The following is a 72089-nucleotide window of genomic DNA, read 5'->3' as shown; positions in this document are numbered from 1 at the left end:
GTAACGTTCAATGAAATACGAATGACAAGCACCTTTTTTACCGAGGTAAACATATCGTTCTGTGTTGAACGCGGGTCCCGATTCCCAAGGGAGCCTTCGTACATCCTTTGTAGCTATTAAAATCCCGTCGAGGTATCGATTCGTTTTCGACATGGTTCCTCTTGATGTACCTTTCTTTTCGAACCCTATCTGACCAACCCATCGGGAATTCAGCTGTAATTAAATAGGAATGACTATTTCAATATGCTTTCTGTATGGACCAGCTATGATTTTTCGATTCATTTACCGTATCTCGATAAAGATCAGTATATTACGAAAGTCAAACCGACAACATCACTTTTTGTAAAAATTCCGTAATTTTATAATATAAATACACATTCAATGGAATTCTTAAAGGGTAATTTTCTTACCTCCATAAGTTCATTTATCGTAAAAGGATCATTTCTAGTAACATCGCTCTTCTGTACTTTTGAATCGATGAGGTTGATCAATGTGGCTTCTGAACAGCACATAAGCGAGACTTGTTTGTAACGCTATAGGACATTAATAAGGACTGTGTTTATCAAATTTAATCAACTAAATCCGTCACCAATCTAAACAAATTCTACCGAAAATTTATTCAGTTCGTTGAATATTGGATGAACTAAATTCCACTTCTGTAATTGTTGCAGCGAATAAGAGATATGTAGTGAAATTTGTTCGTAACGCAGTAATAACTGCAAAGAGGCATCCCATAGATTACACAGCTGAGATTTCGATACAATATTAACAGCAAGGGCAGGAAGTTGGAAGAAGAGACGGTGGTGTATACATACATATAAGTAGACAGCTAGTGGTGGTAAGATACTCTTTCAATCCAATCGGGTCTTATTTCACGCGGCACAGACTCATATTTCACCGGTCGGATGTAAAGCCAATTGAATCCCTTTATAAAATTACCTACGAGGCGTCTCGCGTCCGAGAAAAGGTGGCGTAAACGAATTTTGAATGCGATAATCCCCGGTGATTCATTCGTCTCCGCACAATGTCTACGCGGTGAGCCTCCAATCTGCGAGGTTGGCTTTGGGGTAGACCGATCGATTTAAAGTCTCAAAGAGAAACCGTATCACTGTCCAAGTGAAGATTTTAATCCTCTGTAAATTCCAACAAATCGGTATCGTCTATCCTTTCAATCTTCGTTATTATTTGCCTACGATGAAAAATTGAATGACAATCTGTTAAATGCATGCCACGATATATACACTACAATATGTACAAATTAGAACTAATTATTTTAGCACAAAATTATATTATAAATTATAGGTTTAACTGCTTCTCTCATTTTAAACATTTTAATAACGTCTTTATGTTGTTACAACAGGATTCAATGACCGTAATGCGAGCCGGTATTAGAGGAGAAACAACTAAAATTTTCGTGAGGAGACTGATCGTCCGATTACTTGGAGGCTGATCGTTCTCCCTCTCTTTTTTTCATGCACTCCACTCTTAGGGAATTATAGAGCGAACGAACAAATTCCCGTCATAATTTATGGCCCTATCCGGCCACGACTTGTCGGATAATCCTCTGTGCCGGTCGGTTGTCGGCGCTATCCCTTGTTTTCTACTCGCCAACGCTATATAGGGGTGGCGCACGCGCGCGCCACGCCGCAAGTCCCCATAAAATCGCGCCTTCTTGTAGTTACAGTCTCCGAAAAAGTCAACATACCTTTAAATACATCGATGATTACTGTTTCAATTAAATTACATGATTACTTTTGACTGCCGATATCTATGCAAATTTAGTTTTTTTTTTTTGTATATATGACATATGTATACACATTATCCAGTGAAAAATATATCAGACACGAGAGGCCCGCGATTACACTTTAAAAGTTGAATGTATTATATATATCTCATAATATAAATTTTAATACGTTAGCACATTAAACATTGGGTGGCTTTTTGAAATATAAAATATCGAGCTAAATTCCTTCGTGAATTTGAATAATTAGGTACTTAACCTTTTCTAGTTTTAAAGCAAATATAATAATCGTCTTAAAACTTCCGAGCGGTAGCATAAATATACAAAAGTGTTTTAAATATTTTGTTGCAATGCTTGGCAGAAATGATTGTTTACGTAATTGGAAGAATAAATTAATTTATTTTTGTCTGTTACACTTATCATCGTGAAATATTTATTATAGTTTGATAAGAATGAAACTTCAAATTATCAAAATGACGCGCAATTTAAATAATCTAAATGTCGTAAGGAGTTACATTTAGTTGATGGTTTTATTTCTATCGTATATTTACATTTTTATTGCAAATATCGTTACTTTCTTTCCCCTCCGCCCTTTTCGTTCACTTTCCCTTCCAACTTTATTGCAGCCTCTTTATTGTTCCCCTGTAACCACACGCAGAAACGAATGAATTTATTTGCATTTCAGATAGCAATTTGTGAGTCATTTACACAGACATCCCCCGTTTCCGTAGAACATTACACGCAGTTCGTCAATTACCTTCGGGCTTTCTCTTAATGTGCGTCTGACTACACCATTGTTTGGAATTCAAGGTAGTGAAATGTATTTTGTAACATTCTGACGAAAATCCTTAAATCACAGACAAACTTATTTTCCATATTTTCAAACTTACGGTGTAACATTTGTTGTTATTTATTGTATTTTGCTATGGGCAATATTTGCATATAATGAGAAAGTTAACAGTAGAATCCAGCAAACCAAATCTATCAAAATCGCAAATATCAGTTTTTTCTTCTCCGCGATTTACAAAATAGCGTTTGAAGTTTTACATTTCATACATTTGTTACGAAGTTAACTATTTCCAATTTTTCGCTTCCTACACTCTCCATTTCAACTACTTCTTTTTACAACTTACAATAATTTGCAATAAATAGCTGCGCTATCGCATATCCTTGGATCCGATAGAATGACGTTTTATAAATATTTTCCATCATTTTCCACTACTGCTCTTTGTAATGAAACAATCTCCGATAAAACACCAGAAACTGCCAATAGCCCCAACACTAAAACCGATAACTGACCGCTTCGAGCCTTTCAGGCGAACATGTAAACGTTGGTAATTAGAATTGTTCGGGGAATCGCGGAAAAGTCTCGCAGGATAAGATAGCAAACGCTGTGGAATCTCTGCGGGTATATCGGTTCGATCCCGTGGCGACACTCCGCTAAATCTGATAAACTCGCCTAATTTGAATATCCCGGCGCATTATCAAAATGCGATATCGGTTGCAGCCGCGTGGCTAGGTGTGCGTATCGAAACACGCTTTTAATGCATATAGATTAGATCAATTTATAATAAGCCGGTTTCCTGTTCAACCCCCATCCCCTCTTCATTGGCCATCCACCACTACTTGCTCGCAATATCGGCTCACTTTCGGCCTCTCGCTAAATTTGTATTTATATTTTCCGTTTATTGCTATAATGCCGCGGCATTATCGCTATTTATTGGCCGACCAACGGCGAACATATGCGCGGACAACGTAAACGCGAGCGCGCGCGCGCGCGACCACGCACGTGGCGTCATCGTCATTGATAAAACGTTAAAAGCGGCGAAATTCCAACGAGATAATAGAATAGCCGCGCAAACACACGATACCCGGTTCATTAACACATTAATCTGCGACTTTTTAACGCCCTGCCCCTCGCTGTTAATCTCATTAGCCGAGCACATAAATGAATCTTAATACCATTTCCGACTGCCAGGCAGCTATGCGAATATTTTCGAACGTTCACGTGTCGTTAATTTCGGGATACTCGATCACGGTATCGTTTTGGGATATTTGTCGAGATTATTGGGAGATCGTAAAGATTGGAAACTTTTGCTGATGTTTTGTTGACGCGGACGCTTCGCTCCCGAGCTTTCAATTCTGGTAAATTGCCTGGAAATAAAATAAGTAACACGTGATATTTTATACTATTGAAAAAATCTGAAACGTTTTAACGATTCATTTGGCTTATTATATATTCTAAAACTGATGAATTAGAATGATAGGATGTGCATAGAGCGAGCAACATCTTATGCAGAGTAGAAAATTATTGTTGCAGAGTCGTGCTCCTCTGTGCTTCAGTTGAATGGGGGGAGGGGGATATTCGGAAATTCTGTTTGCAGCAGTTAACCCGGCAAACCGTGTACAGAGCCAAATATCGTCAGAAACGATTTCCCGGGTTGGAGGCTGTACTATACGTTCGCGGTGGCACGATAAAAGTAACGGATACGGTAATTTAGTTCGTTAATGAACTTCCAGTTGGCAAGCCGACGTTCTTGCCCGTGAGTGCAACCAGCCAACTGGGAAGATACATCGTCCCTGGAAATTGGAATACCACCGGCTCCAGGAACATCCTACGGAATCTCCACGGAAACGGAGATAAACAGATAGAGAATAAAATTGTACGCCACCAGGATCCTATCGAGTGAATCGTATTGTTGACGAAAGGGAACAAGAGATTGTTGAGATTGAGTACATAAAACTACACATATATATCCCATATTTCATTTAACGGTGATAGGAAAGGAAAAAGGCATATTCGATACGGGAAGGTAGTGAGCAACGCATGGCAGGTTAGCGAAAAGAAAAATGTTGGGCCAAGCTGCGCGGAAATTAACATCATTAAGCTTGATAAAGAAAATGAGAGGGACACGTGTGCGTAAACAGGGGTGATTATCTGCGTACACACGCTTTAATGGCGAGTTTCAACAAAAATTATCGGCCAGATAATTTTACGAGAGCAGCCGGTTTAGCATTAATTATTCCGGTGCCCCGGCGTTGAGCTTCGTTAGTCGGTAAATTGAGAACATAAATTAAAAATAATAGTTTAGTTGTAGCTACCATATGTGACACACGCCTATGTGAATGTAACTTATGGATGCGGTATCTATTATCGGATTCATACGCAAATTTACATCCTACATAAACATTAACATCGATCTCTTCGTTAAATAATGAATTCTCTCTCGTATGATGAAATTGGTAAAAAACATAGGCGTTCATGCGGCCAGAACGTACCATTGTCAATCAAGTTTTATGATTTTATACCTCGTTAAGCTGAAATAAAACCTCCATAATCTAATCAGTTCATTTAACAGAAGTACAGAATTTTAATTTTTTATATTATTGAAGCTAATTTTTCCAAATATTGGCTTGTACAATATAAATTTGTTCGTGTAAAATTTATGTGTGATTCTGTACTATCATCCTTTGCAAATAAAACTTTCATCACTCTTACAAATAAGTTTGACAAATTTTTCCCCGGTTACCTTGTGTTGCGAATTATCGACTAAACAGCAACCGGTCAAGTCAAACCGATCGGTCGATATCGCGTACCTCCAATGCATTAACGCTCAAGGTGGAGGAGGTTTGATATATCGTGTGTTAGAGTAATCCAGCACTGTGTTGAAGTTGTTATATAAACGTAACGTGCGATGTGATGCACGGCGGTGGTAAGATCTTGTTGGGAGTGAAGTTTTTCAACCGTATGGTACAATGTCTGATGATGAACTGTCCTTCTACGTTGCTGATTCTCCCTACCAGCCGTTGGGTTTCGTCTGTCCATCGTGCCCTTCCGGCTAGTCTCTTCCAGGCGTTTTTTACCTGACCTCGAAGTCGTTAGGTTTACAGCTCGGAGAGGACATGCAATTCGGAATTTCCTAAAGAAGGGAATGGGCTTGTCCGTGCCATAAGCGGACGACTATTCAAAATTCCGAACACCTTGCACGAACGTAAAATCGCGATGAATTAATCATTTTGTCTATATATATAAGCAAAATATGTATATGTTATCACGTCTTGTACGAAACAAAAAGATTCCCTAATGCTTACGAACGAGAGCGTATATCCTCCGCTTTCAAGATTCCACATTGGAACCTTTTAACCTGAAAATGTAGTAACCTTTACAAATAATCCGTTAGATCCATTATGCACTCTGGGCAGACCATTTGGCTCCCGAAACTACACGACGGTCCAATCCATAAAACTCTACAGACACTTTCCTCGCATCCGCGATTCCCGCCGTCGAACTCTCAGTCCGTTAATTGCACGCGAATCGAGAAAGTCTATTTAAATTCACGTTTGCTCGAGCCCATCCCCAGGTCACCGAATCTCGTCGGGTCGACCATAAATTACGCCTTTTCTCATTGTTCTCGTAACGAACAGCCTGCCGCTGGATTCCGCTCGCGGCTGCCCGCCAGGTGTTTCTCTCCTCTTCCTTTTCGATATCGATGTGAGTAGAAGAGAAAAAGAAGAAAATGGAGAAGAAGAGCGATGAAGAAGAATCTTGGTTGTTGGAATACGCAGATATAAAGTTCAAGTTCATTTTAAGGATAGAAATATTTTTCTGTCCAGAATTCATGACTTACCGTATCTCAAATAATACCATTCGAATGAACGCGTAAAATGCTTAAAATCCGAATGAATAATGTTATCTTATTTGATATATAGACACTTGTTTGACTTTTAGCACATGACATTTTTATTCAAATATTCTCATACCTAAGTCTAAGTATGTTCTTTTTCATATTTCTGAAACTACTTCGATCCGACTAAATGTTTCGGTGTTCAGTTGTTTTTAAGCTGAATATTTCGCATTGACTCGTACATATGTCTCGTATGTAACCGATCGTCCCGATTTATCGAACAAGAAATTACAATCGCAAAAATAACTTAGCCATTAGAAGCAGTCTTGTCGTACTACGTCGATCTCGAACATGTTAATCCGTAAACAAGTTGTATACTTAATAAATTGAAAAAAAAGAAAAAAAGCAAGAACGCCAAAGAGAAGACAAAATCTCCAATTTAAAATTTTCAGTCAAAGTGGAACAGTAAAGACGGTACCAGTACATTTCAGTTACAGAAATCAGGGATCCAGTATTCTAGGGGCAATGGTAGGAATAGAGGTTGGGGTAGAAGGCGACAGATGCGTTATCGCTGCAGGCACCCCGCGAATCGAAATGAACTCGGAGTCTCTTTCTGGTCCCCAGGTCTCGCCTTCCCTTTCTTCCGCCTGGCGTCTACGTCTCGTCTCTCCCACGTTGCCTTCTCTTTCTCCCCCCAATTTCCACCGCTCCCTGTCGGATAGTTACGTTCCTCTCCTCTGGTTCCGTGGCTCTCGTAGGTCTGCCAGGGCTACGCTCCTAGGCTGGCTGCCTAATATATGGCTCCTTGTAATTGCCCCGCGATAAATTAATACGATTTCGCACGCATGTGCCGCACGATATATAGGCCCATTGTTTCAGGGCCGTGAACATTGCCGGGAAACCTGGGGCACCAATGGAACTTCTAATTTGAATTTTAATTGTTTATATAAAGCGGAATATGAAATTTCATACGTTCTATAATATGTTGTAACGTTAAATTACGAAGTTTACAATAATAGGATACAAAATTCAAGAGAAAATTATAATTTGTTTGCACTCAGTGGATGATTTAGTATCGTAAGATGTGACTATCTCAGTATCGAAATAAAATATTTACTAGGTGTTTAATTCGTATGAATTCTATTATGTACAAAAATAATTTAGTTTTTCTTTCTTAGAAAACGTCGAAGATAATTTGTTTCTGATAGATTTATGAAGTAAAGATTTAGCAAGTGAGTAGTAACACGGTAACGAAACACTTTATACATAGAATTGTATTTAACTCACCATTAAATTAACAGTAGTTTAAATAATCTAATAATTTAAAATAGTTAAATGTAAAGTTTGTAATGGACGTATTTAATTAGTATTTCGAATTCAAAAATGTACGCCTTGCGTTTATTGGTTATTTAATGAGATAGAAACACGAAAAGTCGAACCTGCAATGACAGTCGATAGAGCGTGGAACGTAACGTTGCGTTATATCGAAGCCTGCATGCCCGAATTCAGATAAAGTCGGCCGCGCGTGGATGTCCGGAGATACAGTTCGCATCTCAAGGGATCGTACGGGATGAGATTGGACACGAGATGCGTTTGGATCAGGAAAAAGAACATGCTGTCCGGTAGTCCGATATGAGCAGATCTATGTGCACTTGTGAACTTGCGAAGTCGTTGGAGTTTTAGTCAAATTCGAGTCCCGCTTCGACAGATGTTACACGACCTGCGATAAGTCTCTTCTTTCATGTAGAAATTTAGATGCATATCATTAGCTTCCGTCAAATTAAAGCTAATTATGTAGTTTATTTTCAATAAAGCTAAGTGCAATTTTATTATATCATGGAATAAACAATTGCAATATCCAGTAATTTTAATTCAATTGCGAAATCAACTTAAAGAGAAAGATGCTTAATATAACGCATAATTTGATTTGGATTGAAACATAAAATATCTTATGAGTAGATGCTTGTTGCTTGAAACGTATCAGATTTCACATAAAAGGAGCTTTTATACGAAGATCTCTCTACTTTTACTAAAGTACAAAATTGGATTGCTTTCTTCGTCGAGGTACTGGCGCCGCCATCTCTCGGACATCAAATACACCGAGACTGATGGTGGACTTGATCTTGATCCGTACTCCTTTTGATCACCTGCATATATCGCATATTCGATCTCCTCGTTCCGCCAACCGATCCGTAAACTCTACATTAGTTTCAAAATTATATACGTAATTCTATTTTTTATCTTTCACGTAGTAGTTTAATATTCCTTTTGTTGATGCAATATATCAGAAAATACGATTCCGAAACATTAGAAACCATCAATTCTAAGAAACAATAATATATTTATATATAATCCGAATGATAGATTTTATAATAATTTTTTAAAAATTTTCTTCGAATATTAAAAATTATATTCGTTTTGTTAAAATCCTAGGAAGATCGAAATATAAAGAATGAAGAATCATAGCGAGATTGAAACCAATAATCAGGCCATAGACCTCGTGATAGCGAGATACGTAATTCTCATAAACCACGTTAACGATAAACTACAAACTAGAAGAAACGTATTCTCGGAAGGAAAAGGCGCTATCTTCGAAAATAAGGAATTCATTTATATCTATCGAGGAGTCAAGGTGACTTCTCGCGTAGAGTACGCGTTGCCGAAGGATGAAACGGCAGGGGATAAGGGATGAAGAGAAAATGGAGGCCACATACAGTTGCAACTTTGATTCTCTTTCTGGGAAAGACCGATGAGAAGACACGCGATAGGAGAAGTAGAGACAAAAGCGACCGTGTCGGAAGAAGAAAAAAGAATTTAGCCGAGCGTATAAGGGAGAAAGTGGGCGAAGAAACGAGTATAGTCTATCTTCTCCGAGAGAAAGTGTAGGAGGAGGCTTGCACCGCTCCCACATCCATTTGTCTCGTTATAGTTTATCGATACGGTGAACGAAACGAGTCGAGTCGATGGCGCGAGAGTGTGCGATGACACTTTAAAACCACTTGAAACTTTCGTGCTGGACTTGGACAAAACGATCGAGGAAAGGGACCTCTGGGAACAAGAGAACTCTGTCTTTTAAGTGTTGAGAATTTATTGAGAAATAATGGAGCGAGTTTGTTCGTAGATCATAGGCACCAATAACTCGTCGAGATGGAATTCTCTTCTGGATATACGAGACCGGAGACTCCTTTTTATATATCCTTTATACCGGGGAACCCTTTGAAGTCTAAATTGACCCTCGGTCCACGACCATTACTAAGATCTTCCATTCTCTTCTTTTCTTCCAGCATTTTCTATGTTCTTCATTTACCTTGAACGCCGTTTTCACGTCTCGTCACAATTGTCAAAGACTCACTTTCGAAAATTGTCGGCCACTATCGTCGAAACGCCGTGATAAAGCGATTTTTCTTTCTATAAATGGGCTGCGAATGGGATGCGATCAAATGAAAGGCTTTATGAGAGGATCTAATGCGGTTTTTGGTGATCTTATGGTCGAGATTTGAGTTAAGGGAAGGTACAATAGCATCGTCTAAGTTAAGTCTAAGTTTTTCACAATTCACAACCTGTTTTAATCTTTTTTCTTATAGCACACGATATACATAAACAAGATTTTATTAAAAACTCTGGACAACTAAAAATTATTAGTTTAAATGTAAAAGAAATAATATTTCTTCGTAATTAAGGAAGCATAATTTTCTATGTCAAACGAACTTTTTGGAAAATTCATGTATTTTTTCTATAATAATTGTGTTACTCTTCTAAGGAACTGACGATGGATTAGTATCATATTACATGAACAGTGTCAAGAATTTTAGTAAAATCTTTAATTTTAATAATTAATTGTAATTTTTTAACTCGTTAGAAATTTCAATATCTTTATAAAACGAGATATAATCCGAGAATAACGTAAATAACGAGTTGAAAGAATTTCTCTTTCCTTAATATTTACATCGATCCCCTTTAATTATTTCCGCGTAACGAGATTTGCTTACTAATTACAAATATCTTTCTTCTGACAAACAGATCCGCTGTTCGTTATTTTATTCGAGCTCTTTATTTTCCTTTTTAATATAAACATATCACAGCGTTTATACATCCGTAACAAACGTTGGAATTCATAACGGGCAACGCTATTTTCCAGCAAATTCTTTCGTTTCTGAAAAAGAAGTGGCATTTAGAAAAAGTTCAGCATATTTCATGTTCTATCTAAGTAATTTTTAATGCATAAATAAATTAAAGAAATGTATGAACAAAGAAATTACGACAGAACCGTTCTGAAGCTTCTTAGTTTCTACAATTGACAATTCTTACAAATTTGAAATGATCAAAGAAAAATAGTCATTGAAAAAATATATTGAATGACGTGAAAATTATTTTGATGAAATGTAAGATATTTTGAAGAAACGATGTACAATGAATGTTTTATTGTATGAAACGTTATTTAATAATACATCAACCTAATATTATTTAGAGTATAATAATTAATATTAGAGTAATTGATATTAGAGTAAGATGGTGACAGCTTCTAAGGGTTAAAAGGTGTTGCTTCGAGTATTTCAATGAAACTTCGATGAAATAAGCGAGAGTAACGCTGATTTTATGACGAAACACAATCGATTGGGTATTCGTCGCGACAATACGCGATTTCCTAAATCTATCTATCGCCATAGGTGGACGCAGTTGCAAAGTCACACGGTCGTAATTACAGTCGGCATTGTCATAGACGATGCAGCTGCGGTTAATTAGACAAATACAAATGAACTTTATTGACAGCCATCCAAACGGTGGTAAAGTGAGATGCGTAACAATCCGAAAGTGATTACGACTAGCATTAACCTTTCACAATGGCCGGTTTAATGGCATTACTCGCGTTTTGTTGCTTTTAATCGTTAGAAAATGAGCTTCTAGTAAATGACGTAATATGTTATACATATGTTAAATACAGAATGAGAGGGAATTTTCCGATATTTGTTGCATATTTAAAAAATAGAATAGAAAGTTTCCAGGATAATTTCGTACTGGAACAGGACACCAACGCCACGACTTTCAAACACCGTAAAACTACCTCGATAAAATTTCACTTGTCGCCTATTATTATCTTTAAAACACTTCTAAAACCTGAGAAAAAATGCCTTAAAAGAAAATCTTGACGTTTCATTTCATCTTTCAGATCAAAAGCAAACACAAAAAGGATCTCTTAATCTCAGAACGAACTGCAATGATTTTCACGCGTTAGTCAGTACAGCTGCGCTCAGTCGTCGGTAAATTAGCATGGAAAAACGCGAAATCCCACGGGGAAACTCTCCGGGGAAACAATTCGTTGCGAAAACACAGCGGCTGGCTTAATCGCGTCTTAACGAAACTGCCGGTACACAAATCGATTCCCTTCGAGGAGGCCTGCTGCTCGACAGGGGGTTGCAATGAAGGGGCAGAAAAACGTAAGTGCACCCTTCTCATCGCGCAGATTCCAATTTGCCGAGCGGCTCGGGACACGTACGCCGGAGGGGCCGTTATTTCTAATAGGAGATTTTCAAAAGTTGCATCCGCAACCCTCCTCGTTAAGGGGTCAGTAATTGCACGCTAGAAACGTGCTAAGATGCTGCTCGCCTGCGAGGATAGGCAGACTCTACGAGAGAGTCGTGACGGCTCCTTGCAACGTGGAAAACGGTTCGATGGATAGAAAGAAGAAAAGAGAGGGAAAAAAGAACGTTATCACTGGAGATCACGCTAATCTAACGCCTACATCCCCTTTCACAAGTGTGCAGCCCCTCGACTTGATCCGACCTGACTTTTTGTAACGACTTCTCTTTCTCATTCCCTCGGTACAGTCCCACTCCCCTTTCTTCTTTCGTGCCTTCGTTTTCCTCCAGGAACACCGGTAGCGATGGCATCAAGTATTTCGCAAGTAGATTCGAACAGTGAGATTAGATGCGAAGCTCTCATACTCTGTACGAAGACCACGGATGAGAAATACGATGAATCATATTTTTCGTCATTTATCGAAAAGCGATTTTAAAATTCAATAGACACGTTGTCAAGCGATTTCTAAAATTGTTGAAACTGTCTGTGCATCTCGCGTCGCGCTCGTTTGCGCTTAAGTAACATTAATGACGTTAGTTATATAGTCTGTTATTAAATAAATTAGACTAATGCAGCGATCAAACAAATATTATTCGTCTCTGATTCCCGGATGTTCCTTGCGTTTTTGCATTTTGAAATTTCGCATAGAAATATCTGATTCGCACGAAGTACATAAAACTCCGCAGTCTACTTACTCCAGCCCTATGAAGCGGAGTTTGATTATTGGATCTGATTCGGGTTTCTACGTATATATTGAACTTAATCCCATCGCTAAACGCTGGCTGTTCCTGGATGAGCCAGGGTTTTTCTGTTCGATTCGTGGCAACGAGACGATTCATCCCCGTAATTATCCGATAAGCGGAAGAGAACGCTCCGTTATCCAATGGACTGTTGATACATAGGATGATCTTCGAGAAGGTTTCCAATTACAACGCGGGATGAGAGAAGAGTGGCCCAGTTCCTTCGTTTTCACCTTCGTCTTCGATCCCTGCCTCGTTACAACCGGATCACTTTCTTTCCACCCCATGCGTGCAGTCCATTCTAATGGGAATTGTGGGACACGTGATTTGATCTTTCCGACTTACGATGAATGAAACGTACGATTGCATCGATCAGTTCGATTTCTGAAATCTTTAAACTACACGTATAGTAACGCGTAACAAGTCTTCAGGAAATTTTTCTAATGAAATTGCCCAGAATCTTTCGTTTCTTGTGATCACATCTTCATTTCTGAAATTTTCAAATATAAGCCCTTCCCACGTTAACACTTTGACTGCCGAAATCACATGTTACGCTCGGGACTTCACGGGAATATTTATATTATTCAAAGCATATAACGGCAAAATAATAATAAATTGATGATGACAACATTCTTCCCCAATAGACCGTTTATCTTATTGGTGGTTACGGGTGACCACTGTGGCGTCTTGCTGACAGCTGATAGCGACATATTATAACAAGTCTTCGTTTATTTCAACAAACCATTCGCATTTGTTATTTCGTCGTAAGCAAAACGTCCAGAATATATTGTTGAAACGTGTAGAAGATATTAGTAAACAGTACTCGCTCATTCTATATATAAAAGTAAGGTATATGCGCACTTCTAACTTCAATTATATGATCATAAACCAGCATTTACGATAATTTTCTAAGGTGTGTTTACAATAATATTCGTAGATTACCCCTCAAAGATATGGATGCAAACACAGTGCACCGTTAGATGCACGATTTGTCCTCTTTTTTTTTTTATTAATGTTCCAATAAAAATGTTTAATTGTTCAATGGAGCACTTTTTGTTTCAAAGTATCTTCTATTTATTGGTTATATTCAAAATGCCCGAACTATAAATTTTCATACAATTTTTACGATTGTAAAAAGTTCAAGCGCTCCGGTCACCAATGACCACCGTGGCGTCACAGGAGAAACCGTGGCCGGTCATATATGACCAACGTGGCAGTCAAAGTGTTAACTTTCTTTCATTATAAAATAAATATCCACTTATACGATACAAACGAAGGTATGGAAAAATAAATCATTTTCTGTTTTGTAAAATTGATGTACAGGCTTTAAGATAAAACGAAGAAAATTCGTTATCGTGTTACGAGGTAGATGATACCCGTCAGAGGAGAATAAATTGGCCCCGTAGCACGTCGTAACCGGCGTTTATAGTCCACGGTGCTCCAATAATATAAATCCTAGCCGTTATCGGGGCAAATTTATTGGAGGATATTATCGAACGTCGATTATCACGATACCATCGTAACCGTACGTACACGAGGTCGGTGATCTGGTTGCGTGGACGCAGTCCACCGCCCCACGTGGCTACGTAATACGATTATTTATTACAAAAGCATTATTTATTGGTCAGCGATCCTTCGAGCCGCCGATATGTTATTGTTTCGCCAATCGAAATTTCACGGTTTTCGCCCTGAAATGTTCCTCCCATCGGATTCGATATCGAGGGGCTAATCGATGATCCTCTCTTCCAACTCCCATAGCTGCCTGTTCTCTGATTTTTTAACTTTTGTCCAGTTTTCACTGCAAATGGAGACTCGTTTATACTAGTTCTTGTCATGCGGTGAATGCAAAAAATTAAATAAATATTAAACAAGTATACGTAAACTACTGTATTATGAAATAATATTGCAACACATTTGGAATAGCCATACCTATATAGATAAGTACATGTTCGCTCGGGGGTCTTAGAAAATTTATTGTTTAAATTTTAAATTTGTTTAAATGTTTAAATTTGTATCTAATAGATTAATCTATTTCAATTCCGCTAAAATCTATCGTAAAACGTATCAATTGTTAAAAGACTACGTACTTCGGAAGCTATCCGATACAAGAAGTCACGGAACCATTACAAAATCCGTACCTCCTCTCTGCAGACATATACGTACACACAACAAAGCCGATACTAAGTGACCATAGCAATCGTATTAGTTCAATCGCACAAGAAATCGAAATAACGACCAGTTACAGAGCAGCTGACTTTCTATGCCGCTGAATTCTCGGTAGATGAAATTTCATCGAACGATCCTCTGGAATCTTCTGTTGCGTGTGTTTTGTTTCGAACTTTACTCGTCGATAAAAGACGCGTTAGTCGTTGGCATAAGAGGAAAGGAAAAGTTTTCGCTGTCATCCTTGGCCTTTCGCCGGTAAATTTTCGAAAGAACAGTCGAAACTAAAGGTCGTGGAAAGCCAGAGGGGCGAAGAAATGTAACGGCAATGGCGGAAAGTAAGGTTTGGCGATGCGCCATAGCGATTTATTTATTTTTCTCTGTGCAAACTTCACCCTCCGGGGACTACCGGCTAGACAAACAGGGGAACAAAAACGTTTTATTACGCGATTAAGCTCAATGATGACGATATTTTAGGAGGCGATAAAAGAACTCGCCAGACGTGGCTACCCTGGCCAAGAAGAATGTCTGATGGCTCGCAACCAGATTATACACGGCTCCGAATAATTACGCGAAAAATTCCGCAGTTTATACAGTAGAACCTCAACTATCAACACCGATTGTTGGAACATCGATTAGTGGAAAATGTCGGGATATTCTTATAATTAACATCTAAGTCTTATAAACTTTCTAAAATTCTTACAAACTTGATAAAACGATACGAAATATATGATTGTTGCGACCGTTCGCGGAGAGACGCGGTCGCGAGGAAAACACGTCAGCGAGAGGCGTAAATTCTCGCTACGATTCTGCTAATCGACGCCGCGAAATAGTCGTTCCTCTCTTTCGATTAAAATAACAGAGATGATACAAATGAGTTTAACACTGAATTAACAGGTTAATATAGCTTGTATATTTAACAATAATGAACGTAATAATAAAAACGCCACAAATTATTTAGCGATGAATACAGTTAATATGTTACAGAAATTCGACCCGACTTTACGATATCTCTCAATGAACTCGTTAGACTAAGCGACTTTAATTTTAATCGTCAGACCTCTCGATGTACCATATAACGTTTGACTCTTCAGAAGGGACTAATTGTCCTTCGATCCTTTTCGTTGTCTTCTCTGGGAGACGACCCCCACTACGCTCGGATCATGCCACCGTTCGCACCTATGATCACGTATGCCACCTTCTTTATGTGCATGAAATAATGGACCGAAATCGACGTTTCTAGAACTCGCTGCTTGGTGACAACTATGCGCTCGTCGATACATTGTATATTTTCCGTCTGGCAGATAAGACGATCTCTCTGCGAGACTGTAGGACCGCGAGCGACGGTTAGAAATACGGCCTATAGTAAGCTTCGTGGCGTGACAATGATCTTTCCTCGTGTGAAAACAAAGTTATTCGTTTGTCCGAAAAACGCGAGCCGTGATGAATTAGAATAGCCTATGTCCTACTGTATTTCAGAATCTTTTGAAAAAGCGTCGTGTATTCATCGAAATAGAAATTATTTAGTAGGTGAATTTTAAGAAGAATAAGAACTAATAGTGAGATTCGTTAATTAATCACGAATATTCATTTACCAATTGTTACGTCGCGTAACACTCTACCTAGCCGAGGCCACACACCGCGGGCTATGTGGCAACCAGATGTCTTCGGATACTCGCAGCGTATCCTCCACACTTTCAAGGACCTTCCATATATCTCATAGATTTCCTAGAAAAGGTCCTTCAAACAAAACAAACATCTGGTTCGGAAGAATTTCCAAAGACTATTGTCTACCACGGCTTAACTAAGGAAAGTTGGTTTCTCGCACGTACGCTGCAACTGTCCTCCCACTAACCACTTTCTCTCGAGGACGGTTAAGACCCTTCGTTTAACCAATTAGAAACGAAGCCTATTCCCTCACTTTCCTAAATAACATCGGCACCAACAAATCCGATGGTCCCGTGCGCTAGACACACCCATCCTTAGCTTTCCTCCGACACATCATCGTCTCCCAAGAAGGTACTGACTTTACATCCTTCGAACGGTCAACATCCTTCGAGCGGGTATACACACCCGCAGATCAGTCACTCATTCATCTCGTACATACGCACCAGTGTAACTATCCTCGTTATAAGTTGTGGAATAAACGGTGAAATATAACTTACTACTGTGTCATATTCAATCAACCACCTCTGTTATCCTAACCGAAACAGGGGAACGACTAGTTCGCGGCGTCGATTCACCGAATCGTAGCGAGAATTTACGCCTCTCGCTGACGCGTATTCCTCGCGACCGCGTCTCTCCGCGAACGGTCGTAACACCAATGAAAGAATAAATATCTCCGGGACAGACATTTGATACCACGTTAGAATCAATGAATCAAGTTTAAGAGCCATCGAGTTTCTATTAATCAGCTAATGTACCATGTGTTTAAACTTAAACCGATTAAAAGACAATTACACTTGTGTGATTGCAGATATTAGAATCTGCTGATCCTTCCAAATAACAATTATAAATATATTCTGAAAGTTCGATACATGAAATTTATTGCATCTTACGCGATAGAATGTATTCAATGATTTCTGAAATATTCTCTTTGTTAGATTTGGCAGAAGATACGTACATGAATCACTATGATCTGTGAACCTTATTTAGATATTCCTCCTCCTACATACTTTCTAACATAAATATTTCTTGATTAAACTAAAAATTCCTTGTAGAAATATCTCAACTGCCCATTCAGAATTATTTCTATCTTTTAATTTATATCCATCAAAATATTATATTGTATAGAAATCCACATTCCACTTATTATTTACGTAATCGAAGCGACTTTCCAGAAACGAGTATTTCTAACGACCATATTTCTCAAAAATCCTTGCTGCCATCCATTGTCCCAACGACAGCTTATCGCTAACGATAAGTGCGCCCTCGGAAGTGCACACAGAGATTTGAAAAGGACAGCTAAATAAAACGAAACGGCGGAAAATAGCAATTCCCGTGAACGCGAGGCTGATCGTCGGTATCGAGAGCGTGGCAATAGCAATAGAAAGAAGAGTCTGGAACGCGTTGAAAGGATTTTCGCGCCGGCCACTATCGAACCAAGTAGCTTGTCTTCCATTATTGAACCCCGAGACGTTCATGCAAAACGGCTTTGCAAGTTAGGCCGGTGGAATCGTTAAAATTTGAAATGTAAATGAGAGACTCGTCGCGCGACTCGATAACGTTCAAATCCCGGCAAAAATCACTTTCGCGTTACTGTAGTTTCGCGCTTCTATATACTCCCAAACAGATGTTACGATTTTATTTTCCTCGACGCGAAGGCTACTTTAAGTTAGGTCATTTCTATTATTGGCCGCTACTGCCATGTAAACGAGGAGATTCCGAGCTGTAACAAGCGGTAACTAAACGTGTACTAAGATCGTCCAGAGCCTTGGCCATTGGTTTAACGACAGCGTAAAAGTTAAAACAGTAAGTGCCATTGAAAAGCGCTTCCTCTGCGCGGTTTTAAATGCCACGCACCCTCGTATTTTATATCTTGCCGTTAGTTGTACCGTTTTTAGTTGTTATACATTTTGTTTGAGACGATGATTCGTATCCGTAATGATATCGTCGAAATTATCGAGCAATTTGTTAAATATTTAATTCGATAGCGTCGAAGAAATATTCTTTCCGATGAAATAAAAATTTGTTTGTAGTCGGTATTGGATAAAAACGATTAAATATACAAATTAATTCACTTACCAGTTCTTTGGAGGAGAAAGACAGTAAGCTCTATTACGAATATTTCGAAAAACTAACAATTTTAAAAATTCGAAATTCATACTAAACCTATTCGTAAACACGACGAGCAAAAGAATTTCAATTTTACAAATCGACTTCGTTGGTCAAAAAATATAGCGGAAAAAGCGTAGAGATGCAGCGATTTTTATTCCTTTGATCTCTTGACGATGATCGCAATCGAAACGCGTCATTTTTGCTGGATTCCATATTCCATCTAATTTCGAGCAGATCAAACAACAGCGAAGCTTCGTTTTCCAGGCGAAACTCGTTCAAAATCCAGCAAGGCCCGCGTAAAATCGCGTGACTCGGGGCATAAAAAAATATCGCGGTTCGAGCTCACGGTTCATCGAATACACCAAAATTCTCCAACCACTAACGCCACCAGTCGTGTCTCCAGCGATAGATGAAAAATCAACTGTGGTCCCGGCTCTAAAATCCCGTTACGATATTCGTTCGAATCGTTCGAAACGATTCTTGCTGAATCACGCTTTGGACGAAGGTCGAATGATTTTGAACGATTCGAATTTCATCGAACTTTTTCGGCATCAAGACTTCAACCAGTTTTATTTATGATATTTTCGGAAAGCTAAATTTAACCCAAAGCATGTAACAATTATTAAGAAATTAGTAAAATCATTGAGAAGCATTGTCTAGTATAAAATCTTCGACTACAATTAATTTATGTAGTCAATGTTACAATCGTTGTTAAGTTCACAAAATGAATATCGAATATTCCGATTATAGGTACATTAATGTCGCAATAATGAAGTTTCACAATTTTATTCTAAATGCATTCGTAGTTTTTCTTCGTGATATGATCGAGCGTATTGGCGCATAAAATTCTTTTTTCAGAGAAACGACTTCTTACGTACATCAACCTAATATCTCAGTATGAAACTAGCCTAAACATATGGCCTGTAGAAGCAGCAATGGCAAACAAGCGTTGGAGAGGGTTGTACATGGATGGCGGGACGAAACGATGATCCTCTAGTCGAAACGAATCGGGAAAGTAACGGGGAAAAGTGTTGCAATTTATTCAATGCCAAAGTGTAATGGCCGCGCGATGCGGCACAGCGCTCGAGTGGCGTGGAATTGCACTCAATCGGGCCATAACAATTATTAGCATTGCGACGCGGCATGCAAGTGGCACAATAATATGCATAGGAAGGCTTACAGCGTTTCCATTACATTAGCCTTTCGCACGAGCACGCGGTCGCGTCAAACGATCCGGAAATAAAGCGGAATTGCATATCGGAAACTTGGCTGGCTGGCTGCTGGCCAGCCAAGAACCTCCTAATTCTGTTCTTTCGAAAAATCGACGCTTTATTTGAGCCTCACGTTCGTAAGTTTCGCGCCACGTTGGATCGACGAGAAGCAATCTCGATGTAGACGGGAAATATAGAAGAATCGATGTGGCTGCTCTGAACCGATTATTATGGCGAGAATAAAGAAATCGAGCATTGTCTTCTATCCAATTCTGTTATTCAAAATGTCACAAAATTCACATAGTTTTGTGTGATGATTGTTATAAAAGCTATTAAAAATACCAACAATTATACGAAACCAAACAGTTATAAAGAATATTGTTCAAAAAGTATACATATTTATTCCAATAATCTTACATACACGAGTGACATCAACTAAAACTACTGAAAATTTAAACAATAAAAGTAAATCTTCCTCCGCAAAATAATTTCCGTTGTTGAGATATCATCGTTGCATTTTTCGATAATTCTCTATCGCTGACTCTCTTGCACGCTCGAACTTCTCACTTGCACCACGTCACTGACCGATCACAAGCTCGTTAACAGTACGCTGGTCAGTGACGGATAGCGTTTGCGTTCTTTTACTATTACTACTATTGTACTAAGTATACGCGTGTCCTGGAAAAGATGTAGGTCAAATCGCTACGGGCTACCATTCATAGTTCCGTAGGCTTAGATACTTCTATTATTCTTTACAGCGCTACATCTTCGGAACCAATTGAGATATGATCCTAAATCAAAATGCATTATTGCATTAAATGCTTTCAATTATTTTCCGAGTATCTGATACTTACAAATTTTGTCATTCCTTTTATATGTACTGGGCTCTCTGGGCTGTATCTAATTATAAAGGTATCGAATTGTAATAGTAACGAGGTAATGGTACATTGAACAAGACCATAGTATCGACACGAGTCATTTTGTGGTGCATGAAACGTATTGTGTTGTTTAAACTGTGTTGAATGAACCAAAATAGCGCTCGTTGTGGTAATAATTTATGTTATTATAGAAACATTTAGAGGAATGAGATCTAATCCGCAGCGCAAGAGTTATAGACTAATTAAATCAGTGACAGGGCGTATTTGTGCTTTCACCGAACATGCGCGACTAATTACCGGTTTACGGCGAACCAATGGCACGTTAGATGCAGGATGCAGGCGATTTGTCGGTTTCCTTCTAATTGCTTGTATCGACATTTCCTGCGAGCTTGTAATTTTACAATGCACGTGTGCTTCGCTACAATTCGTTACGTGTCGTTCCAAGCCATCACTCATCACTCGCAAACACGCTCAACATTTTTCGTTGGAATTTCTTGATGGATTATAACAGTACTTGATTCGATGACACTAACAAATGTTTATGGTCGATTAAACGTTCTAAATTATTCTTACACGAGAAAACTTTGTTACGCGTACAGGTTTCATACACACTTGAGCGCTTTGAAACCACCTCGCAAAGGACAACTAGTAAAACTATCTTTTCACCAAAACATCAAGGAATTACGTAAAAGTAGAATCTAGAAATAAAAATCAAATAACCTGAAAATTTCGAATAATCAAAATAACCAAAAAATAACCTCAGGAGCTTTTAAAACTTCCCAAAAAATGGTTGCGCGACAACGTGAAAATCTCCTCTAAGCTATAAAAAAAAATGATATCGAGCGAAATAGGTAACCTCGTGAAATTTTCTCGCAGGCAGTGACGCGAGACACGAAAATCAACGATATATTGTACGCCTTATAAAACGTTATATAAAGAAAAATGTTTGGTTATAGATTACGTTATTATTAGGTTTTTATTCGAACGAAAAAAAGTACCGATACTCCTTCCAACTTAGAAAACGTTGGGCGACAGGCGCGTATCGAATTGGGAAACGAACGCTGATTTTCACGAATGAATCGAGTAGAGTTATGAAAACGTTGTCGGCTACTGGGCTACACGATGTATTTCAAAGAAAATCCATTTACTGCAGAACCGAGTTCTGGTCCGTGTCCAAGATACTCTAATGGTAGCCATTCCTATTGGTCCAATTGCCGCTACTACTGCTGTTACTGGCAGGACCCGATTATACCGTGAGCAGATATCGTTACGTGAAAGAGATGGCAATTGCCGATACACTTTTCAGACGTATTCATAAGCTTCGTACACGCCCTTAGACCGTGCTAGAACGATCGAAATAGTGTCATGAATATGATGGCAATTAATATCGTCGCTTGGTTATTGATAAATCTTTGGATGCGGTTTAGGTTTCTTCAGATTTTTCTTCTAATAATGTAATAAATGTAATAATAATGGCAATAATGTAATATTACATTAGGCTATCTGTTACGCCGGGCGACTCTCTGCCTGGCCCAGGTCACACACCGCGGGCCAGACGGACACCAGATGTCCCAACGCGTACCCTCAATAGCCTTAAGCATCCGTCATAAACCCGAGTCACTTGCCTGCTAAGGTCCTTCAAACAAAACAAACATCTGGTTCGGAAGAATTTCCAAAGACTATTGTCTACCACGGCTTAACTAAGGAAAGTTGGTTTTTCGCACGTACGCTGCAACTGTCCTCCCACTAACCACTTTCTCTCGAGGGCGGTTAAGACCCTTCGTTTAACCAATTAGAAACGAAGCCTATTCCCTCACTTTCCTAAATAACATCGGCACCAACAAATCCGATGGTCCCGTGCGCTAGACACACCCATCCTTAGCTTTCCTCCGACACATCATCGTCTCCCAAGAAGGTACTGACTTTACATCCTTCGAACGGTCAACATCCTTCGAGCGGGTATGCACACCCGCAGATCAGTCACTCATTCATCTCGTACATACGCACCAGTGTAACTATCCTCGTTATAAGTTGTGGAATAAACGGTGAAATATAACTTACTACGGTGTCATATTCAATCAACCACCTCTGTTATCTTAACCGAAACAGGGGAACGACTATTTCGCGGCGTCGATTCACCGAATCGTAGCGAGAATTTACGCCTCTCGCTGACGCGTTTTCCTCGCGACCGCGTCTCACCGCGAACGGTCGTAACACTATCCATAAAGTTTCTTTCGTTTCATAAGGTGATAATAAATGAACAACAATTTCTGTTTTATATTATTTTATTATTATATTACATTTATTATATTATTATATTATATTTCTATTAGTATGATCGTGCATAATTCAATAAATTAATATAAAACAAAAAACATTGTGCGTCTATTATTTCCTTATAAAACGAAACTTTTCGGACAACCTAATAGATCGGACCGGTTGTGAGCTGGACTACATTACGCTTAAGATCGGTACATATGAAATGTAATTTCTTTGATGTCCGAATCTCGCGCGCCGATATATCGTAATTTTTTAAGCGCAGCTTTATGTATTCATAGATGGACACCTATACATAGTTAAGTTCCCAGATTACTCGTAATTCTGGAAATTCATAATAGGATTCATAGGTTTCATCGTAATAGATGATATCGCATAAACCCAGCACAAAATTCATCATTTCAAAATCAGTTAATTCGAACAGTGGCTGTGTGAAAGGACCAAAAGGCTTCTGGTGAGCATTCGTACGGGCTCCTAGTCCGAACAGAACTGGAAACTCGTGCGCCAATCTGCGTGCACGCAATACTGCATGCGTGACTACATACGAAATATCTATGTATGTATTATCATGCTTCAGCTTCGTACTAAAATGGAAGGACACTCTGTTACGGACTTAGCGACAACGAGAGACAGGAACTACATGGACAGTAGACGTGTTCAGAGGTAAAAGTAAGCGTGTCCATGCCGAAGGACACGGAAGAGGATTAGTCGAACTGCTTCCATGAAATTGTTGCTGTCGTGACGGGTTGCTTTGCGTTTGCTTCTGTCCCTCTCAGGAAACGAAGGTTCCTCTGTCTAGCGCAGCCTTATTTCCTGGCATTACGAATCTCTCCAGTGAAGAAAAGCGTTGACAGAGGGGCAAAGTCGATGCCGCTCCGTTTGATTACACTCTCCCGCTATCCGATTATATTCTCTGTTCGGTTACTGTACTTTGTACGTGTCCGCGGCAAGCGTGAACTTTCCGACGAAAGACACCGAATACATGGGAACGTGTGTTCCTGGTTATGCTGGGTTACGTAGAGTTTCAGAGCTTATTTGCTGGATGCTCGATGACGTCGCGAACTTGAGAAATTGTGGAGATCAGTACGGTTTTGGTGAGATTACGACGAGTTTGTAGTTAAATGCAGAAGTCTGAAAATGGAGAATGGCGAGCGTGATAGGAAGCTATTTTTCGAATATAGAAATTTTCTGTTTAATCTTTCGAACGAGCAGTGAATATCGACGAAAAGTTCTCTCGACTTTCTAATAAATTCGTTCTACATTACTACATTCGATATTGTGCGATTAGTGGATTTGACAAAGTTCACGAAGAACATGATTAATATCCTACATAATATTGAAAACTTAAAAAAAGATTAAGTATTAAATAATTAAGGTTTCTTAAATTTCCAAATATTAAATGCAATTCGAATTAAACGATACCATATATTACACAAGATTAAACATTCTCCACCTGAATCACAATTCATTGGAGGCTTATGCGAAAGCAGCGCAAGCATGGAATTTATGTGGTAGCCATTGTGTGGGGGCCATAAACCAGTTCTCTCGGATCGATGCGATCTTTTTGAAAGTTTGTTCGGTGGAAGAGTGGCGACAGAAACGAAAAGAGTATTGTCGCGTGGATTCGGTGCTCGTCAGGAGCACAAAGGGTTTACCCATCGTCGTCGGATTCGTTTGTTTCGCACACGTAACAACCGATAACGAGAAATAACGGTTCCGAGATCGTCCCGCTTACCATCCACTGGCTGAGTCTCCTCTTATCTTTTCTACGAGTGGCCCTCTCATATTATTGTCTCATCCGTAGGTCGGTCAAAGGATAATCGGTAGGTGGAAGCGACAAAGTCCATCCGGTCGGACGACGATTGTCTCTTCTGGCCTCGATACTCGTTTCGATTGTTCCTCGAACCCTCTGCGAACGCTAACGCCACCCTTCGATCGGTGAACGTATCCGCGCGGAGAATCCAGATGTCAAAAAGAAAGAAGGTCCACTTTTTCCTGCGCTAACAAGAAACGATAACGAGAGACGTCTGGAATCGATAAACTACTGCAAATAAATGGAGATTATTTGAAACGATGGAACTTTCTTTGTTTCTTTATTGTTGGACCAGCTGACGTAACTAATGAGTACGCTTGTGATATAAATTGATCGCGCGAAAGGGGTAACTCAAGATCGTACGAATGAGCGATAGTGGACAAAGTATTGTAAAGGATTACTTCAGGATAATGAGATAACAAAGTGGCGTTTTAGTAAAGAGGAAGCAAAATGATATTGTCTGAGGAGTGGTCGAGTAAGAAAGAAGGGATAATAGGAAGTAATTAAAGACTTATATAATATAACGATAGGCAATTATACACAGAAGATAGATAAATACTGGTGTATTTAGAGAACGTTTATATTTATATATGAAAACTGTATTTCGAATTCAGATAATATCCTATATCAAACCACGCTCGATACTATAATATCATATCATATATCATATAATACATCATCATATAATACAGAAATCATATAATACATATAATACAGAAATTATACTAAATATACGAAATCAGTGAATGAAGGCTTAAAAAACGGCGAATTTAATGCGAAAACAAAGAATAAATTACTGAAATTATGAAAAATTCATAAAAGAGACGAAACTAATTTTTGAGCAGCGGCACCGCAATAAATTTATTCATCGAATTCAGGTTTTGGTAGCTCAAATAACATACACAACAGCACAGAAATATGTTGCTCCTACGGTACCTCGTTTTATCATTGTGTACGTTCGATGAGTTAATTAATAATTTCACTTAAGCAATATTCCTCGTAGAGATATAATTCCTTGAAAATGTACAATAAGACTATAAATCAAGCGACCCTCCATTCAAACTTATTGTTCGAATATTCCGGAAGTTCGTACTCGGCGCTCCTATTCTTCCCGAAATTCCCATCCATTACCATCGTATCCCAGTAACCTAATTTTCGGCTAGGAGATTAATCGTATAATTCAAGTTCGGTCGAAGTGGAGACGCAGCCGATAACGTATATGCGAGCCAATGGCATTATAGTCGGATTCAGGAAAGTCGGCTCGATTTCATCGTTTTCATGAATGAGAGCGTAAATCAGACAGAAGAGAAAATTAGATCAAGAACGTTTGCTTGCGCGGAACGTGGAGTCGATTCTAATGGCCATCTTTCCATTTTCCACCAATTTTTCCTCCAATCGATAGATAATCCACAAAATTTCTCTAGATTGACACTTTTTATGATATAATAGTATCAGGGATTAAATATTACGTTTCTTTCCGTTATATTCTCTTCTTACTTTTTGTTTCAATATTTTATCATTTCGATCTATTCCACTGTATAATAATATTGATTTGGACAAAGTATTACGAAGAATTGGAGCGTAATTGGATATTCTAAGCCGAGAAAATATTTAATCGAGCGTTCGAAATATAGTCCTCAGCTATCCTAAAATTTTCGTTTTGCAAACATTACCAACAAAACTTTAAAGTAGGACGTCGAATCGAATCCACGTGCTTCTTTGAAAATATTGAAAACAGAGCCGAATATCGTAGAATCGTGTCTCGTTTGTCGCAGTCAAAGAATCCGAGATAAATGGTGGTCCTGAGGCCATCCTCGCCGGTAAACGTCGAAGTAAGACTAAGAAAAGGAAAGGAAAGAAGGTCACGCTTACACATACACACATTGCACTCGCAATCGTCATCTCGGATCAATCACGGAGTACGGCTAACGTAATCGGAAAGTCCTTTATATCCGGCGAAACTAAGTTCCGAGGCAATTTGTGTCCCTCTTTGTAAGGAGTAGGTGGAGACGAAGAAGAAGGAAAAGGGAGAGGATAGGGTGCTACAGAGGCGGCGACTTTGCATCGCTCGGAGCTCGGTTTAGACTGTTTCGCCCTAATATAAAGAGGGGCTCCTCTTCTTCCTTTCTCTCGTTCGTTCTCATCTTGTCTCCTCTCTTCCCTCCCTCTCTCCCTCGTCTTCCCTCTGCAACGGACCTACAACCCTCCTCCGTGCAGTTTTTTTTTCTCTACCTGGTTTCTTCCCGACCGCCCTCATCCGCAATTCCCTCCAATTCTTTCCTCGAAACAAGTTTGTAAAACGCAATTTTCTCGTAGGTTGACAAGTCATCTAATCGCACGTTGGGACACTGTCTCTACTTTCTCCTTGCATTCCCTCCATTTCTCTTTCTTTCTGTCTAGTGCATGTCTCTTTCACGTGTATCACTCGTTCGTTCCGCCTTTCTTTTGCATTCCAAAGATGGGACTCGGCTGGAATGAATTGAAGGAAACGATCAAAGTATCCGCGCTTATCCTTGTTTTGTCAAAGAAAATATCATTCGACCCGGGTACAGAGTTAATGTGCGTGCCAAGTTCGGATTAGGAATTTGATTGGCAGATCGAATGTTGCGTTTCCAAGCCCATTAATTTAAAATTGTAAATGTCACGATTGAAGGGTTTGCAGGAATATGTTGGCAGCTCCGATGTGTAAATTGCATTTAGGAAATGAAAAGGCGGTCGTAGGTTTCATATTCAAAAATGCGAAGTTTTATTATCGCGAATATTAGTGGAACACGATTTTATAGCACGATTGAGAAAAGTCATTTTAATCCTAATTTGCTTCTAAAACGGATAAAGTAGAATTAACTTGAGTTTCGAGTTTCTTAGTACTGATAACATTTCAAACAGTTACAGAATGTTTTGCGATTCGAACAGTCAATTACAAAGCATCGCGTTCTTCTTCCGTGCTCTTCGATTATTATCTCATTTAAAATCTTGCGCCATAAAAATCAATGTTTGAATTAAATTTGGTCCACGTGTACATATAATTGTCGTCCTCTTCTGATGGGCTTTACCAAACACAGCGTGTCACAGGTTACACAAACATCACTCGAAATCACCACACGCGTCGGAGCAGTCTCCACGTATCGCTCTAATTGTCTACTGGAGCACATATGCCAGCCGGACACTTATTTAAACAAGACGAGCAAACGAGGAAGCCGATCACATGGTCAGTGAGAAAAAAATAGCGAGTTATACAAACAGGTTTAATTCGATGGAAGGGACGTTGCTCTTCCAAAGAAATTTCGTCCAAACAACCAGACTCGTTTGTCCGGTCTTCGGGAGTCCCCTCGAGTTACCAAGGCGATGTTTATGAAGTTTACATACACGGGATCGAAAAAGGTTTTGGCCAGTACGACGGATAAGCTCGGCACGAAGATCCCTTTTACTTTCATCCCTCTTCTCTTTCCTTTCGCCTAATATAACGATAAAATAAGGAAAAGCCTGGAGTAAAAATGATTCGTGCCTGAGCTGTGATTCTTTCGGATTTTACGGTTCAGAGGTATCCAAGTCTCACGACTTTCCACGTCGATTGACTTCCGCGTTAGGGGTGGCTTCGATGCAATGACGAATACGAGCCAGCCGTCTTATTTATACCGCGTGAATACGGAATAAAAGGCCGGAATTATTATCTTGGCACCGTTCATTTATTTGCCCCCCTTCCCGTAATCTTCTCCAACCCCTGCCACAGCTATGCCGAATTAATCCTTAGATGTGGGATTCCCTTTTTACCAATGAATATCGGATAATGCGACGAGGAACGGCGTGCTGTGAATTCTTTTATTGTTATTTTAGTTTGAACGAATTTTCATGTCAAAAGTTGGGGATTTTATTGTTAGAATTGGATCGGTTGATATAAAAAAAAAATAATAATAATAAAACGAAGTACCGCATATATCATTCGCATATTTTAACGCATATAATTGTATGACAACCTGTTTAATTTACTTTATGGATATTTTTTTCCAAGTAAAAACCCTTTACTGTAACTGCAAATTTTATTGAATTCGAGAGTGTCAAATTGTTAAGGAAAGGAAACAGCTTGTCGAAGCAGATAATTCGTTGTCGCCGGGAAAGAAACATGGCGTCCTTAAAACGAGCTATTTTCTTCTATTTCGCGCAGTACGAATTTGCTTACGCGCTAGCGTGACAAGCTTGCGATTTGTATGCTTATCGTTGCAAAAAGAACGCGTTGCATGTTATCGACTAACGACCAGAGGGAGGCAAAGGGCCGGACAAACGAGTTTTCGAATTTTCCAGCTGACCGCACCGATGCAAGGGTCAACCAGGTTAATGTTTCCCCTCTGTTCGCGTCAACCTCGTCGCCCTTTCTCTTTCGATTCTCGTCGTGCGCGCACCATGGCTTAAATCTACGTATCTGGATGTATTGCTTACTTTTGTCAAGATGTACTTTAATTGCAAAAATAATTTCCAATATTTTTAGCGATATCAATCGATCACACAGGCCATTGGAATCTTCTTGCGCCGTTTTCCAAACAGCTAGATACTCGGTACGGATCAGGATGAAAGCGAACCACGGAATTCTGGAAGCCGTGTACCGATCAATTCTTCGTTCTTGAACGCGTACAGGCGAAAGTAGGTGTCAGAGATTACGAAGTGACGGCTGTGGCGCGGTCTGCCGGAAACAGGATGGAGGTTTCCACGTCGGCAGTCACGCTGCAACGTCCGATCAGCCGGAAAACGTCCAAACTCACAATCGACCCTGGGAAATATTTCATTCGGTTGGAATTTTTCTCTCGAATTTCGTTCGGGTCGAACTCGTTGCACGCGGCCATTCTCCTTCATCCGGCCTCGAAAATACAGGTCAACGTCTGAACGTAAATTCGAACGAACGACGGGAGATACACAAAAAGTGTGATCTACAAGAAAATAGTCGTTGGTCATTGAATTACACCATATGCAATAGGACCATACGTAGATGCATTCTTGTAAATTACTGTAATCTTAAATTTTCGTCAATGAACGCATGAAAATTCGTTGTTCGTTTATAAATAGATTGCGAACTTTTATGCATTTATGGGAAATTTAAGGATGTAAAAAATGCATTGATACGCAAAGATATATAAATTATTCAACGTAGAGTGTTTATTATAGAATTTAGTAAGTAAAATAATTTTTCACCTCGTTTCCATTCTTTCAATTATGTTCACAAAAATCTGAATATGCATAAATATACACAGTTTATATATAATGTCGTTCTCTGAATAATATTACTTAGACATTTATTACTGAATAATGAATGAAGGGACGAAGCACGAATGAGAATTTCACGACATCGCGTTACGAAGACAACTTGGTTCGGTTCTTTAGAATTTTTATTGTACAACGTCATATTCGATATGTATGAACCTAATACGATATATCAAATACGTTGCATTTTTAGTTTTTGCACGTTTGATAAAAAGATTGACGATAAATGTGTGTAAGAGAAATTCCTTAATTCTACTTTCATGTTGCCTAATATTCAATAGTACTTTCAAATAATCAAAAGTTCTTCTCTTAAGAAAAGAAACGAAGCAATAACTAAGTAACATGGAAAAATAAACGTTCGACGGTAGAAATCCCTTTCTTTGGAGTACAATTTCTCCATCCTCGACCGAAAGATTCCCCGCATTATAGCTGTGATGAAACGATTTGACACAGGTTCCTCATGTATCGGGCGTAACGATGAGGTCGCGATGGTATTATAAAAGAAGAAAAAGAAAAAATAAAAATTGGAGAAATCAGATTGTAGTGGACGAATACGATCGAATTGTGCTCCGATTCCATTGCTGGAAATAGCCGGCAGCAGAGATATGAAGTAGTACGTGAAATTCACCACTACATCCGCAGCGATGCGCCTTATTGTAACGGTGAATTGTAACTTTGTACTGTTAAACTCCGTGACTGGTCAATCGTTGGATGTTCCCCGAAAAGTTTTCTCTATAGGAGCACGTACATTCCGAAATAAATTTCGAAGCCATCCCCTGTCCGCCAGTGCAATAATCTGAAAGCTTGCTTTATTTCCGCAGCGATAAACGAGGTATCGCTCTAGGCTAAAGGAAGACCAATGTCCTGCTAAAGCCTCGAACGTCCACGAAGCAATCATTTTAATCGTCGAACCATATTTATAATTTTCCTTTTTGGAACAGGTTGGTATACAACTCGTGATTAGAATTGGATATAAAGTTCCATTTAAAATGTAGTCTTCAAATAGGATTATATTTTGATAAATAAAATTTAGTTAACTGTAATAATTTATAGAATTATATTATATAATTTGATATAATTTTTATATAAATTCTGATACATTTTTCACAAAACTCTCTCCACCGAAACACGCAAATACATACTCACAAAACAGACACCCCCCCCCCCTTTTCCAATATACATCCCTATCGTGCCAGGCTTGTTATAACCCGATTTCTTCAGCAGATTCGCAGATTGCATCGATTCTGTACCACTTAAAACTCCCTGAAAATCTTATCAAGCTTCGTTTGCACCTTCAGCGGGGGAACTCGAAGCAATTGAAAACACAGGTGTACGAAACAATAAGCTTTCCTTAAACAGCCTACAAGCTTGAGTGGGTGTAGATGTTTAGAACAGTCAACGTGCTAGCTCCGAAGAAGAAGAGGATGAGGAACAGAGAGGCATAAAGGCAGAGAAAGAGAGACGGACAGAGAGGAAGAGAGAGGGAGGGAGCGAAGTGTAGGTGATTTCGCCGATTACAGAACGAATCCAAGAGGATCCCTTTCATGCTCTCCTTTCACGAACGAAGTCAAGTAACAATTCCGAGATTACGGCGCTCCCGAAATGAAATTTCATTCGCGAGTCCCCGAGGAACCGCGCGTTTCAAGGGGGCACACGGTGGTGCTTTTCTCCTTTTTCTCCGGCGGCTCTTTCTCTTATCCATCGCGCAACCGGTCGCCTCTTCCAATTTTCTCTTCGTTTCGAGGAGAACGTTAGGTAGGGATACGCCACGAGGGAGTTTACCGGAAAGATTTCGTCACGGGACGATATTATTCCGTCTTTTCCCCGTTCCAACCTCGCGGATCTTCTGCAAAGGACTTTCTCGATATTCTGTTTCGCCTTTAAATGACAGCCGGGTGATCAATGTAGCAGCTTGGAGATTGCGCCTGAAATTCGGCTGACACCGCCGCAAACGAATCCATCAGTTGTAACGCTTGCTCGTGCTGTTTGTTTGCTGACGACGTCTCTTTATTTCTTTATTTCCCTACCTAAACTGCAATTTATTTTCGTGAAGCAGGCAAAGAGGTGGAAAAAGTATCCCCTCCCATAGGTTTCAACTTTGTGCCAGTGTTTCTTAGTTGTGTCCGACGCTGATTTACAAGATTCGAACTTTGAAGACTCGAAGAGTTCTGGAACGTGATTTTATAGATCGAGTCATGCAAAATTGTTCCGTCGATGCGTTGGCTGCGAAAGTATCGTTGAAAAGTTTCCTTTGTAGAAAACAATAGTATTGGAATGTATGCGTGTTCTAAGATTATAATAGGATATTAATCAGAGAATTCTTAATGGTAGCTTAAGATAAGAAGATGTAATGAAATAATATTTGTAACATCAGTTTTCTTTATTTTCAACTTATGGAATTATCTGTATCGATGTGGCTTCTGAATGACCTACATAGTGTTTTTATTAATTATTTCCAATTAAATAAATATGTGGAACTGTTTTGATGAGTATCGTCTAAATGAATCTTTGCCAGTTTCCCGATACACAGCCATGATACGAATCTCTAGTAATACGGATGCGTTTAGATATGTGAGCTGGAGGATGGCGGCTCGTGGCCATGCGTATCTGCAATAACAGGATCACGAGCTTATAGCCGGAGCTTAGAGGGTTCGATCAATTATTGTTCGCTTCCTATCTACGTCACGCCGGCCTGGAGCGTCGAGCAACAACGAAGCGAAGCTGAGTGGCGCTCGTTGCCTGCACTTCCTGCTGTTATTAGGAAGTAAGCTATCCTGTACTCTAGAAACTGTCACGTTATGATGTTTACGTTCCAGCATTTTCGAGCTAATATCACGAACCGCTAGAGATAACGGTTATCGAGACCTGTTGTCCGGGATAAGTCGCTATATTTCTATTGTAAATGTAAAATCGTTTCCTCGAAATTGCTAATGAGAAATCTGCCCGGGTTTTGCTACTTTACAATCGTCTTCGAGGATGGTTAACTGGCACACTTAAATGGAAGATGAAGTGGACTTCAATTTCCAAAAATTTCATTATCCTATTGTCTATGTGAAAGTATTTCGTATATATGTATAACTTGGTTACAAATAGTAGCAATTAAATTGATTTGATATTAATGGATTATAAAGGACTCTTTTTATTACTAAGCGAAACAGTTTTTACCATAAACGTTGGAAATGGAAAATTCAGCCGAGGGAAATTCAGAGTAAAGACTATATTTTAAAGTTTCGTTTCGTCAATCAAATAATTGAATTATGAAAATAATTATGAAAATTTTATTCACTTTGTAAATGTAAAAAGAACAAGTTCTTTAAAAACCGTTATAATTATTAATTCAAATGTAATTAATATTTAAAACAATAAAACGAAAACTCGCAATTTACTCGATCTATCATTTCGTCTTATGAGACCTTATTCCAGAAAGTTGTTCGATCACGTTAATGAAGACGATAACACACGTTTATTTATTAATCTTGTGAAGCTAATCTCTCCAAATTTTAGTTTGAAATATTGCGTAAGTTTCACGGTCGTAACAATAGCGTAAATCTTCTCACGTGAAATAGCCTATAGACCTGTCAGAACCAACTATATCGTCACGGTTAGGCCGCTTATCTCCGTACGGTGGCATGCTAATCAACGAGCTACTACACCTGCATCTATATGGAGTAAACGTTTCTGGATAGTTATCTCGATTTGTCGAAATAATCCCAGGACAAATCACAGCGATCGTGTTCAGGCTTATCTTCGTTTCTATTTCCACAGCGTAACATATCACGATTCAGATGAATCTATCTCGTTTATTTGGTTTGTTACTTACGTCGTTTATACGTAGATTCATCTCAACGTATTAACGTGATTCAATAAAGAGAGAAACAAAATTTCTGTAAAATATAGTTAATGTGTTTTATATAGAAGATTAACTTGATTTCATATTAAATAGGCTATCAGATATTCCTTCATTACCAAAATAAATAATTTTGATTCTAAATATTTGGAGAGATGAATTCATAATTGGTAGTATTAACGGTGAAAATTCAGCGGAAAGAAATTTAAATTAAATATTTCAGAGTAAATTTCCCTGTGTTTAACGCTTTTCTATTAGTAAATGTATCTTGCGAAGAAAATACAGCTTTCACTTTATATCTAATCGTACAACTTAAGAATTGATTATAATTAAAATGTGGATAAAAATTAACACATAATATCATTACTAAACAGAACACATTATTCAATTCTTATAATTTTTCTAATTTGTCAACTAACAATATTTTGAAACAGCCACCACAAGAAATCTACAAAGTATTGTTACTTTCTAATATTTTTATGAATCATCGATGAATTAAAATTTCAAAAATCCATCAATCAATTGAAAAGAGAAAAGGTCAGAAATTCTTATCTGATAATTAAAATTTCAAAAACCTATCACTCGACTTAAAGAAAATAAATCTTAGAACAGTATATTAATTCGTTTACACAGTAAATCATTCTGATTTCTTCGTTGAAAGTTGCATTATTAGTTAATTGCTCGAGCATAGTTTGCAAAGCGTCTTGAATTTTAACGAAGGAAACTACCGCTTACAGTGCAGCAAACGTGTTTGGCGCGTGAATCAAACGTTCTATCTATTTCTAGCGAATTAAGGAGCGTTTCAAGGAGGGATGGCAAGCCTGTCAAGTTCGGAGGATTCGCAAATTGACGATTTACGGTCACCAAACAGGACGATAAGCGAATGCCTGCGGGCTTAATGGGCCCCGGGGCCATAAGCGGCGGGGTTTCGACAAGATTTGCATGACAATGCCCTGTCATTACGCGCCCGGCCCAATCAAACGTCGAGCACACACCGTTTGCTCAGCAAGTGTTTATTACCGGCGCGCCATGTAAATGCTACGGCTTCTGTACATCAGTATATACATACACTGCCGCGGTCGCATTAGTAATTCCTCCTTTCGTAGACAGATAGGATTCCAAGCAGCTCCCGCCACTGGTCTTCTACCTCAGAATCCTGTTAAATTCTAAATCCTATCGAAGATCTTGTTCCGTGTTTCCGGTCAAGTTCTTGCATAACTTAGGTAACCGTAACTTTTGAAATTTTGTACATTTGTTGTTGATAATAATTTGGAGACTGTTTTCAAAGCAACGTTGTTTATTATAAAAACACTACGGATTTTTATCCGAATTTATTGTAAATTTTGATGGACTTGAGTAAAAAAAATTGAATCTAAATAGATCTGTTTCTTTTATTAATTATTATACCAAATACTTTATTTTGAAAATTTTAGGTGTTCTTGTATATCATATAATATATGTAGGGACGATAGAGCGGATGACTGTTACGGGAGGTTGAACTATTATTTTGTCGATAGGTAAAAAGAGCTAACAGCACTAGCTGGCTAAGACTCTTGTCTTCATGCAGGCACTTGCTGCAAACACACACACACACACACTTATGCATATCCTTTTTGGCCTAACAAGGACTGTAAGTGGCCATCGGCGATATCGCCTGCTGACCTTAAGACTAAATAGAAAACTATCGGCGATCGGTTGTTATCACTATGATAACTCAGATAACTCTATCCCCTTAAACTATCTATAATGTAACACTCGTCCTCAACTTATACAACATTACTATATATATATATATATATATATGCTATCTGTGTATTTTCATATCTTTAAATTTCGCATAAATGCATATTTTCAATGCAGGCGAATCTGCAGTCCAGTTATAACGATACTTCGACATTGCTTATTTTGCTCGTTACCTCGCCACACCAACACATCATACTAGCTACAGCAAAAAAAGCTTCAGAGAACATCTGTGTCTTTCAATCCTCGTTATACGAGTAAGTAGCAATCACAGGTGGCCAGTAACAAAGTAACCACGAAAGTAAGACTGTCGGTAATTACTTCCGGGTCCATTCTTTCTCTAGCAATCTCCTCGAAAATCGCTTTATCTTTCTTACGGCAGATCGTAGCGGCGAATTAAGCGAGTGCTGTTTATTTGCTCGTATCGACAGTATTTTAGAGACAAAGAAGAGTCGAGCGCTCGGAACAGGGATAAATAGAGAAAGCGAAAGGGGTACAAGAGAGAGAGAAGACGAAAGGCCAAAGGCAGTGGTAGACTGGATGGTGGGTGGGTTGTGCATGGACTCGCGAGATACGAGAAATAATGGTGGCACGTATACGCGCGCTGCTTGTACACACAAGACCGCATGCACCGAGAGAAACTGACCACCGAACAGTTCCAATGGGGCCTGCTCGCCACTCCGTCGGTAATAGTCTCGACAATAATCATTTATTGTTCCTCAATGGCGTCGACGCGCTGCCGGAGCTCAACTACCAGGGGTAGGGGTAAGGGAGAAGAGAGAGAAAGAGAAGGGTAGCTAGGATTTAAAGCCAACACCGAAGCCGCGCGAGTTCCGTGGAAGTTCTATGGTGTTCCATGATGTTAATGTTCATTGATAATCGAACGATTATAAGGAAATTAATGATAATAGCTGCTGGGCCTAGTTGCACGATAATTTTTACCAACTAATAATGTCAGTGCATCGATAATATCGTTAATATAATAAAATATATTTGTAGCGGCACTCGACAGTAAACTTTCCAACGGTTTCTGTCCCTTGGCTCGCTACACAAAGACCCTATTCTTCGGATAAGATGATTGCTAGATGTCGATACATCTTCACAGTATATTTTCAGCTAGCCTAAGGACCCGTTATAAATCTTAGAACTTATTTAGCTAAGGTTCTTCAAACGAACAAATAGTCTTTCTCTTAACAGTCCCTAGGTCTATCATCTATTATGGGAAGATACGAGAAATCTGCTTTCCTCACTTACGATGCTTCCCGCTAGCAACTTTCTCTCAAGGGCTGTTAGCATTCTTTTCAACCACCAACATAAAAATTAACCAATTAACAGCAGCGTTCATTCCCCTCACTTTCCGAACGAAGGCTTTCCTCGACGAATCTGATGATTTCGTATCCTTAAGCACACCCTATCATAGTTTTCCTCTGCAGCATCATCGTGACGGAAAGTGAATCGTTAGACATCAGTCCGAGTCAATAGTTAGTAGTTCGCAGTAATAAGTTTCTCGACATTTTAAGCGATCATCATCCAAACTTGTAATCGCGAATCGCGAACCGCCAATAGCAATCGCGAGTTCTACGCAAAGTGTACATATAGAGTATATGTTAATAAATATATATTGTTAAATATACTCAAGTGTTTCTTCTACATATATCACCTCATATTTAATATTAATATAGTAAAATATAGAGAGAACATTTTAAAATATAATAAACAGACTGCGGTTTTTATACTTTTATGAGAAATATAAAGGAGGCACAGAGGGCATGTGGTATGCAAAAATGTATAAAATAGAATTGAACTGTGCAAGAGGATTCAGGAATTAAAAAGGGGTTGTTACATTCATTGGCTTGAATAATATTGCATATGAACACATTCTATGCAAAGCAGTGTGTGTATCAGATATAGATCGGAGAACATTTGAGTAGTCGATCTTGACTATTAAACAGTTTATACAAAGAAAACATCTGCAGCATTAAGGAAATTCAACGGGCGAATTTCGCGCATAATATCTTTCAACTAGATCGACTCGCACGAAAGCTTTTTCGAGTGTCTTTGAAACAAATTCGCCTTTTCTCTCTTTATCATGCAGATGCGGAACTGACGCAGTTTGGTTCACGTTTTAACAACTCCACTCGTCGTATGCTAATTCGCCAATGCCCCTTTTGCCATGGAACTTTGGAATGCTTAATCCTAGGACGACAATGGACGCAACTGGTTCATATCTTTTGCGCTGAAGTCGCTTTATTAGCAAATTTGAATCTCCATTTGTGGAATTTGGTTAAAACGTTAACAAACATTAATTTTTACATTAAAAGAACACAAACAAATAAACTGAGAAACAAGATTAATAAATAATAAATAATAGTAACAATAATAATAACAAATAATAAAATAAATAATATCATATGATAACTAAAAATAAAAAGTGTATTTTACTTTTTATTTCATAAAATAACATTTTTAATTCTAGTCCCTAGTAATAAGTTCTATTTGATTTTCACCATAAAATAACAGAAATTTTAGGCGTTAAAACACAAAGTCAGAAAAATGTTAAAATATCAAAATGTAACGAATATTTACTCTATTCTCCAAAAAAAGAGGAATAAGATAAAATTGGTAATTCCTGTTTCAATAACGACCGTGAATATTTCGCATCATAGATCGTTTTACAGCTTTCCTGCTTTGTGTACTCAACGAGGAAGCATTAGGGCTCTTTAATCGAATAGTCGATCCAATTGTATTTGAACGTTTGTAACGAGTTTTTTGTACGTTGTATAACGTATTTGTGCTACGCATGGTAGAGCGACAGGATCAATCACGGCCTCGCAACCCTTTCAAACACGCGAACCAGGGAGTTTCATTTGATGTACGTGATACCGGATTACACTCGTAAGTAAAGAAATTGAATTAAAATATATTATTCTATAGCGACAAAAAGAAAGTTTATTGTTCCTTTAAACAACATAATAAACGTCATTAGTCGGTATTAATTCATTAAAATTGAAAAAAATTTATTATTGTTAGTGGAACAATTCTTCCAAAATTCTTATTTCTATTAAAATATAAATTTAAATAATAATTTGATAAAGCACAAATTTACAAAGTTAGTGGTAAATAATACAGAATTAAACCTATATTAATGTATGTTATCTTCTTTATAAATAAATTTTTTTACTGAATTCACATATAAAAATATCCAAGTCTGTACAATACTTTCGTCCTCTCCCAAAAAAAAGCCCAACAAAATCTACACATCTATTCTTTCATAACAATTCTCGATAGATATTTTCTATCTCACTACTTCTGTAATCAGCCGTGGGGTAACAGCGTTAGATAAAGCCGTTGATGCGTCTTAAAGTTGTTCTCCGGAATTGAAAAGGGTCTTGAAGGGTTTCGTGGATGTCGAAGAAAGCGAACGAACGCCTATCGAAACAGCTCGCGAAAGAAAATCTCTCCTTCCCTCTAACCCAACAGGGATAGAGTACCAAATTCAAAGAGAAGGATGAAACTCTCTATTGCTACGTATAACAGACAAGGAGAAGTGTCAGAGAAAAGATGGAGGAAGGCAGACACACACACGTACGACGAGAGGAGAGAAACGACGTGGCTTCGAAGCTCGATTATGTGATATAAAGTTGGCTGAAGCGAGGGGTGGATAAGGAAGAGGAGGGCCAAAGAGAGATGCACCCCGTTGATTGAGCCGCCACCTTCAACGTGCCGTGAACACATGTGCTGGTGGCAACACTCTGATTGGAAGCCAGATGGGCTCTTCAGCATCTTACCTTAGCACCCTCTCTCTGTGTTTCTCTCCTTCGGTTCATCGTTTCTTTCCTTCTCTTTCGGTTGCCACGACCCGGCCTCCGCGCCTCTGTTTCCATCTCCGGCATCTTTTTCTTCGTCGACACCTGAAACACAACCTTCTTTCGCAAAGTACCTACAGGTATATAGAGCCTAGGACGACTATCGTCGAGTGAACGTACCTCACCGCTTCTCTCTATCGTCTGCATGCATACTGCTCGCCGAACACCACCGATCAAATTGAAACGAAGCGAAGAGGATAAGAAGATATGCAAAGAGCAGATGAACCTCGACGATTTTGCCTGAAAATCGGGTTTACGGGTTAATAGGGTTAAGAGACTTCGTTTCAGTCGAATAGAATGTTTGAGAATTTGACAATCTGGAAATATTGAGAATTTAGGGATTTGGATATTCGACGATTTGCGAATTTAAGAGTTTCTAAAAATCATATAATTTAGGAGTTTTGAGAATAAATTTCTTCCCATTGTACAATGAATAAAACTATAATAATTGGAATATTAATATTAAATCTTATCTGAGTCAAATTGACCGCATCGTATAAAACTAAAATTTATCAGGTATTTCTCAGTACTCTTTCCTGAATTTAAAGGAATATCTGTACGATTGATTGGATCGAATAGAATCACCAGTTCGGAATCCAGGTCATCTCGGTGATGGTAGTTTTGGTCTTAACGAAAGTTCGCAAGCCACTTGGAGACGCGACGCCATTCGTTGTATTCAAATTCTTGGCGAGTTTTAAAGCGTCGAAAGCACACATATGGATGTGAAACCTATCTGAGCCTATCCACAGGATCATTCAGAGAATTCCGGTATTTTACATTAATAGGATTTGGAAAGTTGGCAATGCCACTTGCGTATTCTTTCTTCATGAAGCTCTCGCCGCTTTTAGCATACATTAACGTATTGATTTTGTTCAAACTTTCAGTATAACTTTGCAACTGTGTCGTTCTGCAGATTTTTCTTTAAATCTAGAAATTTAGATATTCAGTAACTGTGGGCGAATAGGAATTTCATGAATTTATAAATATAAATAACAAATTAAATAGAATGAAATAAATTATATATATATCGATAAAATTAAGTTACCTACTATTTTTAAAGACTTGTTCTGAATTTTCGTGTTTCCTTAGGAGAAAAAGCTTTCGAACGTTATCCTAATCCCCGTACATTTGCAAGACCAGCTGCTATTGTAATCGCTGGATTTCGCGGGGCCACAATTACGACAATAGCGAGAGGAGTTTAACGAGTCGCAACACAGTATAAAGTCAGGCATCACCTCGTTCCTGCTAAAGACAGAAAATCCCTGGCTGCCATTTTCTCGCTGAGTAGCAAGGAGCGCTGTAGTTACAGGACACTCTAATTACCGCTTTTGGATCGCGCGTTTCAAAAGAAACCATTTCATAATAAGTGTCACCAACAGATACAAGTAGAACCTTCGAACGCTGGAGCTAAATAAAGTGCAGTAATCGTTTGGTGAGACGAATAATTGGTGCTCCGAGGCATGTTAAGGACTCTCCTAAATATCCCTCTCGTTATCGAAAGTGTTTAACTTTTTTTACGTCTCAACTTTTTTACATCTTTTTGTTGTCTGAATGTTACTACTTTCTTGTTTCTCGTATGAATTATTCTATCAACATTTTTATGAGAAATTAAACGTTATCGATACTGCAAGATTTTGGTGGACTTTAATATTTACTACAGGAAGTTTAATCGATTTGGTCAATGGATATTTCATAAATCAATGGTAAATCAGATTAGAAGTTTCGAACTTGAAAAGTTTCGAATTCGAAAAATACATAAAACTTTCAAAATATAGTGCTTGTTACAATGTGACAACGAATTAAATAAATCTCTGCTTCTCCATTGCTTTAAGTTAGGATACCTATAAACATTTACAGTTTACCTTTGCCTGTAAAAATCTAGCAATCTTCGATTTAATAAATGCGAAACGATATTTGATGTCGTCGATTATTCACAATAGAAGGGTTATTCGTTACATTATTAATTCTTTAAAATGCCGACTGCATGTCACAATATTTATTGTAGCAAGATGAATCTAAATCTCTCTAATTCTGTTCATAAAAATGTAAATTCGTTTAGAAATGCATCTGGTAATTACCAACACCGAAAACTCTCGAATCATCTAACTTCCCATCGATCTCCCGATCTCCATCATCCAGTCTGGAAATAAATCCATTCCTAAAAGCCACGGGTGTCGCGATCAGAGAAACAGCGTCTCGCCATGCCAGTGTAGAGGCTGGAGGTAACGTCAGTAGGTTTACGGGCTGAACGTAAACGGGCTTGTTAGGACGGCTGGATGGGTACGAAGGTTTTCACGGGTCTGAAGGGAAGAGGAACGAAGGAGGGAGAGACAGAAAAGGAAGCAGGGGATTCCAGTCAGGACATGAGGGACAGTTCACCGGCTTTACCCGGCGGCAATCCCTAGAGGTGGCAGTCCCGTTGCAAGCTGAACCTAGTCTGTGGTTGCTGGCTTGTTAGATCCAGTTTGGGGTTGGTACGGTCTGAAGAGGGGGTTGCCCAGTGGAGGGCGCCACTCTTCAGTAGACCGCAATCGGGTATGCAATTTACGTGGTGTCCGACCTCTGCGACCTCTACCCCATCCCCTTTATTCTCCTACTCACGTCCCAGCATCCTCGCACCCCCGAGCTTCACATTCTCCTCCCTTCTACCGCCTCATTTCTTTCAGCCAGGTTTCAGCCGGGAGTGGGAGAAATTTTATTTCGAATTAAAAGGAGAAACGATCGCACGGAATTGGGGAACTTGAAAATTTTGAAAGCTAGGAAACTTCGAGAATTTTCGTATTTGCGATATACGTCTGAAACCTGAGAATTTCAGAATTTGGAAATTCTGGAATTGAAGAATTTCGAGAGGGGGAGGGCGGTTTAGGAATTTAGAAAAGTTAGGAATATAGGAAGTTCTGGAATTGATTAATTTTCAGGTTAGAGAAGTTTCAGGAGTTTTGGAATTTTCAGATAATAGAAATTCCGCGAATGTAAGAAGTTCGGGAACTTTTCATTCCGCGAATTTAAGAATTTCCTTGAAATCTTAATTCATTAATTTCAAAGGACAAGTTGTTTTATTTCGTAATTATCTTAACTGATTAAACAATTATGCAGTAAAATAACATGTCATTTGAAATATCATTTCGAAAGCGTTCACAGGTCTGGCAATAATTACGTAATAAAGTAACAGGTTATTTGAAATAATATTTCAAATAATGTAATTTCAAACGTGCTCTGGTCTGGCTTTCTCCAGGATTCGCAGTCGTGTGCAGAACGACGGATCCGAGTATAAGGTTGTGTTCAGAGTTCTGTCGACGCTCGATACTCAACAGTGTGTTGGAAAACGTGGCTGAATATTGGCGGCTGCGGGACGATTAGTCGTGGAGGGTGAGAAAGGTGCGGATATGGCGGCAGAACGAAAGCCGATGACTGTCGCGAACAGAAGCGAACTGTTAGGATGGAACTGGTTTCTTCCAACGAGAGGAACGCTGTAAGATTTCTCGTGGTCCTCGACACCGTGGCTCTACGAACACCGGTAATGACGCGCAGGAAATTGGAACTAGAGGAGGATTGAAATTGGTCGAGCATACGAACTAACAATTTGTCGGAGATCAGAACGAAATGTTTCCATCGGTCGTTCTGTTAACGTGACCGATTTCGTTTGGGCTTTCTTTGCCACGAACTGGTCTTCATTTCCTTCAAGAGGGAAGTGCGTCCTCAACGAGTCTGAATGCAGACAATAACAAAAGATGTCGATCAGTTGTATCTTCTGTGTAACAAATAACTGAATCTTTCACTTCGTTTTATGTTTAAAGAATATTTCACGTTGAAATATATCGAAAAGAATAATGAAATGATAATTTTTCCAATAAAATCTCTCAGAATACATCGTTGTAGATCTATAAAAAATGAAAGAAATGATCAACGGATTATACATTTCATTTGATATATTTTTTTCCATTAAAATTCTATACCTACAAATCTTGATATAGAGAAGCTTGAATTGTTTCATGTTTTGTTCTAAAAGATTTATGTAAAAATTGTAAGTAAATGTCGGTACCTTTTCTTCAATGAATTCAAAAGATGTTTTAAGAATGCACTTTACGATCAATGAAACAAGTAATCGGCGGCACCAGGTGTTATAGAGGTCTCAGGTTGTTCGACACGTTCCAATGCAAATGTCAGGTTGAGCGTTCCAACCTCGCGTAATGCGCATGTTAATCGGTTGAGGCCACGTCGTGTACCGGTACCAACGGCATAATTCGCTCAATTTACAAGCCTTATCGAAACCGTTGCATTTAATCGTCGAGAATTAGGTTATATCGTCCGACTGACATTGCCGCCTTATCGGATCGGCGCGTCAAAGATGAATTTACATGTGGTAAAAATCTATTTTGCTATTAATCTCATAAAGATTTAATTCGTAATTTGGTGAATTAGAGCTCACTGGTTACCATTCCGATAAAATTCAAATGCAAATTAAAAAGAAAATAAATTCATAAACGAAATAAATTAGAACAGATTGCATAAGTTGAGAAATAATGATAGTTGGAAAATTATTATTGATTTGACAAATTGAAGGATTTGTAATTAGACTACATTGATTTGGAAAAGAGAAACGGCTCGAATATTATGATAGATTTGGTAAAGAAATAATTTGAAGATTAAAATCAATTTTCCTTTGATAAAAAAATAATTTAATGATTGTGATTATATAAAAAATTAAACTTTCAGTGTTAACTAGATCTCATTTTCATCGATTATACTCGTGAAGAGCATCGAATACCGAAGGTAAATCGGAATGACAGTCGTTCATCTTCAATTGCCATTTTATGATATTTTAACCATGCATCGTCGCAACTAATCAGAAATTATTAGAAAAGATAGATAGATCCACTAAATAACTTAACGGAAGAATAGACGTAATCCTGTACAAATTGGCAAGTAATGTAATTTCCTTAAATTTCTTGAATTTTTTTAAGATTACATAAGAAAATGACGAGACAAGCGCATTTTTATCGGTTTTTTGATTTTTATATTTTATATTTTTCGATTCGATTAAGGTAGTTGGAAAGGTAATAATTTATTTCTTAGGATCAAAGATATAAGCCTTCCGGAAATAGATAAATCTGTGACATTTTTTAACAATCAAAGCAACAAGAATCTAAATTTATTGCATGTAAAAATCGACTTATGCGACTTCACTCCTGTGACATTGAACGTCTAATATCACGAAAGCCAACATTTTTGATAAAAAGAACTTTTAAATTGCTTATCACGTTTTTCTCCTACATAATCTTCCTGAAATTTTGTTACGCATTTATTGTGGTATATGCTTGAAAAAATTTCGTGAAAATAATAGCATCGTGTAATATTTGCCACTTAAATAGTGGAAGCAGAGGAAAATTCAAATTTTTTAAAGATTTTTTCCCTTTTTTCAGAATATTCAAAGTACTTGACTAACTTGAAATCTTCTTAGAGCAAACGAAGGGAAGTAAGGAACAAGAGACATCCAATTTCAGCCCCCTGGTGTGTAATGTCAGGAATGTCAAAATGGGGAAATTGCAGGTAATGTTGGAATAATTTTCTTCTCTATATTTTAGGTAATACGCTGCAGACTATATTGTTGCTGAATTTTTTGAACATTATTTCCGCGCTTTAAAACGAAATTCATCATACCGAAAATAGAACTTCATGCAATCATTAAATCGTAGATCCATTGATTTATGAAATTTCTTCTGATAAATATAATAATACAAAATTAAGAATGATTAAGGAAGAAGTAGGAAAATTAATAATCATGGATTTATGGATTATTAATAACGAATTTTAGCATATAGTTGCTTACATCACTGGAGGTGCCAACGGAATCGGGAAGGCTGTCGCGGAGAAAATTTATTGTCAAGGTGCCAAGGTGGTTCTGGCCGATATATCTTGCAACGGAGCTAAAGTTGCCGAGAGATTGGGCGAAAAAGCTTTATTTACGTGTACCGACGTAAGTTCAATTGCTCGTAAAATTTCTTACCACCGCTTCTCCCAATAAACCTATCATTTATATCGAATAAAATGATATCAGGAAATAGTAAATATTCTTAACTCCTTCGAAAACGTTTCACAACTCCATTATTTTATATATCGTTTCGTTCATGTATTGAATAAAATTTTCTGTTACTATTTACCATTACATACAATAAATAATACTTACATAATGAGAAGGAGTAGTTTCCAAAAAAGTTGTTATGTCTCGTAATTCTACCATATGCTCTAATCCGTCTTTCGGCCAAGATAGTTAAAAGCTATTGAAATGTATTCTCAAATATAATCCCAAGGAACCGTTAATTGGTGTCGTAAAATTTAGGGGTTCTTTCCTGTACGGTACTCGAAGGCCACTTCCATCGACGAGTGACCTTTGGTCGGTTTTCCTTCCCGACATCATCGTCACCGAATAACGTTTCGCTAAAAATACTTCTACATTTATCACACATAACATTCGTAGACATTTATATTCTTCAAAGATTGTTGGAAAGAAATAGTAATATTTTAATTGATAACCCAGTATTAAGCGATATTTTAATTGTTAACTCGGTGTGAATATCATTCAAACCACCCCTATCATTTTAATCGAAGTAGGCGATCGGCTGATTCGTGGCGTCGATTACCGTATCCAGACGAGAAATTACGACTGTCATTGACGCGTTATATCGCGAACGCGTCTCCCCGCGAATACGGTCGAAAAAAATACATTAAATAAGAAAGAAGTTACTTTATATTTATACTTATATATCGAAGAAACTAGGTGGATTTCAAATTTCATTTAATGTAGACCAACCTAATATAATATTAACACGTTGAATGCCACAAAAGTTTGACAAGATTTGGCGGTGGTGCCACGATGAATTTTTTATCATGCGATACATATAATGTTGAAATATTACCTACAAGAGATATGTTAGAATTTAATCTTGGAATTAGGATTAATATTCTGTGGAAGACACAATGTTTATGTTGAAATAATATAATGTGATATTTATTAAACAATTATTTCGAGAGTTATAAATGTGCGTTCTGGAATGTAGACAGTTGGCTAGTTATTCACAGACTAGCTGCCTTAGTGACCTGTGGCGCTTGTAAAGATTTTGAACCCCCACTCTCTATAATGAGTGTGACCTGAGTAGATGCCTGTGTAACGTCACGTGCCACGGAACTTTCTAGCGGCTTCTCGATACAAAGCGCTACGCTGTCAAGGCGCGACACCGACGTGCCCAATGTTCCATCCATATCCTTACGTTTCTTCCGCCGAGTTCTCGGAAGAGCATGCACGCGCCAGCCGCCGCGGTACATCTAACGAACGTACGCTAGTGGGGATGGCGCTGGGCAACGAATAGAAGAATCTGTACGATCAAACACTCTATCCGCATGCGACTGATATCGTTGCATTCCAACAGATATATATCTCTGTATAATCATCATTAACACTTTGACTGCCACGTTGGTCATATATGACCGGCCACGGTATCTCCTGTGACGCCACGGTGGTCATTGGTGACCGGAGCATTTGACACTTCATACAATTGTAAAAATTGTATGAAAATTGACAGTTAGGGCATTTTGAATATAACCGATAAATAGATGATACTTTGAAACAAAAAGTGCCCCATTGAACAATTAAACATTTTTATTGGAACATTAATAAAAAAAAAAAAAATAGAACAAATCGTGCATCTAACGTCCATATCTTTGAGGGGTAATCTACGAATATTATTATAAACACACCTTAGAAAATTATCGTAAATGCTGGTTTATAATCATATAATTGAAGTTAGAAGTGCGCACGTACCTTACTTTTATATATAGAATGAGCGAGTACTGTTTACTAATATCTTCTACACGTTTCAACAATATATTCTGGACGTTTCGCTTACAACGAAATAACAAATGCGAATGGTTTGTTGAAATAAACGAAGACTTGTTATAATATGTCGCTACCAGTTGTCAGCAAGGCGCCACAGTGGTCACCTGTAACCACCAATAAGATAAACGGTCAACTGGGGAAGAATGTTGTTTTACATCATCAATTTATTATTATTTTGCCATTATATGCTTTGCAAAATAAAAATGTTCGCGTGGCGTCCTGAGCGAAACATGTGATTTCGGCATGGCAGTCAAAGTGTTAATGAATTTATCTCACTGAGGGCACCGGCGGCCCCCATTCCGCTATAAAGCAATTTCGCTCGCTTCACTTATTTTTTACGATTATGAATTATCTCATATTGTTTCTTCGCGTTGCTAAATAATTGTTCTATGTTCTTACGCCCCGGGTCCTACTTTAAACAAAAATCCATACCTCGACCATACTTATTCGGACCCGCAATAATTCTAAAGACAGGTCACAGGATTTAGCATTGTCTACTTTACTGTCAAGGGTCTTACGTTCCTTAGGGTTATAATTCATTAAGCTAAAAGCGGATTTTCCCATGTTCGACAGCCACTTTTGGGGGGGGGGCGCACATAATAGATCTATATTTCGTGTATCAATAAAACTATTTTTATATGTTTTATACTGTATTAATTTCATCACACTATTGTAGTAACGATGGAAATAATAAAAAATTTGTAACTATTGACATTTGTTCAAATTATGTATTTTTACTAATTTTGGTGCGCCAGACATCGGTGATCTTTATGCCATTAACCGTGTCAAAATTTCTATAAGATAATAATTAACAAGACGAAAAAACGAACAAAGTAACAGTAATCCGATTGAAATTTCATATTGTAAAATTTTCATATTTTATCGAAACTCTGAATTAATAGTAATACGTAATGTTTCCATAAAGAATAATTGTATGATACTATTTAGGTGAGGCTCGAAAAGGACGTATTAGAGAGCATCGAATGTGCGAAGGCGAAATTCGGCGGCGTGAACGTACTAATTAATTCTGCTGGTGTTGTCGGCTACGAAAATATCTACGATTTCAAGAACAAGAAGCCACATTCTGTTGACCTGTACAGATGCGTTTTCGAAACTAACGTGTGGGGTTTATTTAACGTAACGCGCTTAATGGTCGGCTTGATGGCAAAGAACAAACCAGATTCAAATCAACAAAGAGGAGTCATTATAAATCTTTCGAGCATGATGGCTTATGAACCACCACCTGGTTTAGTTGCTTATGGCGCCACGAAATCCGCTGTTTCTGGCATGACGATCCCTTTAGCTAGAGGACTCGCGTCGCAAGGAATACGTGTTATCACAATTTGTCCTGGTTACATAGACAGCCCCATGACAGGTGTGTTAGTATTACGACTAGTATGCAATGTTTAGGAATTTTTATTTTTATACGCGCAATAAAAAAAGCACGCATGCAGAATAAATGCATAAACATTCACAGTTTATTCACGATTATGTGTATTTAGATGTATATTTGTTACTATCAATATGTTAACACAAACCATCAGTAGTTTGGGTCAATCATTGATTCGCTCAAACTACGAGTTTATCACTCTCAAAGAAGAAAGTAATGGCTTGTAATAAACCATTCATAAAATTCATATCGCAATTTTTTGATTTATTTCAATTCGAGGAGGCACGTCATAAATAAATTATTCTATAATAATTTCATTGAAGTCTTTGTTCATTAAGAAACTGTTATCGTTTAAATGTCTGCCCGTAAATAATGTGGAATCACTGAAATCCTTGCTCACATTTAGCTCTACATAAAGAAGAGGAAAGGAAGCGGTGGATCGCAATGAAACTCACACCAAAGCGCTACGGAACCTGCGAGGAGGTCGCTCATTTGATTCAAGCATGCATCGAAAATCCATTGATTAATGGCGAGAATATACGTATAGATATGGGCTACAGGTACAATCAAGAAGGAGATTCACAAGGACATTCAAAACGTTGAATCTATGAAAATATTCAGTGGGAACCAAACATAAGCATATGTATTTACATGCAGGACAGTTGTGTAAAATAAATATCTCTCTTTTGCAATAAATCCTTTTATAAATATATATCCGACATAATCTGCTATAAAATAGTACTTAATTGTTGAATACCTGGAGTTATTTGTTGTTATTTAGGAGTCTATTTATTGTGAATGATCGAATTATTTAATTTAATTTCAATCGTTTTGAAATTATTACTTTTTTGTGGGTTCAACAAGAATCAACTTAAAGTAATACGATTTTTATTACGAAAGGTAAGGGAAATTGACGTCGCTGTCAATTAATCAATTTGGGACAAAGACTGCCTGTCCGTTTGAAGAATCTTAATTACCAAAAACCTAGGTTTTATAGCGGGTCCTCAGGCTAACTGGACTTGTGCCGTGTAAGAGCATTAACATCTGGTATTTATTGTGTCTATGGGTATTTCTTTTAATGAGGGTCATACTATTACTCCACACTTTTGTTAGACGAAGCGCCCGTCCCATTGACCGCGGCTACGTTCGGCGACTGATGGTCGCCTTGAGCACAAGTTTATTATCACAAATCGCAAATAAGTACAACTGGGTAGAATGACGGCAAATTGTTTAATTACAGCTGTAAATTTTAATTACAATTTTACGGATTTTCCCGAAGTTCCAGAGGGAAGGTCTCCGGTGTCCTTTCATCTCCGACATACATATTTAAACATATATTTATAATACACATATTTAAAACAAGTCTTAGAATATACTTGGAAATGCATATTACAATGAAAACGTCCTTAACTGCACCATATAATCTAATCCATCCTTCGGTCGAGGTAGTCAACGAATATTTAATCGTATTTACTCGGACCCACATTATTTCCAAAGAATTGATTTATTGCTCATAAACCATAAGAATTAGAGATTTTTCTTATTGCAGAGATCCTGAATTTATACAATGCATACCTAAAGTTTACATTACGGTAAAGCATGGGATAAGTGTCTTTTCCCTGTACGGTATTGCAGGGCCTCCTACACCCTGAGAGGGACCTATGGTGGGGGATGACAGTTATTAAGAGTCGGACATCATTTACCTGAACATTATTTGACGAAAATTCTTCGGCTGAGTGTCACCTGCTTTCCGCTGTTCTGTAAGAACACTTTTACACTTGTCATTCGCAACAGTCGTAGACACTTGTAGTAATCAAAAGTTGTTAGAAATAGTGATATTTTAATTGGTAATTCAGTGTTGATATTTTAATTGTTAACTCAATGTGAAGCGATATTTTAGTTGTTAATTCTGTGTTGATATTTCAATTGTTGACTCAGTGTTAAGTGATATTTTAATTGTTAATTCAGTGTGAATATCATTCAAGCCACCCCTATTCTCTTAACTTAAATAGGCGAGTGTTTGATTCGTGGCGTCGATTATCTTATCGAGACGAGACGACTTACGACCTTCGTTGACGCGTTATACCGCGAACGCTTTTCCCCGCAAATACGGTCGAACAAAAGTACATTGAATAAAAAGGAAATTAGTTTATATTTATACTTATATATCAGAAGAAACTAGGTGGATTTCAAATTTTATTTGATGTAAATCAACCTAATATAATAGTAATGTCTCTATAAGATAATTAACAAGACGACAAAACGATCAAAATACAAGTAATCCGATAGAAATTTTACGTTGTAAAATTTTCATATTTTAACAAAACTCTGAATTAACAATAGTACGTAATGTTTTCACAATGAATAATTGTATGATACTTTTTAACTTTTTAGGTGAAGTTCGACAAGGACGTATTAGAGAGCATTGAATCTGCGAAGACGAAATTCGGGGGCGTAAGCGTGCTAATTAATTCCGCTAGGGTTGTTGACAACGAAAATATCTACGATTTCAAGAACAAGAAGCCACATTCTGCTGACCTGTATAGACACGTTTTCGAAACTAACGTGTGCAGTTTATTTAACATAACGCGCTTAGTGGCCGGCTTGATGGAGAATTACAATCCAGATTCTAATAAACAAACACCAATTATGCCAAACCCTTCGTACATGATGCCGGGCGCTCCACCACCTGGATTTCAGAATTCGGGTCCTGAAGGCACCTCGAGATCCGTGGAGAACAGCGTAGTGGGCCCTACAAATCCAATGAAACTAAGAGATCGTGTTCTTGCACTTTTCTTCCCCGAAAAAAAGCCCGTGACAGGTATGTTAATATTACGACTAGACTGCGAATGTTTAGGAATTCTTATTTTTATACGTGCAATAAAAAAAGCATGTATGCAGAATAAATGCATAAACATTCACAGTTTATTCACGATTATGTGTATTTAGATGTAAATTTGTGACTATCAATATGTTGACACAAACTATCAGTAATTTGGGTCAATCATCGAGTCCTTCAAACTACGAGTTTATCATTCTCTAACAAGAAAGTAATGGCTTTTAATAAACCATTCATAAAATTCATATCGCGCATTTTTGTTTTATTTCAATTAGATGATGCACGTCATTAATATGTTATCCTATAATAATTTCATTGGAGTCTTTGTTCATAAATAAACTGTCATCGTTTAAATGTCTGCCCGTAAATAATGTAGAATCACTGAAATCCTTGCTCACATTTAGCTCCAGGGAAAACACAGGAAACAGGAGCCATGAGAGATACATCAAAAAGCTACAAAACCAGCAACGAAGTGCCTGAGTGGATACCATCGTACTACCAGGATTCCTCGATAACGAACGTAAATTTGTGGACAACTGCCGAGAATGCGTGGTCAACTGGTGTGAATGTCTGGACGACAGGAGTGAATTCTTGGATGGACGAGAAAAAATTGTGGATGAACAATGAGAGTTCGTGCATTAATAACACAAATCCGTATATAAAGAGCGACAATTTGAGTAGGGACGATGAAAATTTGCGTATTAACGATGACAATCCGCGGATGCATTGCATGAATGTGTCCTCGAATAATCACAATTTATGGTCGAATGGGGAGAATTACGGCATACATTTCGAGAATTCGTGGACGAATCTCCAAAATTCGTGTATAAATGGCGAGGTGTTCCAGGTAAACTACAGCGATTCTTGTTCAAATGTCGACAATTCTTTGATAAATCAACATTTTTCGATAAATCACGACAATCAATGTCACAACCCAATGGAAATGTCAAATCCGATGGAGTGACGATGGAGATAGAGATGTTTTTTTTTTTATTATTATATATATATTTACATTTTACAATTTGTCCAGTAGGACATTTGGTAAAATATTATAGCTTAGTGGTATAGCAATATAACATGTGGAAGGCTACCCCCAGTGGGATACCATCTTCGAATTTGCTTGATTTATTTTTTTAGTGTGGTGATGTTATGTTATGTCCTTCGTGAGATCTGTTGGGTACTTCCTTTTTAATCTTCTTTTTATGTTTGTTGCGCCAACCATATAATGTACATATTTAAAATAAATCATATATTCTATCATATGTTTTAATCCATTCTACGGCCAAGATGTCCAACGTCTGCTTAGACGTATTTGTACGAACCCCCAAGGAATCGTTAATTGGGGGGCGGCGACCACCCATCCTTCCTCTCCGACATCATCGTCGCTGAATAACGATTCGTTAAGAACACTTTTTATATTTATCATATATAATATTCGTAGACATTTATATTCTTCAAAAATTGTTAAAATAACCCAGTATTAAACGATATTTTAATTGTTAACTCAGTGTGAATATCATTCAAACCACCCCTCTTATTTTAACCGAAATAGGCGATCGGCCGATTCGTGGCGTCGATTATCGTGTCAAAACGAGAAATTACGACTGTCATTGACGCGATATATGGCGAACGAGCCTCTCCGCGAATAAAATCGGACAGGAAAACGAAGATCAATCAATCTAATAGTTATTGGAATATATGTATATTCTGTTTATTCACTATTTTTGTCCGGTATACTTATCTAAAAATAAGGTATTAAGATACCTATACCGTATCACGTTCCCTTAAAGGATAAAGGACGAATACTTACGCTGTATCGCTGTAGAATATTTGCCCGTACAGGTTCTGATCCACGATAACAAAACCCTTCTGAAAGACGTCACGAAACAAAGAATAATGATTGTGATAACTGGTGGCAAACCGCGATCAACGGACGGATTCTCGAGCACGTCGCGAAGACGCGTCATCAGCGTCGACGTGCAACCACTGAGCCGCCCACTTTCTTCCGGATGAAATTTATGTATGGAAATATCGTCGCGAGCATTACGCATGTAGAATATCACGACCAGCAGCTGGAGGCCCTCCCGTGACGACACTTCGTAGGAAAATGTATTTTAGCGTTCACGATGGAGGCGGCAAGGTGGAAATACGCGCTCGAACGACCCTTTCCTTCTCCCGCGCCATTCGTTTCCCTCAGGTTGCCTCCTGTCGTCGAACGTAAACCTCTGGAGTCTTCATCGACAACCCTGTAGGCATTCAATGCCGCGAGCTACCACATACACTCCCGTTCATAAGTATTACGATATTTTTTGTTTTCGTATAAAACGCGGTAATTCGCATAAGTAATCGTTTGTATGATTAAGCGATCAGGATTTTGCACTCGTGCAGAATAACCATGTGAAAGTTCGTAAAAAGTATTTATAAGCGTCACAAGAGAAACATGATGAATGTGAATTAAGAATCATACGTGTCGTATGCACGAACCTCGTTGGAAAAGTTCTTTACGAATTAGATGTAAAACTTAGAGATGTTGATACTTTTGAGCAATAGTGTACTATGTATATACCATCTTTCCTTATATTTTCAGGTGTAGATTCGCGCTGTACTACTGCGTGCTTGAACGTCTCCTCATGTTTTATGCACGCACGATGACAATTTTATGAGGTGGGAACAGATTGTTAGGAGAACCGAGAGATGAATCGGTCAGCGACCGTGAAAACTCATATTTACCTTTCCGTTTTTGTTGCACGCTGAAAGAGACGTACCCGAATTTTTATGTCTAAATCGTATACTTTCATTTTAAAAAATACGAACGTGTTTAATGCTCTGACAAGGCATAGCAAATAGTTGATATGAATGTATCACTCAATATCATTTATATCGATAACAATTATTCTTCAAACTTAGACTTTTTACATATATTTCATTAAATAGAGTTCTAATGACTATTTAAAAATCATAAAAATTATAACAATTTAAAAGAACGTAAATAATTTGTTGATTTAATTTATTTAAACATTAAAAGCAAAGTACTAGATAAATAGTAAAAAAAAAAATTTTTGGAAAAATTATTTTACAAAATCCCCGAAAAAACTATTGTTGTCGGAAGAAGAAAAAGATCGCACAAAATATTAATTATTTTAAAGGATCCAATATTTTTCCAGTCAAAGTACCAATAATCCTTAAATTAAACACTTTTAAAAAGTAACGATATCAGGTATCTTCATATTCATTTATGAGCTTCGCTAAAAAGTCTCACAAGGTGTATGAAAGAAACAGAACAACAAACATATTTATGATGCGTAAATATAATTGCAACCAAAACTAATACATAGTTGCATATAAAGTAAATGTTCTACTATAATACACTGTAATTGATTATTTAACGTCCAACCATTACAGTTCCAGTTATCAGAATAGGAGAGGATGCGGTCAAGATACTTGTGGCAATTTTCACACCTTCCTGAAGAACAAGAGCTCCGAGTCGGACTGGGTTTAATGATGCTATCTCGGCGAATGCCCGTATAATTTTACTGATCAAGTCGCCTAAGGCTAGGATAGGCTTAGCAGCATGGACTGCCTGCCTTATACTGTCCGCAACGGCGTTGACAAAACTGCCTCCGTTGTTCAAACGGCGTGCAATCAAGTCTTTAGCTTTGTCGACGTTCGATTTAAGTCCTGGGATCGGGGAGAAAGTTGGAATCGTTGGTAACACGATCTCGAGTTTCTTCGTCACAGACTTGTTTTCAGCTTCTGTAGAGAAGATGTTTTATCGGTATATTTGACGTAAGTCGACCACCTAACGCGACATTAGTGTCACGTGTGATTCTTCTACTGGGTTGTTCAGAAAGTACGTAACATTTACATTAATAACCATTTGCGCCAGAAATTGTAAGAAAATTAAAAAAAACGAAAAAAAGAATTCGATTTTTTGAATCGATCGAAACCTACGATATCTTGGAGATTAATAGTCTTTGCGAGGTTACCTTCCTGTTTGGTGGGCGGTTTTTGTGGTTTTCGCTTGTCCTTATCCTCATGTTTACCACCAGGTTTCTTAGGATTATCTACAGGTTTTACCGCCGGTTTTTCCTCTGACTGCACAAATAAAAAACAAACATATTAGTCCTTTTTTGACGTAAAAGGAACAGAATGCAACATTTATTTTATGATAAAATGTTGGATACTATTATTGGTATTTTATGTTTATTACGAAAACATTTAATAAATATAATTATTTTGTCCGCAAACACAATTTGTTTAATAAATAAAAAAGTTATAGATGTAGAAGCTTAGGTGTACGATTTTGTACGTATTTTCATACCTCGGATGAAGCGGATGAATCGGAGGAGGAGTCAGATGAGTTAGATGAGTCGGATGACTCGGATGAGCCGGATGACTTGGATGAGGCGGATGTCTCGGATTGCTTGGATGAGACGGATGTCTCGGATGAGTTGGATGAGACGGCTGTCTCAGATGAGTTGGATGGTCCGGCAAAACTCATCTGGACGACGGTGCCCAAAATACAGGCAATGAGCAGGAGGTACAAAACTTTCGAAACCATGTTTGCTTCGTGTTATTAATTGCGTGCAATCAACTGATCCACTAAAAAAACTGCCACATATTTATACGAAACTAAAGAATAGCGGTCTACTAATTAACAAATGCTAATGAGGTACACCTGTGTTTTAGAAATACGACGTAACGATGGCATTTGTATAGAAGTAATTTCCTGCATTTTTTATCCCTCGAACATCGTAATGTATTATTATGTCAAGAATGCCTAACTATCGATGCACTTGTAATGCATCATATCTTTTTAAAAAATAATAGCGTCTCTTACAAGATACGTCAACCGTCAAACAAATGCCAGAACTTCGTCATACATGTGGCGTGCATAATTGCGTTCTATTAAGACAATTATCTGCATCGTAACTTCCAATCGATAGAATGTTTGTTTTAGATATTTACATACAGGTATACGTTTCACGAATATTACACTTGAGATAATATTATGAACAGTATTTTTACTAGTTGCAAATTACAAGTTACTAGTGCTAGCAATTTTTTTACACGAAAGTAAGAAGGTTAGAAATAAAACACGTAAGTTAAATAATTATTTGATGTATTAGATTGTCCGAAAAGTGTCTTTCTTTTATAGATATGTCTTTTACAACGACGCATCTTTATACAAATATGAAACCTAATCTGTCGAACGTTGTCTTTATTTTGATAAGACAAAATGGATCACACGTAATTCGATAAAATAGTATAAAACGGAAAATGTTGTGCATCCATTATTTCCTTATAAAACGAAAGAAACTTTTTGGGCGACCTAATAATATCTCTTAATTTATTACTCTAACGCTATAATTCTTTCAACCATGTGCAATCATATACGCATATAAAAAAATTCGTCCAATTTTACGTCCAATTTCATCAAATAGAACTTGTAACACACTAAAATTAGAGAATTTATTCAAGAAACAGAAATACAATTTTCCGAAAGAGCTTTTGCTCGAACTATCTGCTCGTATTAAGTTTCGAACGCATCCTCACTGCCAAAAACGCACCGTTTATTCCAATATAGTATACGAAATATCACGAACAAAATGCGACATCAAATATAAATTCTTTTTCAACACTTGCAAAGAGATGTTAAGGCACAAAGATTGACGCAATGGCGGGATCTTTGAGGGGAATTTTCGTGAATTTTCGCAAGGAAACGAGCACGCGGCATCCCGTCTCGAAAGTTTTCCTTTCAGATCTCCACCGATTCGTAAACGAAGACTTCGACTTCAACGTTTCGCGTTCACATCGTTCGTAAACAAAGTCTGTGCAGTGCGTGGGTCGTCGTGCCTAGAAGAATTTCGCGAATGTTCGCAATATTTCGCGTCCGATTCACCGATAAAGATTGAAGTCTCCAGCGATTCTATTGCGGTCGCCTATATGTTTCGCGGAATTTCCAGCGGAATGAAATGCCGCTTCGTTCAACTATCGGCCGAACTCTCAACTATTCCTCAGATCTTCAACTAAAGCTAAAAGAGATCCCGGTCAGAGATGAAAGGAACCTAGCAAGGACAAAGAAAGAAGGTCCTGCTTCTGCCGACTTAGTCCTTGGAATTCAGCCAATTCGTATAAGAGCTCTGTCCGCTTTTCCCGTCAGCGAACTATTTATCTGAGAGAGTACAGACTCTGCTGTTCTGTCTTTAGGATCGATCATTCGAAGACAGTTTATTTTTTTAATTCTATTAGAATGTCCCAATCGTAAAAATAGTCTGATGAGTGTTAAGTTTGGAATCTATTTTCAATTTTTACGGGGAAGCAATATTTAGAATATTTCACATTTGCAATGTTCAATTTAAGAAATCATGAAATTTAACCACTAACAGATCAAATTTAAGATGTTATTTGGAAATCGAATAATTTTTTATGATCATTTTTCGTATTATCTACGTAGCTTGTTATAATGAAAATTTCAATTACTCGCAAACTATTCGAATTGTGTACATTTATTTTCGAATGCGTATTCCTGACTGCCATTTCTATCGATACATCATTTTTGACAAGAAATACGATGTAGACGTAAAAAGAGGGACTAAAGCTGCACGAGTTGCAAGAAACGAATGAATCCACCCTTTTGTACGTGCATCCCTTGCATGAAATACAATGAGCAGCAGTTTTAACAGCTGCGTCACTTGTAGCGTACACATTTATTACTATCGCGCGTGATTAATTGCTATTTTGTTCTTTCATCGTGTGTTTTGTATTCTTGTGCGGACTTTTTAAAAAACTAGAAATCATAAATATAATATTTTGTATAGCGGAGAGTCGTGCGGCAATGACCGGCACACAGTTCCAACCAAAATTAGTTCTGCCTCTTTTCACCAGATGCTAGTACACTTTTATTTGTTATAAACAAATGAAAATAATAATTCTGTGTAACATATTTCGAAGTCATATTGTTTATGCCATTGTTTTCGCTCTTCTGACAGGTTAAATGTATACGTTGATATGTCGAGTGTAAAAAGTTATCTTCTAGAGCTGATATTTTCTTTCTCAGTTAAGTAAATGATTTTTTTCTGTTATGTCTACTATAACTAGTTTACTAATTGCCAGCCCCAGTGTTGCGATTTTTTGTGTATATTATATACATTATAATCTAAACGTTTCCATGTGTTTGTTGTCTCGTACCGATCATTCAGCCATCGACTAGTACAGATTACACTTTTTTATCTGTTAATTTAATTTGTTGGCAATTGAAATTAAATTTGAAGATGTTTATTTACTCTTTTTTTTACCATTTGTCTAAAAGAGAAGGAAAGAAAATTGACAGACGAGAACAATGTTGAATGTGGCTTTGAAGCTATTCCTCGAAAATAAAATGAGCCAAAGGCAGGCTGCTGAGGCTTTGAATGTTCCAAAAACGATGAATGTAAAAGCTGGACACACGTCGAATACACTAAGACTAAGAAAACATTAATTATTGTACTTGCGATGTATATTAGAATAAAATTTGAATAATAATGTATATTTTAATTTTTAAATGTCTCTTTTCTAACATTATTAATCATTTAAACCGAAAAATCTACTAATTACATAACTGATCGGTACTAGTCGACAATTTTTCGTTCCCAATAAATTACAACATTTCTGCTCTTGCAAATTATCAATTCTTATTATTGAATATCATAAAATTAATTTCCCTGCTTTCATTAAGTTTCATTTATACTACGAACTCATTTTCTAAATGTCGATTTTTGCCGACTCTAGTCCAAGATATAACAAAAAATCTCAGAGCGATCGGTACTGCACAACTACAACATTTGAAGTCCTAATTTATTTACATATTTTATTGATCTCTCGTAACTATTTATTACGACGAATATTATCAAACAGAGATCAAGAAAGACTTCCAATTTTTATAACAAAGATATTAAAAGTATCTTAAAAATTATCTCAAATATAAATTTTACTCTTAAACATTCCAATTAATCTTAAATTTTCCAATAAACTTCAACATTTCCACTCACAAATTTTATCACCTTTCGTGATAAAAGAACTTATCCCGAAACCTAAGATGAAACATTCTTGCCCCACGTGTTGCCTTCCAAAATTACAGTATCCGCGACGAAACTGTCAGAAGCAGGCACGCTAGTACCCTCGTAGAAGCGAATAATACGCGAAGAACAAGCGCCCAGGGACGCATAATCGGCGAGGAGGCTGGGGAACAGCGAAGAAAGGGAGAAAACATATCTGAATCGTGAGGAGCCTCGGGGATGATGCACGCGCTCGTTCGTTTACTTCTCACCGTTTTCATCCCTCTGACGACAATCGATGTGCTCGTCCTGTTCGGTATTTAATACGTTCTCGTCTGTCATCGACGGATTTGATAACGCAACCCCGCCGCCTTACCGAGTGGATCGGAGTATAAAAAGAGAACGAATAAGAGAGATGAGCGGCAAGAAAAGGGTTCGCGCTAGTAAGGGCGCCCTTTGATTTATGTAGTCGTGTCGGTGAAACGACGGCAAACATCAATCACCCAAACGTGGAAGCATCGGGCCATCGAGCAGGCATGTGCGATTCACGCGTACCAAATCGACAGCTCGGATGAATGCGCGAAAAAAAAAGAGAATACTGTCTTGATAACCCGATGTTACCCCTCAGCTGTTTCTATCTGTATCTCCTATACAGATTTCACAAGATCGAAGCTCGATGATACCGTTCATTTGCTGCAAAAACGACGTAACGAAAAATTTGCAGTTTTTTGAGTTATTGCTACGGGAAAAAACGCTTCTTATATAAATGTTGATGGTAAAGTGAATTTCGTATCGAGAGTGTGATAATTCGACTGTGAATTTTTAAGCATTTATGCAAAATTTAAAGTGGCAAAAATACGCAGAATGCGTATAATATACAAAATTATATCAAATATCCAAAGTACAGTATTCGTTATAATTTTTGACACATAAAAGGAACCTCCATCTAAATTTGAATTCTTGGGACCATAAAAGTTTAAATTTGCATGAAAATCCGTGGTTTAGTCATAATTCAGAATAAAGGTAGCGTCCACAGAGCTTGTGTTTTTTTCGATCAAACGATAGATGCCCAGACACACGGTAAGGTTAGCAATGATTGTGGCGTTGACGCACGTGCGTGATTGGCAGAAATTCATTTCGCGCGATTTACATGCCACGGAAATTGCGTGTCTGCGCTGCGTATATCCCGAGACCCTTTGTTTAGATGGCAGCGTTTGTCATCCTGGCCCGGCGTAGGTGAGCTGTCTTCGAGACATAAGACAGCAATGGCTGCCACTACCCTTCCACCATGTGGAATATTGGGCACAGATGCAAAGTGTCGAGATTGCTGGCGGGTCTACTACCGTACAAGATGATCTAACGTACACGGGAGGGACCCATTATCTTCTCCAAACGCGTCCATAAAGCTCACCGCTTCTTCGCATAATGTTCTACGTCTTTGGGACGTTGTAAAGGTTATCAGAATTAACGTGTGTTCTCACACACAGAGATTTTGTTTTAACCGATTTAGAGCCACGCAGCGCGATCGCGCTGTTCGTGTACTGTGGTAAACTGTGTCGCGATGTTTGGTCACGATTGTCAATTCGCAACGCGATCGGTTCCGAATGTAGCTCGTCGCGAGTCATAACAGAGTTTCCTCTCGTAATTACTTTTCTTTTTTCAAATAATTTTAAACCACCTGCATAAACGAAAAAAAGAGCAGCGCGATCACCTCGATCGGCATTTCTCGCAAATAAATGAACGAAGCCCCTGAATGAATGAACCCCTGGCATTAAAACGATTAACACTTTACCGACCGCTAGAGATTCAACAGTATACGTAAGTCCGACATCTCAGGCGCAGATTCTCCCTGGCGCCGGCTCCGTTTCGGTTTAGACTCTCCAATACCATTCTTTTTGTTCATCACGAATGGTAGGTTTTTCAAATTGGTATAAAACTGTGGGAGCTTACGAAACAACGCAACTGAGCAAGGTACCTTAGTACTAAATAACAAATTACTGTTCAAATAATGAGAAAGATTGTCGGCGACAGAAAGCCGATTAACAGGCTATCGGTCGGTAAAGTGTTAACACTTTACCTTAAGGTACAGATTTTTCAATATCTTCGGTGTAATTTGTTGTTAAGTTGAATCTATGTTACAGAATTATAAATGTGTGTAGCATATATTACAAAATTATTTTTTATTCGTGAAGACAAGTTTCATTTACAGTTTTATATTTAGACAAACAAATGATTATCTGCCAAGCTTTTCTTCAATTTGAGATTTAGATAATGGAACCTATCGCAAGAAGAATTTATTGAACAATAATGTTACTTTCATAAGATTTTCTTAGAGTTTTAGAAAAAGACCACAGTTTAAAAAGATTCACTTGATTAAAAACGCATCGTTTTGCGGTAAAAATCGAATTAGCTTCCAAAGTTTCAGGCGAAATAGCGAGTTTGATGTCTGGCTGACGTGAAATTGTAAGATTATTCGTTTTAACAGAACTGATTCCGTAATCAAGTGGTACAGGAGGGTCGAAACGGTTTCTGTTCCCCTGGCTGATGTCGCACTAGCCACGCGATGCAGGCCGCATGCATCGGCGCTGCAATGTTTGCCGATCAAACAGACTTTATAACGAGATGAACGCGTGCAGTTTGTTGACGGAAAATATTGAACGATCGTAAGGCCTGACATTGTGCTCGACAAAGGCCGGCTGGTATATTTTCCATTCAATGAGGGAAACGATTCTTTGAATGCTAGAAACCCCAGATTTTTCAGTTCTACATTAACCCTAATATTACTTCATGTCACAGATTTTGTTCTTTAACCTTGACACGAATGGGACAGTCCTAAATATTATATAATTATATATATATAATCTATATAAATATAATAATATATAAAATTATAAAATAATAATAAGATCGAAATCAAGTCCTTCTTAATTAACATATATGTATATATAAAAATAAAGATACGTATATATATATATAACGATATATATACATATATGTTAATTAAAAAGGACTTGATTTCGATCTTGTTTCTCTGTAGTTAAACTTTATTGGATCGTTTCTGTACTCAAAACTGTTTCAAATCAAATCGAACAAATGTTTCTCATATTACATAAGCAAAATTCTTTTCTTCACAGTTTAGTACAGGTTGTCTATCAAAAGATTGTCAGGTGTCGAACAGTGAATGGCAAGACGTTATTACGCAATCAATTACAATCTATAGAACTGCTGTAATACGGAGCAATTGGGTTTCACGATGCGGTCAGACGCAATTACCACCGATCTCCTGCGTTTGCAGCGTAGGATATTCAATTCTCCAGGAGAGTTTCGCTAGAAGCACAATGGGACTGCGTAAGAACTTGTTAGAACGTATAGACGATATCGTAGGCCATGCTTGTTCCGAATGCTCTCCAGTTACATACATAACAATGGAAGAACGAGTGGCGATCAATTTTTTCGTATATACGAAATCGTAAGAACCTTCTTGGTGGATACTTTCGTATCTTCTACCAAAAGGAAATTGGCTGGTCGGTGCCATCTGACCATTAGGTTGACATATCTCTGAATTGGTGTCAGAAGCATCTGAGACCGTTTGGATAGGTTCGTTTAATCCTAGAGGATTAAAGAACGTATAAAATGTATAAAATACAGGAAATTCGCAGAAAATAATTTTATGTCCTTTTTACATTAGGAGCGAATGGCCAGGCACGTGAATAATTTAAATTCTCAGAGATTTCGAAACACTCTCACTGTTACACGTACAATAACGGGCAAACGTTTTCGAACGAACGCTATTTGCTGGAATCTTTCAATAATTAAGTAAAATAATAACACTGTAACGTGAAAATTAATTCACTTGCTCATCGATAAAAGCGAAATTACTCTCCCACCAATCCAAACTTCAAATAACCCAAGAATTAGTCTTTTTAATTCCACCATTCTAAAAACAGTTATCATTAAAAGGATAAAGAAATCCTAATAAAATTCACGATATCCCGCAGATTCAATTCTCATAAATTATTAATTGTCCAGAAGAACCAATACCAATAAGTCACAAAAAAAAAAAAAGAAAAAAGGAAGAAATTCTCGATAAGATCGTTGGAGTTAGAAATGCAAATTAATGGGAACGGAGTGATCCATTTAGCGAAGGGGACCATCCTCTAACCGAGACCAAACAGTGGCCTCGTAATGAGATAGCTTGAGCCACAATACACCCTTCATCCGAGCGGAAGAGAAACAAGAGAATAGCATTACCGGGGAAACGTACAAGCGATCTCGACCAATCAATCGTTACCGAACGTTGTATCGCTATCATCGTCAAAAGCGGCAACAACCGTAACCACGATCGTGTCGATTACCCGCCTACGGACTATAGACGAAAGCCTAAAGTCCAATTAGGCGAAGGAGCTTATCGGTTTGTAATCCAACGCTCCGAAAAAATCCCAAACCTCTCGATTCAAACCATACTCTCTATCTAAAGGTAGGATTTCCTATAAGCGGCGGGCACTCGCGTCTGAACATACGCATTCACTGCTTTCAACTGCAACTAGACACAGCGTTTATACCCAGATTGAATTTTCAGTGTTCTGAATAACTGAATCTTTTATGTCCTGAAGCACAACCGAAAGAAAAATCCTCTTGCTGAATCGATCAGATTATTCTCTTGGTATATCGATCAAATTATTCTCTCGGTATATCATCGATCTTATCTGCGAAATACAGATTGAAGCCAGCCGAAGAGCAGCGTTTACGCACGCTTGTACACATTGTATAGTCCTCGTGAATTTCCACGAAGCTCGATCAAGTGAACGATCTATGGTCCACCTCGGAGGATTCAGACGTGTGATCCTTGATGAAGAGGTCATTGAGGCCGAGGCTCGAATCACCACGAGAAAATCGACCGCTCGAGTCGCTAGTGCTCCGTTAGATAGCTTACGAGGCAGTTACCAGGCCGTTACCATGTCGATGGTGCCACTTGTCTCGAGAGGCTGCAACCTGCTTCAACCCTGCACGAAGGACACCGTAGCGTTCGTGCCTGCTTCATCAATCGCTCGAGTGACTTTGACATGGCTGTGGTGGCCGCTAATAATTGACTTTGAACAACAGATCATGTGTGTTCCTTTAACATATCTGATTCAGATTTGTTTCATATATTTGGAATCTTTCGTAGAATGATTTATTAAGTAATAATAACCAGCAAATGTATAGGTTGAGAATTATAGACTATAGGGCTTTCTATTAAAATTTATTACTTTCTATTAAAATTTATATAAAATTTATTAATTTCTATGTTTGCAATAAAATAGAATTATATTTAAACAGAATTCTTGAAAGTGAAGGAAAACTTGTTACATTGATAGACGATTGTGCCGTATATCTTACATTGAGATGCAAGAAAGTAATCGAAGGTTTATATACGAAAGAACAGGGAGCAAAGGGTGTGTAAGTGGAGACGACTGCTGCACTTCGTAGATAAAACAGAGTAGGGTCTGGAGCAAGCTAGATGCAGTGGTTCGACCAACCTGGAGGTCCAAGACCTGGAGAGCTCCTTAAATCACATGTAATCGTTTCCGACCACTCGCTGTCCAGACCCGTAGGATCAGACAGCACCAGTTTAGACCAACGTGTAAGTAACCTCGTCCAACCTTTTTGGTCCCTTTCTTTTATCGTTTCCCTGAAATCGTTCACACCTTGTTCTCGTTCGCAGTAAAATGTATTCTCGATTAATTTACTTTCGATTTAACAAATTTCTGATCCGAATGAAAGCTTTCTGATCTTTTTCTTTAATCCTAATTTTATATAATAACGTCGTGATTGTAAGATAAATTGTAATTTTACTTAATATAAAAATTAGTAATTAACACTTTACCGACCGCTAGCGGTTCAACAGCATACGCACGTCCAACCGGCATCTCAGGCGCAGATTCTCTCTTGCGCCGGCTCTGTTTCGATTTAGACTCTCTAATACCATTCTTTTCGTTTATCGTGAACGGTAAGTTTTTCAAATTGGTATAAAACTGTGGGAGCTAACAAAGCAACGCAACTAACGCAACTGAGCAAGGTACCTTAGTACTAAATAACAAATTACTGCTCAAATAATGAGAAAAATTGTTGGCGACAAAAAGTTAATTAATAGGCTATCGGTCGGTAAGTATCGGCGACGAAAAGCCAATTAATAGGCTATCGGTCGGTAAGTGTTGGCGAAGAAAAACCGATTAATAGGCTATCGGTCGGTAAGCATTGGCGACGAAAAACCGATTAATCGGCTATCGGTCGGTAAGCATCGGCGACGAAAAACCGATTAATCGGCTATCGGTCGGTAAAGTGTTAATAATGAATAACTTTTATTAATTTAATATTAATTCAAATTTCTCCTATTATCATATTATTTTCTACTCTCAGAATCTGCACTAACAATTTGTGCCTTTGTTTGTTCACTTTTGAAAAATTCTGACTTAACTATTTAAGATAATGTCTAGGTAAATTCTAAATAAATTCTGAGTAAATTTCAAGGTCAATTAAAAAAGAAAAATGCTTCTCACATCTGTACTTTCCAACTTATGTGGTTGATCAATATGACCTTCCAACGACATATTTCATTACTTGTTATTAAATTATATATAATATGATTAATTCCATCGCGTAACAAGTTGTTTTCTTAATCTTTCTTGTTTTCTTTTTCTTTTTTTTTTTAGACCAATATGACATGGTGTATCGAATGTTTCACGAAAGCCACAGACAACACGCAGCAGGTTTCGTGGAAGCGCGACGCGTCAGGTTCACGATCGATGTCATTTGCCTAGGAAATTACGGTCTTCTGTCACACTGACTAATCTACTTCGTTACACACGACAACGTAACTCTGTCACTGGTACCGCAACTCGCTCCGCTTTTCGCTTCTCTACGCTCAGCGACCAACTTCGTTTAACTCATTTCCCAGCCACCGGTTTTTCGCGACGATCGTCTACCAACGTATCCTATCGAAACCACGTTCTTTTATACTCTACTTCCCCTTTTCTTACTTCTGTGAACTGTGTTTAGTAATTCGAATCGAGTTAGATTGAAATGAGAATGTAAAATCACTTGATTGGCAATGTTTATTAGATTTTATCTAACTCTGGTAAATATTAGACGATATATACAATAAGAATCATTATAGTTAGAAAATTATAACAGTCACAATAATAAAGAAAACAGAAAATGGTATTTTAATAGAAAGAAATTCATATTATACAGAACTTTAAATAGATTAAACCACTGACAGATACATATAATCGTAGAAATATTGATTTTCGTAGCTACATATAATACAGAATCTTTTTCCCTAGATTGAATCGAAAGAGTGACAATCTACGTACACCGTCGCGAATGAGATTTATTTCTGGCAAGAACATAAGCGAGTTAGAAGGGCGTCTCGGTCTGTTGATCATGGCTGATTCAGCTTTACACCCTTGTGATCCCAAACAGCACTTTATCATGCGTAATAGATCATAGGGTGCAAAGATGTACACGAATCTTTCGTCATTAAAAATACACGCAATACGAACAATAAAACTCAAAAATTACTTTTTAACACTTTTAAAACCCGCGTGACTTTTGAAATGAAATACTCACCTAATTGTTTAGTTCTTTCTGGCTTTCGAATTTCGTTTTCATTATTAATTCTATACGCGGGCAAGTTAGATTTGTGTTCTACGATGTATAGAAGATAAGAGATAATTTATTAATCATTTGCAAGCTATTCTGTTTGATGTTTCAATTTGATCATTTTCCTTCTACGATACTTGTTATACGAAATTTTTATAAGAATTTTGTAATAATTATTTCGCGCGATATATTTGCACGATCTTCACGAAGATTTACATTTAATCACAAAAGGACATTCAAATAAGAAAATTAACAAAAATGTATTTGTCATTGTCATCGTCACAAATGCACAATTATTCCATAACTCATTGTCTAATCATAATTAACGATCAAACGATAAAACATTTGAAACGCAGCAATTATCCAATTACTTGAAGCACGGTACAATAGACAGGCTTGGCCATTGTGTGGGAATGACTTGTTGCAATTGCACGTTACGTGGATAGATGGTTGTAAAAACTGGAAATACGTTGTTCAATTAAACCCGGCGCAAGAATTCTGGAATCAATGACGGCTTGTCAAAACATTCATCCCAATGATTTGGCCTTTTAACATTACATCAGCGTAATGGATTCGTCCGCAATCCCATCACGGTAGAGATATCAGGGCTCTGTAGCTTAAAATAAGCAGAAAGTTGGATCGGGCCAGACACAGAAGTATTGTAATTATGCTAATAGCTTCGGCGCTTCGAGCCCTTCTCTGATGTGGTCTAGTGCCGGACGAGTTCGGATTAGCTGATCAAACCAACTTTTCCTTCTACTTATTAATATTACCTTGATCTTCCGTCCCTTTTTTCCTCTCCTTTCTCTTTTCTTTTCTCTTCGCAGTTCTCTTCGCCAAAGCCTCTCCTCTCTGTCTTAGGCTTCTCTTTTTCGTTACGTCAAAGTACAGTTTCAGAGAATCTACCAAAGGAAAAGTCTCGAAGATTTCTTCGTTACTTATGCCTATGCTTGTACAACCACCGCGGGGAAATGTGAAACAGCACGGTGCTTGACCAAATAGAAATTAGAAGGGCGAAGTATATAGGAGAAATTGAGTACTAATTTGTAACAAAATAACAATTTTAGACTGGACTTGCTTCTCAAATCTCGAGACGTTTTCTTGGAATGAACTACGGCTAAAAAAAATAATTTGTAATCTGCCATTTTAATGGGTTGTTTTAACAGTTTGTTAGTTTCGAAGTTAACCATTCGTTAGATGCAAAATAGATTTCTTTTAATTCTACACCCTATAACAGTGGCGGTCAAACCGAGTAGTATTGTGTACAATACACACATAATATACCATTATAACAGCCATATATTAGAAATATTCAATGTATTGTGTATTGGTAAAATATAAGAAGACTATGTGTATAGTGTATACGTATTAAGATGGATAGAATTGAGTTAAACTAAGCCTATGAATGCTTCTGACCAATTAGGTTACACGAATTAAAAGAAAAATCGTGATTTTTGGATTGTGTCATTGTTACGACAAATGAACGATACAATAACATATACATTCGCGCGCATAAATCCCCTTAGTCAGTCCTGTTCCAGATCAGTTGGCTCTTGTCTGACCTCTACCTTTCACCTGACATTATATGGCTACACCGGTTGAACTTTCCAAGCAAAATATCGTTGCAAAGTCTCGTGCAGAGATTGGGAAGGATATTATCTAAAGCCAGTCTGCGACCCGTCTATCGAGCTCGTTGCTCCATCGAATCCTACGGATCTCTTGGCTCCAAAAGAGGGGGAAAGAGCTGGTCGAGCGGGGGATGGGTGATCGGTGCAGAGGAAAGAAGTCGGCTTCCAAAGGAATATTTATCGAGTGGATATTGAAATTGATGGTCGCTACCTCAGACATGCTAATCCGACGAGCGAGCGGATTTCTGATAACGCCCGACGACGGCCGAAGAAATAACAGAAGGGTAATTCAAATCGAAGAAGCGCTGCCGGCGAGATTACTTATGAGGTTTACTTACGTGCCGCCACGTTTCGTTTTCCGTCTCTTTCTTCCTGCTGTGTGTGCCTTTCGATGGATGGGTCCGCGTTTGTCGGTCGTTCTTTGCCAGGGTGAAGTCATTTTGTCAAAATCGCGAGGGCAAACCTACCACCCACCAGCCCGAGGCAACAGGTACACTCTCTATTTCTTGTTCTTCGACTTCCATCGTCAGAAATGCAGACTTGGCTTCGGTATGGATAACTGAAAAACGCTTACAATATTCGAGTGTGAATTTTGAACGTAGAGTTTAAAGCTTCGATAGCTATTTGCTATTTTGTTAGATAAATGATTCGATGAGTGCGGTTCTGTAAACATTTAGGATCTTCAGGAAAAGTGGAGTTTTACAAATTTCTACTGGCAATTTTTACAATTAACTGTCCGATCTACAAACCAACTCACTCTACGAATGTTTTTCAATACTTTGAAACGTCACTCAACGCTTTCCAATGCTGTCAAACTTTTCACAGAATCATGTGCTGTCAATAATTCGCGGCGCGTAACTTTCAAAAAATCGAACCGATAGCACATAAAACGGCTAACGATAAGTTAAAAAATCGCGGTTCCGTTTTTCCAGCGATAATCATAGCCGCAGCGTGTGCAACACTCGCACCAGCTACGCCAACCGCGGCGCCAGCAGCGACAGCAGTCACGTATGTACCCGTGGAACGCGGCTCGGTTACATCGTTAAAAGTACACAACGGCCGTTTATTCGCGAGCAGATTGTGCATCGTCGTCGTAAATACCTCCGGGCGATTTTATCAGAGGGAGAGAGGAGCATCGTTGCAAATGGGCAGAAGAGAGGAGGGAGTCGCCGCGTTTCTCTCTCCACAAAAGGGTAATATTTCCGTGACGCTATTACACTTACCGGAATAGGGGTGGTGTCGAGGCTCGGTAACTACCCAGTTAACGCAGTACGCGGCCACGCCGGCGACGTTCTCCCTACAGAAGGTTATAAAAATTCAATTAACTCAGCAGTTTTAATTAATTCTGTATTTATATGATGCGATAAACAGAAACTGCCGTGCGGGGGCAGTTTCGTTTAATCTCCGGCATTCTGAGAGTTGGAAAGGTGTGGAGGAAGCCCGCGGGAGGAACTGATTTCCGCTGATTTCTTTACTTTCTTACGCCTTTTTACGCAGTTTTTGTTTTTGGCAACTAGTTCTTCCGATTGTTTAGGGAAAATTGAGTTGCTAGAAGAAGTTTCAATTTTCTTACGTTTTTGGCTGTTATGAAGGTTTGAAATTATTTTGATGCAAGAAATGGCGGTGGTTAGAGTATTTTACAAGTTATGCTTAATGGAAATTGTTTACAATTTGTGATTGTACAAAATGTCTGCTTAAATACATTTACTTCACTCTCCATCATATTTCATTAAACTAATTTTCCTTTATATCCAACATTTTAAGTCAATATATTTTACACACACTTTGGACGATATTTACATCGGTACGTATAATGGTATATTTCGTAATTAATGCGTTTAAATCCTGCATTATAACATAAAAGTATTCGTGCGCGCAGAACGTTTGAATCAATGACGTTAATAAAAAGGAATGAGTTCACGATTAGCAAATAACGAGTAAACTCGTAGATATATAAATATATGATAATATCGAAAATTGAACTGTCTGGATGGTTCCAGTGATCTTGTCTGTTTGATTTACTTCTTTTTGTACGGCGGATTTTTTGGAAAAATTGCGTTGCCACGCGAAAGTTGCGTAGAAGGTGCAAACGTGCGACGGAAATATGCAAATCCCATGCAAATGTAATTAAAAATAGTGATGGCTGCGGATTTTGTACTGTCGTCGGTAAATCTGAGAGGGGGATGATCGAGGGAGTTGTACGAAAAGCGCGTGTATGCAAAAATTGTTAATGTCACGTCGATAAAGCACGCGAGTTTTCCCATTTTAAAAATATCTCCAAATGTGTTAATATTAAGTTCCCTCAGACGAGTATCAGGTAATTTAAAATAAAACCTGAACGATTTCGTATTTTATGGGCGCCCGGAAAGTTGGATTGCTTAAATAGAATCACCGGGAAAAATACTTTTTCTGATAATGCTGATAAAGCTTGGCGTATTTACACATATGTACAGAGTGTTATAATAGACGTATCGTATATTAGAAAAAAATGATTGATTGTATTATAAATTTCACATCTTCGTCACACGTAACATAACTATTATTTCCAATAAAGAATTAAGGATATATAAACATTTTTGTAACCGATATCAAAAGCGCAAGAAATCTCGGTGATAATGAAACAATTATTTTCTAAGTCCTTTATTTTAAATTCGTCATTTTATCAGATTGACAAAGACTTGACTAATAACTTTACCGAACTAATTCGTTATCAAATTTATTGGAGAAGGTTTCTGTATAAAATAGATCTACATCTTTCCTTGCAAAAATTTTTAAACATTCCACCTGTGTCTAAAAATACTGAATCTCACACCATCGTTGGCACGTGGCGTTTATCGTATCAAAGGGTGAAAGATTCCTCAGGCGGAAGGCCACCAACCGGTCCATTCTTTACCTCTACATTTAAATTCAGACACCGCAGAAAATTCTGAAAGAGGCAATCGGGTCGGCTGTCCGGGCTGAGACCGTACGATGTGTGGGGGTTTTGCGGTTAGCTGCAGGATTGGCTGGTTAATTTCACACTCCCATGATTATATAGACGAGACGGAGTGCATTTATATTCGCGCGCGCACAGCGCCGAGGGTGTCTGATTGGGTCCAATATTTAGAGAATAAAAAACTTCCAAGTTCCACGCTCTCCACCCTTTCTTCGTGG

General features: G+C 38.1%; 2 protein-coding genes and 1 long non-coding RNA gene across 7 annotated transcripts; 2 read left to right on the top strand and 1 right to left on the bottom strand.

The window, feature by feature from the left end:
- Window positions 1–48548: 48548 nt before the first annotated feature.
- LOC117156912 (3-hydroxyacyl-CoA dehydrogenase type-2) lies at window positions 48549–49392 on the top strand. The gene is made up of 2 exons (XM_033334426.2): window positions 48549–48774; window positions 49196–49392. The coding sequence occupies exons 1-2, from the start codon at window positions 48549–48551 to the stop codon at window positions 49390–49392; spliced, it is 423 nt and encodes a 140-aa protein (XP_033190317.1).
- Window positions 49393–54918: 5526 nt separating this feature from the next.
- Window positions 54919–56245, bottom strand: LOC117156776 (uncharacterized). The gene is made up of 3 exons (XM_033334116.2): window positions 55950–56245; window positions 55615–55723; window positions 54919–55381 (listed from the first exon to the last, which is right to left on the bottom strand). The coding sequence occupies exons 1-3, from the start codon at window positions 56187–56189 to the stop codon at window positions 55011–55013; spliced, it is 720 nt and encodes a 239-aa protein (XP_033190007.2). The 5' UTR covers window positions 56190–56245; the 3' UTR covers window positions 54919–55010.
- A 348-nt stretch (window positions 56246–56593) lies between these two features.
- LOC117156777 (uncharacterized) lies at window positions 56594–68950 on the top strand. 5 transcript variants are annotated; one of them, XR_013058168.1, is made up of 3 exons: window positions 56594–56712; window positions 65085–65287; window positions 66357–68950. It is a non-coding gene; the product is annotated as an uncharacterized LOC117156777 (long non-coding RNA). The 5 variants fall into 5 exon arrangements; XR_013058166.1 differs by having other exon boundaries at window positions 56594–56728; window positions 65090–65287; XR_013058167.1 differs by having other exon boundaries at window positions 56594–56728.
- The last annotated feature ends 3139 nt before the right edge of the window (window positions 68951–72089 follow it).

The sequence above is a fragment of the Bombus vancouverensis genome, chromosome 4, assembly GCF_051014615.1.
Source record: "Bombus vancouverensis nearcticus chromosome 4, iyBomVanc1_principal, whole genome shotgun sequence".
NCBI classification, from domain to species: Eukaryota; Metazoa; Arthropoda; class Insecta; order Hymenoptera; family Apidae; genus Bombus; species Bombus vancouverensis.
Note: the sequence above shows the minus strand (reverse complement) of the source record. Positions and strands in the feature narration are given on the sequence as shown.

What these genes read in the sequence shown, in the direction of transcription:
- LOC117156776 (XM_033334116.2), bottom strand. Translation starts at nt 56,189, where the DNA reads ATGGTTTCGAAAGTTTTGTACCTCCTGCTCATTGCCTGTATTTTGGGC. An exon ending in ATTCATCCGCTTCATCCGAG is followed by an intron (nt 55,724 to 55,949) that starts GTATGAAAATAC and finishes TTATTTGTGCAG; the next exon opens with TCAGAGGAAAAACCGGCGGT. An exon ending in ACCGCCCACCAAACAGGAAG is followed by an intron (nt 55,382 to 55,614) that starts GTAACCTCGCAA and finishes TCTTCTCTACAG; the next exon opens with AAGCTGAAAACAAGTCTGTG.
- LOC117156912 (XM_033334426.2), top strand. Translation starts at nt 48,549, where the DNA reads ATGGTCGGCTTGATGGCAAAGAACAAACCAGATTCAAATCAACAAAGA. An exon ending in CATAGACAGCCCCATGACAG is followed by an intron (nt 48,775 to 49,195) that starts GTGTGTTAGTAT and finishes GCTCACATTTAG; the next exon opens with CTCTACATAAAGAAGAGGAA.